Raw genomic sequence first — 72,089 nt, 5'->3', positions numbered from 1 at the left:
TCTCTCGGTGGCGCCAGAGTGACATTGGGAGGGGAATCATCACCATGGTGATCGTCTTCATCAACATCACCATCCTCATCTCTTTTACGCGGTCCACTCTCCCGCACCCCATTGTAATCCCTACTTGAACATGGTGCTTTATGCCACATATTATGATCCAATGATGTGTTGCCATCCTATGATGTTTTGAGTGGATATCCTTTGTCTTTGGGTTGATTGTTGATCTAGATTGGTATGAGTTGTATGTTTTTTTTGGTGCTGTCCTATTGCACCCTCCGTGTCGCGCAAGCATGAGGGATTCCCGCTGTAGGGTGTTGCAATACGTTAATGATTCACTTATAGTGGGCTGCTTGAGTGACAGAAACATAAACCCAAGTAAGGGGGTTGTTGCGTATGGGATAAAGGGGACTTGACGCTTTAATGCTATGGTTGGGTTTTACCTTAATGATCTTTAGTAGTTGCGGATTCTTGCTAGAGTTCCAATCATAAGTGCATATGATCCAAGAAGAGAAAGTATGTTAGCTTATGCCTCTCCCTCATATGAAATTGCAATGATGACCAGCGGTCTTTATCAATTGCCTAAGACAATTCCGCACACTGATCCATCATTATTTCACACCCGCTATTTATAATATATAGTAATATATTCTAACTTTATGATAACAGCACCTACTTTTATATTTTATCTCTCCGATACCATGCAAAGTTATCCTCTTCATACCCACAACGTAGTTTTATTTTTCGTTTCTAGTTGGAAGCAAACGTTCGGTGTACCTAGAGTCGCATCAGTGGCAGATAGGGCTTGAGAGAATATTGATCTTACCTTTAGCTCCTTGTGGGTTCGACACTCCATACTTATCACTTCCACCATTGGGAATTGCTATGATGTTTCTCTGCACTTGGGGATTATCATCCCCACTCACTCGCTGCGGACTCCTCCGCAACTCTGCACCCTAAGCTTGACGGCTGTTGGCGGCGGGCATAGGTCGCGCTACAAATGGCACGGGATTTCGCCCCTACCGCTTTCCTCCGCCTATCTGCACCGACATTATAGACTCTCGTCGACTAGGGTTTTCTGCGGATTGGGTCGGGGATATTTCTCATGGAGAAGGTAATCAACTTAGCAAAATATTCACTCATCTCTTAACGCAGTCCGTCCGTCGCTATTAATAAACCGGTGGAAATCATTGTGGAATCATTTTTGTTCTAGCTGATTCATGGGTGTTCATTCATGTGTCCACAATGCGAGCACAAATCGGGCAACCTGTGGTCGTGGCCAGTCAGAAAAGAAGTTCTATCTCACCATTCTGGATCACTTCAGAGAGCGCTCGGTATGTTCAATCTCAACCTACCACGGTCGGATGGCCTAAATTTGTGAACTTATACCGTCTGTTGCTACATTATCTATATATTTGCATCAAATCTTTGTTACATTATCTATTTTTAATTCTATATTTTTGTACTTTGCTTTCATCTATATATTGATCTGTTCTATTAGTTACTCCCATATTTGTATCTTGCTCTGTTATTTCAAAATATCTAATTTACGATCTTAATTTTCATTTCAAGCAGTACATCCCTTGCTTTGCAAGAACAAGAGTAGAAGGAAATCTTGGGCTTTACTTTGTTGATGACTCCCAGGATGTCATATTGACAACGCAGCATGGATTTACAATGACGGTTAGCGTGAAACTTGATAAAGATGGTCACTCCTATTTTAATGCGGACCTTTGGAGAAAAATGTCTAAGTGTTATGAACTGAAAGCTGGCAATAAAATTCTAGTGCTTGCACCACAACCTGGTCTAATTAATATGGATGTTTACTTCCCAACGTCATCAGTCGATCAAAGTCTGATCGAGGTTAGTATCCTTTCAACTTTCTCCATGCTGTCATATTACTTAGCAAAATCAGGGTATTTGTTCTGACTAATTGATCACTCTTTGAGAAACCAATTGTGATATAATATTCTGACTCCCTTCCTAGGCAATAACAAATTCTATTTACCAATTTATGCCCACTATATATTCTTCTGCCATGTTTTGAATAAATAATACATTTCCACCTTTTAAGCAGGATATGTTGGATGCATAGTCAATGATCCGTATGTTACTAAGCGTACCAAATTTCACTGGAAGGACTTGAAGCATGTCATAAACTTTGTTGATAATCTGACACAGATAGCATAGCGTATGAACACTGGATTTTGAATGTGATTAATTAGACCTATGGTGCACACACTAAACAAGAACAATTGAGTGCACAAAACGCTGGTAAAAGGTCTTACTTTAATGTTGATGCTCATAAACTATATATATCTTCAACATATGTTACAATTGGTTTTTATTCTACATGTCAACAGAAATTGCCCCCTGTAGCAGTTCATGGATCGATTTCCCGGCATGGTCGAATTACACTTGTGCCTGCTAATAACGCCAAAGTAATTGCAAGGTACTGCATTTCCTGCAGAAATGGAACCATTCAAATTAACAAGTTCTCGCTTCTCGTGGCAATGCATCCATATTGGAAAATTGGAGACACTGTTCTACTCATGCTCTACCAAGGCACAGGAGGGCTCTTCCTTTTCATTGACGAGATGTCGAGTTGCCGTGATCAAGATGCTTCTAGTGGATAGTTGTGGTTGTTGGCCCTCAGCCTCTTAAAATGTGCTAGCTATTACTATATATGTTAAGTATGTAGATATGGACCATATGGTTGTTGGCCCTTAGCCTCTTAAAATGTGATAGTTGTTACTATGTTAAGTATGTAGATATGGACCATATGGTTGTCAAAACTGTGTTATGAATATCCTCCTTTTGTCAAATAGTGTAACCACTATATATATGTTAATCAAATGTTGTTACCCAAGTTCACAAATTTTCATGGAAAGTATTAGTATCGTACACGGTTCATGGAGTTTAAGCGTGTGCTCGATGTCCAGAAGGCATTTGCATCTTAACTGTCCATATTGCAAATTCACACACATGTTAATATAAGGAAACGTATGTGTAACATACTAATCATCGCACACGAGTACTCGCAGACACATCGTGTGCGATACTCCTATCCACCGCAAGCAACTAGTTTGCATTTTTAATGTTTTTTGTACACACAGAATCGCACACAAACTAACTATATTGACCGTCTGTGTTGTAATTTCTCATCACAAACAGTTCATCCGAGTCGATAGTTTGCCATGTATCACACACATCTTGTTTACACGACTCGTTTGTGTTCTTTTGGCTTATCACAAACAGTTCATCCATGTGAACTGTATGCCGCATATCACACACATCTTGTGAAGTTGAACCGTTTCTGTTGTGTTCCCTAATTGAAAACAGTTCGTCCGAGTGAACCATATGCCGTATATCGCACACACATTGATATGGCTGCCTGTTTCTATTGTTCTACCTCATCGAACATCTCGAATGGATTAACCGTGTGTCCTGCATCGCAAACTGATACGTCCATTTTGCATCATGTTTTCTTACTGTTATTTATAATTTTTTTATCCATAATAATGCTTTTTGGAGTAATTCTAATGCCTTGTCTCCCATAATTTGCAAGGAACGCACCAAGAGGGAGAATTTCGGCAGCTGGAAATCTGGACCTGGAAAAGCTACGTCAGGCCACCTATTCTGCACAACTCCAAATGAGTTGAAACTTTACGGAGAATTTTTATGAATTATTTACAGAATATTGGAGTCAATAAACACCAGAGGGGGCCACCAGGTGGGCACAACCCACATGGGCGCGCCAGCCCCCCCCCCCCCCCCCCCCCCCCCCGGCGCGCCCTGGTGGGTCGTGGCCTCCTCGGCCAACCTCCAGTGCCCATCTTCAAGTATATAAGTGGTTTTGACCTAGAAAAAATAAGAGGACTTTCGGGACGAAGCGCCGCCGCCTTGAGGCGGAACTTGGGCAGGAGCACTTTTGCCCTCCGGCGGAGCGATTCTGCCAGGGGAACTTCCCTCCCGGAGGGGAAAATCATCATCATCACCAAGAACTCTCCCATCCCGGGGAGGACAATCTCCATTAACATCTTCACCAGCACCATCTCATCTCAAACCCTAGTTCATCTCTTGTATTCAATCTTGTTACCGGAACTATAGATTGTTGCTAGGGGGCGACTAGTAGTGTTGATTACATCTTGTAGTTGATTACTATATGGTTTATTTGGTGGAAGATTATATGTTCAGATCCATTATGCACATTAATACCCCTCTGATCATGAGCATGTTTGTTGTTTGTGACTAGTTACCTTCGTTCTTGAGGTCACGGAATAAATCATGTTGCAAGTAATCATGTGAATTTGATATGTGTTCGATATTTTGATAGTATGTATGTTGTGATACCCTTAGTGGTGTCATGTGAACGTCGACTACATGACACTTCACCATATTGGGGCCTAAGGGAATGCATGGTGGAGTAGTAAATAGATGGAGGGTTACGAGAGTGACAGAAACTTAAACCCCGGTTTATGCACTATTCCGTAAGGGACCGATTGGATCCTAGAGTTTAATGCTATGGTTAGAGTTTATTCTTAATACTTTTCTCATAGTTGTAGATGCTTGCGGGAGGGTTAATCATAAGTAGGAGGTTTGTTCAAGTAAGAACAACACCTAAGCACCGGTCCACCCACATATCAAATTATCAAAGTAGCGAACACAAATCAAACCAATATGATGAAAGTGACTAGATGAAATTCCCGTGTACCCCCAAGAACGCTTGCTTATTATAAGAGACCATTCTGGCCTGTCCTTTGCCTCAAAAGGATTGGGCTACCTTGCTGCATACTTGTTACTATTATCGTTACTTGCTCATTACAAACTATCTTACTATCAAACTACTCGCTACTTACAATTTCAGCACTTGCAGACATCACCTTACTGAAAACTACTTGTCATTTCCTTCTGCTCCTCGTTGGGTTCGACACTCTTACTTATCTAAAAGAGCTACAATTGATCCCCTATACCTGATGGGTCATCAAGGCTATTTTCTGGCGCCGTTGCCGAGGAGTGAAGCGCCTTTGGTCAATGGAATTCGGTAAGGAAACAATTATATAGTGTGCTGAAATTTATTGTCACTTGTTACTATGGAAAACAATCCTTTGAGGTGTATGCTCGGGGTATCTTCACCTGATCCGGAACCACAATTAATTGCCCCTCAACCTTCAACACCTACTGAAAATGTTGAATATGAAATTCCTTCGGGTATGATAGAACAACTGCTAGCTAATCCTTATGCAGGAGATGGAACTGAACATCCTGATATGCACTTGATATATGTGGAACAAAGTTGTGGATTGCTTAAGCTTGCTGGTTTACCTTGGGATGAGGTGATGAGAAAGGTTTTCCCTTTATCTTTGAAGGTAAAATCATTGGCATCGTATAGGCTATGCAATGATATTGGATCATGGAATTGGAATCGTCTGAAATTGGAGTTCCACCAAAAAAATTATCCTATGCATCTAGTTCATCGTGATCGGAATTATATATATAATTTTTGGCCTCGTGAAGGAGAAAGTATCGGTCTATCTTGGGGGAGGCTTAACTCAATGTTATATTCATGCCCCAATCATGAGCTCTCAAGAGAAATTATTATCCAGAATTTTTATGCTTGGCTTTCTCGTAATGATCAAACCATGCTTGATACTTGTTATGTTGGTTCATGAAGAAGACTATTGAATTCCAGTGGCATCTTTTGGAAAGAATTAAACGCAACTTTGAAGATTGGGAACTCGAGAAGGTACAGAGTCAGGTATTAAACTTAAGTATGACTGTGTTAAATATTTTATGGATACCGATGCTATTCAAAAGTTTAGCACTAAGTATGGACTTGACTCTGAGATAGTAGCCTCCTTTTGTGAACCATTTGCTACTCATGTTGAACTCCCTAAGGAGAAGTGGTTTAAATATTACCCACCTATTAAAGAAGAAATTAAAGAAGCGGTACCAGTAAAAGAAGATACTATACTTTATAATGTTGATCCAGTTGTTCCTACTACTTATTTTGAGAAACCTCCTTTTCCTGTTAGGATAAAGGAACATGTTAAAGTTTCAACTGTGGTTAACAAAAGCTCTGTTAGAACACCTAAACCATATGAACAAATTAGAGTTGAACCTAATATTGCTATGGTTAAAGATCTCTTGGAAGAATATGTGGATGGGCATGTCATCTACTTCTGTGCAAAAGCTGCTAGAATTGCCAAACCCGAAAAGGGATAAAAATAGACAATTTGTTGCCTACCTGTCATTTCAGTTAAAATAGGAGATCACTGTTATCATGGTTTATGTGACATGGGTGCTAGCGTGAGTGCTATTCCTTATAAGTTATATCAAGAAATTAGGGAAGACATAGCACCTACAGAGTTAGAAGACATAGATGTCACTATTAAACTTGCAAATAGAGACACCATGTCACCTTGTGGGATTATTAGAGATGTTGAAGTCTTGTGCGGGAAAATAAAGTACCCTACTGATTTTATTGTTCTTGGTTCCCCACAAGATGACTTCTATCCCATTATCTTTGGTAGACCTTTCTTGAACACCGTTAATGCTAGGATAGATTGTCAGAAACAATCTGTGGGAGTTAGCTTTGGAGATGAGTCTCATGAGTTTAATTTTTCCAAGTTTAGTAGGAACCATGATGAAAAGGAATTGCCTAGTAAGGATGAATAATTGGTCTTGCTTCTATTGCTATGCCACCTACTGATCCTTTAGAACAATATTTGCTAGACCATGAGAATGATTTACATATGCATGAAAGAAATGAAATAGATAATATTTTCTTTGAACAACGTCCTCTGCTTAAACACAATTTTCCTATTGAAACTCTTGGGGGTCCTCCTCCACCTAAGGGTGATCCTGTGTTCGAATTAAAACAATTGCTAGACACTTTGAAATATGCTTATCTTGATGAAAAGAAGATATATCATGTTATTATTAGTGCTAACCTTTCAGAACATGAAGAAGAAAGATTATGGAAAGTTCTAAGGAAGCATCGGGCTTCTATAGGATATACTCTTGATGATTTAAAGGGCATTAGTCCCACTCTATGTCAGCACAAAATTAATATGGAGCCTGATTAAACCCGTTGTTGATTACCAACGTCGGTTAAATCCGTAGGTGAAAGAGGTGGTAAGAACGGAAATATTAAAACTTCTGGAAGCAGGTATAATTTATCCAATAGCTGATAGTAGATGGGTAAGTCATGTTCATTGTGTCCCTAAGAAAGGAGGTATTACTATTGTTCCTAATGATAAAAATGAACTTATTCCACAAAGAATTGTTACAGGCTATAGAATGGTAATTGACTACAGAAAATTAAATAAAGCAACTAGAAAAGATCATTACACTTTTCCTTTTATCGATCAAATGCTTGAAAGATTATCTAAGCATACACACTTTTGCTTCCTTTATGGATATTCTGTCTTTTGACAAATACCTGTTTCTCAACCTGATCAAGAAAAGACCACTTTTACTTGTCCTTTCGAAACCTATGCTTATAGACGTATGCCTTTTGGTTTATGTAATGCACCTGCTACCTTGCAAAGATGTATGACTGCTATATTCTCTGACTTTTGTGAAAAGATTGTTGAGGTTTTCATGGATGACTTCTCTGTTTATGGAAAGTCTTTTGATGATTGTTTAAGCAATCTTGATCGAGTTTTGCAGAGATGTGAACAAACAAATCTTATCTTGAATTGGGAGAAATGCCACTTTATGGTTAATGAAGGCATTGTCTTGGGTCATAAATTTCTGAAAGAGGTATTGAATTGGACCAAGCTAAGGTTGATGCTATTGAGAAAATGTCATGTCCTAAAGACATCAAAGGTATTTATAGTTTCCTAGGTCATGCTGGTTTCTATAGGAGATTTATTAAAGACTTCTCTAAAATTTCGAGACCTCTTACTAGTCTCTTGCAAAAGGATATTCCTTTTGTTTTTGATGATGATTATCTTGAAGCCTTTGAAACTCTCAAGAAAGCCTTAATTTCTTCACATATTGTTCAACCACCTGATTAGAACTTGCCTTTTGAAATTATGTGTGATGCTATTGATTATGTTGTTGGTGTTGTCCTAGGACAAAGAGTTGATAAGAAATTGAATGTTATTCATTATGCTAGTAAAACTCTAGACAGTGCTCAAAGAAATTATGCTACTATTGAAAAATAATTCTTAGCAGTGGTGTTTTCTTGTGATAAGTTTACACCTTATATTGTTGATTCCAAAGTAACTGTTCACATAGACCATGCTGCTATTAAATATCTTATGGAAAAGAAAGATGCTAAACCTAGACTTATTTGTTGGGTTCTCTTGTTACAAGAATTTGATTTGCATATCATTGATAGAAAAGGAGCTGAGAACCCCATTGCTGATATTTTGTCTAGGCTTGAAAATGTGCTTGATGACCCACTTCCTATTGATAATAGTTTTCCTGATGAGCAGTTAGCTGCAATAAATGTTGCTAATGGTACTCCTTGGTATGCTGACTATGCTAATTACATTGTTGCTAAATATTTGCCACCTAGCTTCACATATCAACAAAAGAAAAAAGATCTTCTATGATTTAAGACATTACTTTTGGGATGACCCACATCTTTATAAATAAGGAGTAGATGGAATTATTAGATGTTGTGTACCTGAGCATGAATAGGGACAAATCCTACTGAAATGTCACTCCGAGGCTTATGGAGGGCATCATGCTGGAGATAGAACTGCTCACAAGGTATTGCAGTCTGGATTTTATTGGCCTACTCTCTTCAAGGATGCTCGTAAGTATGTCTCATCTTGTGATGAATGTCAAAGAATAGGTAATATCGGTAAGCGTCAAGAAATGTCTATGAATTACTCACTTGCTGTTGAACCATTTGATCTTTGGGGGTTTGATTACACGGGACCTTTTCCTTCCTCTAATGGGTATACACATATTTTGGTTGATGTTGATTATGTTACTAAATGGGTAGAAGCTATTCCAACCAGTAGTGTTGATCACAACACCTCTATTAAAATGCTTAAGGAAGTTATTTTTAAAAGGTTTGGAGTCCCTCGATATTTAATGACTGATGGTGGTTCACACTTTATTAATGGTGCTTTCCGTAAAATGCTTGCGAAGTATGATGTTAACCATAGAATTGCATCACCCTATCATCCTCAGTCTAGTGGTCAAGTTGAACTTAGCAATAGAGAAATAAAATTAATTTTGCAAAAGACTGTCAATAGGTCCAGGAAGAATTGGTCTAAGAAATTAGATGATGCACTTTGGGTTTATAGAACAGCTTATAAAAATCCTATTGGTACGTCTCCTTATAAAATGGTTGATGGAAAAGCTTGTCATTTGCCTCTTGAGTTAGAACATAAAGCATATTGGGCAATTAAAGAACTCAATTATGATTTCAAACTTGCTGGTGAAAAGAGGTTATTTGATATAAGCTCATTAGATGAATGGAGAACCCAAGCTTATGAAAATGCAAAGTTATTCAAAGAAAAAGTTAAAAGATGGCATGACAAAAGAATCCAAAAGCGTGAGTTTAAAGTTGGAGAATATGTTCTTTTGTACAACTGACGTTTTAGATTTTTTGCAGGAAAGCTCCTCTCAAAATGGGGAGGCCCCTATGTCATCAAGGAGGTTTACCGGTCTGGAGCCATCAAAATAAATAATTTTCAAGGCACTAACCCGAAGGTTGTCAATGGGCAACGAATAAGGCATTATATCTCAGGTACGCCTATTAATGTTCAAAGTAATATTATTCAAACCTTGACACCGGAAGAACACATAAAAGAGTCCTTCTAGAACACTCCAGAATCGTGAAAATAAGGAGGTATGTGATACGGTAAGTAAACGGACTCCGAAAAATCTGCAAAAAATATTTTTAATCAGTTTTGGAATATTTTAAAATTTTGGAAATAAAGGAACTTCCAGGAACCGTACCCTGGTGGGCACAAGACACCAGGGCGCGCCAGCCTGGTGCGCCCAGGTGGGTTGTGCCTACCAGGGACACCTCCCGTACTCCGTTTTTCTTCCATATACTTGCCCTGCAAGGTAAAAATATATATATATACTTACCGAACCTGTTAACCACCGTATCGCAGAGAAATCCTCTGTTCTCTTTTCTTGCTGATTTCTGTCAGATCTGTTGGGCCACTGCCATAGAAATCCGAGGACAAGATCTCTCCTTCACCACCAAAAGAGAATTGAGTATCGGGTATGGGCACTCCCCTTGGCTTCCGCCAAGCTTGGGGGAGGTGCCCCGGTATCATATCATCTCGCTATCTTTTTGCTTTTATTTATCTTAGTTCAATCTTTTGCTTTAGATGAAATAAAGTTTAGTTCGATCCCTTTTTCTTTGAGAGTTTGCTTAGTGATCTATCCTTGTAATTGTGTGCAAGTTATATAATAAAGTTAGTTTTAGTTTTTGCTTTCTTTACTTTCATGTTGCAAATGAAGAAAAGAATTAAGGAAGAAAGAAAAGGAGAAAGGAAATAAATAAAGAAAGGATAGAGATAATGAAAATATTATATACTAATCCTATGGTAAGTGATAGCACCACATAAGGAAAAGTATAAGTAAGAAAAATTTATTAGAGATTGACAAACATGGCATTAGTCAATGATGCAACTCATGAAAGAATTAATAAGGGAAGAGAAGATTCACATATACATATACTATCCTAGAAATCTTTTGTGATTGTGAGCCCTCATCAAAATATTATATGCTAAAATTATCGACATTGGAAAAGGAAGACAACTTAATGGTTTATGTTTGTTCATATTCACATAGAAGTCATATTGTCGTAGATCCTTCAACATGTGGTGTTTGCCCCCTATCTTTGCTAGCCAAAAATTCTGCGCTAAGTAGAGATACTACTTGTGCATCCAAAAACCCTTAAACCCAAATCTTTTTCAAGTGTCCACCATACCTACCTAGGGATTGAACAAGATCCCTCAAGTAAGTTGTCATCGGTGCAAAAAGGCAATAAAAATTGCTTCTAAATATGTGAGATCATTTAGAGTAAGAGAAAATTGAGCGTTGTACGAACTTGTATGACAAAGAATAAAAGCGATAGACTACATAATAAAGGTTGTCATCTTAAGGGGCAATACAACGTGACGTTCTCTTGCACTAAGGGATTGAGCATGCAAACAAATAAGCGCATGGCAACCTCTGCTTCCCTCTGCGAAGGGCATATCTTTTACTTTTATGCAAAGAGTCAAAGTTTTCCTTCTATTCCTTTTTATTTTCTCTTTTTGGCAAGCATCATGTGGTGAGGAAAGATCTAGGCACATATGTCCAGTTGAATATAGATAGCATGAGTTATTATTGTTGACATCACCCTTGAGGTGAGTATGTTGGGAGGCAAAACTATAAGCCCCTATCTTTCTATGTGTCCGGTTAAAATGTTTTGTTCATGGGTACAAGGAGAGTGTTAGCAATCATAGAAGACTATATGATGGTTGAGTATGTGGACTTGCCTAAAGGCTCTGACACGTGACTCTTCTTGAAAAGATGATGAATTGTAGTTGCAAAGTTGACTGAGAACATAGTTTGTTGGTTTCCAATAGATTTTTTGCTTTATACTTCAATTATGTGATGAACAATTACTTATTAATAGGAAGTATATGATGCAAGTTCTATGATAAAAGTCCTATGTTAAATTTTGTTGCTGTTATAATAATCAACATGATGCTTCTATGTCCATATTGTGTTTCTATCAACACCTCTCTCTCAAAGCATGTGGACATGTTTTTTGATTTCGGTTTTCGCTTGAGGACAAGCGAGGCCTAAGCTTGGGGGAGTTGATACGTCCATTTTGCATCATGTTTTCTTACTGTTATTTATAATGTTTTTATCCATAATAATGCTTTTTGGAGTAATTCTAATGCCTTTTCTCTCATAATTTGCAAAGAACACACCAAGAGGGAGAATTCTGGCAGCTGGAAATCTGGACCTGGAAAAGCTACGTCAGGCCACCTATTATGCACAACTCCAAATGAGCTGAAACTTTACGGAGAATTTTTATGAATTATTTGAGGAATATTGGAGTCAATAAATAGCAGAGGGGGGCCACCTGGTCGGCACAACCCACATGGGCGCGCTAGTCCCCCCAGGCGCGCCCTGGTGGGTTGTGGCCTCCTCGGCCGAACCCTGATGTCCATCTTCTGGTATATAAGTGGTTTTGACCTAGAAAAAATAAGAGGAGTACTTTCGGGATGAAGCGCCACCGCCTCGAGGCGGAACTTGGGAGGAGCACTTTTGCCCTCCGGCGGAGCGATTTTACCAAGGGAACTTCCCTCCCGGAGGGGGGGAAATCATCATCATCATCATCATCATCACCAACAACTCTCCCATCTTGGGGAGGACAATCTTCATCAACATCTTCAGCAGCACCATCTCATGTCAAACCTTAGTTCATCTCTTGTATTCAATCTTGTTACTGGAACTATAGATTGTTGCTAGGGGGTGACTAGTAGTGTTGATTACATCGTGTAGTTGATTACTATATGGTTTATTTGGTGGAATATTACATGTTCAGATCCATTGTGCATATTACTAACCCTCTGATCATGAGCATGTTTGTTGTTTTTGAGTAGTTACCTTCGTTCTTGAGGTCATGGGATAAATCATGTTGCAGGTAATCATGTGAATTTGATATGTGTTTGATATTTTGATACTTTGTATGTTGTGATTCCCTTAGTGGTGTCATGTGAACGTAGACTACATGACACTTCGCCATATTTGGGCCTAAGGGAATGCATTGTGGAGTAGTAAATAGATGGTGGGTTGCGAGAGTGACAGAAACTTAAGCCCAGTTTATGCACTATTCCATAACGGGCCGATTGGGTCCTAGAGTTTAATGCTATGGTTAGAATTTATTCTTAATACTTTTCTTTTAGTTGTGGATGCTTGCGGAAGGGTTAATCATAAGTAGGAGGTTTGTTCAAGTAAGAACAGCACCTAAGCACCGGTCCACATATCAAATTATCAAAGTAGCGAACACAAATCAAACCAATATGATGAAAGTGACTAGATGAAATTCTCGTGTACCCTCAAGAACGCTTGCTTATTATAAGAGACCGTTTTGGCCTGATCTTTGCCTCAAAAGGATTGGGCTACCTTGCTGCATACTTGTTACTATTATCATTACTTGCTCATTACAAACTATCTTTCTGTCAAACTACTCGCTACTTACAATTTCAGCACTTGCAAACATCACCTTACTGAAAACTACTTGTCATTTCCTTCTGCTCCTCGTTGGGTTCGACACTCTTACTTATCGAAAAGAGCTACAATTGGTCCCCTATACTTGTGGGTCATCACACACACATTGATATGGCTGCCCGTTTCTGTTGTTCTGCCTCATCGCAAACAGCTGGAATGGATTAACCGTGTGCCCTGCATCACAGACGCAACTAAAATCTGAACAGTGTTTGATGGCTCCCCAATCGCAAACGTTTTGCACCTTTTTTGACGGTTTTTTGTACCACCGTTTGCGATTATTGCAGCGCACAAAGTTTCGGCAAAGGGTGTCAATCGTAGTGTCACGTTAGCAGCATCCTGCAGTAGTGACATATTCCTTCGACTATGAGATTATGCAACTCCGGAATACCGAAGGAATGAATTGTGTGCTATCAAACGTCACAACATAACTGCATGATTCTAAAGATGCTCTACAGGTATATCCGAAGGTGTTTGTTGGGTTGGCATAGATCGTGATTAGGATTTGTCACTCCGAGTATCGGAGATGTATCTCTGGGCCCTCTCGGTAATACACATCATAAGAAGCCTTGCAAGCAATGTGACTAATGAGTTAGTTGCAGGATGATGTATTACGGAATGAGTAAAGAGACTTACCGGTAACGAGATTGAACTAGGTATGAAGATACCGACGATCGAATCTCGGGCAAGTAACATACCGATGACAAAGAAAATAACGTATGTTGTCATTACGGTACGACCGATAAAGATCTTCGTAGAATATGTGGGAACCAATATGAGCATCCAGGTTCCGATGTTGGTTATTGACCAGAGAGGTGTCTCGGTCATGTCTACATAGTTCTCAAACCCATAGGGTCCGCACGCTTAACATTAGATGATGACTTTGTATTATATGAGTTATGTGATTTGGTGACTGAATGTTGTTCTTAGTCCCGGATGAGATCACAGACATGACCAGGAGTCCTGAAATGGTCGAGAGGTAAATATTGATATATAGGACGATAGTATTCGGACACCGGAAGTGTTTTGAAGAGTATCGGACTACCGGAGGGGTTACCGGAACCCCGGGGGGGGTTAATGGGCCACATGAGCCAAAGGAGAAGGGGCACACCAGCCCACACGGGGCTGGCGCACCCCTCCTAGGCCACCGGCCAAGTGGGAGAAGGAAAGGGGGGAGTCGGCCTCCCCCTTCCTTTCCTCTCCCCCCTCTTCCTTTTCCCTCCCGGTAAATATGGTAGGGGGCCGAATTGGAATAGGGCCCCCAAGTAGGATTCCTCCTACTTGGGGCGCCCAAGGCAGCTCCCATCCCCCTCCCACCAATATATACATGGGGAGGGGTGCCTAGAAGACACACCAACAATTGTTAGCCGTGTGCGGCGCCCCCCTCCACAGTTTATGCCTCCGGTCATATTCATGTAGTGCTTAGGCGAAGCCCTGCGCGGATCACTTCACCATCACCGTCACCAGGACGTCGTGCTGATGGAACTCTCCCTCGACACTTTGCTGGATCAAGAGTTCGAGGGACGTCATCGAGCTAAACGTGTGCAGAACTCGGAGGTGTCATGCGTTCGTTGCTTGATTGGTCGGAACGAGAAGAAGTTCGACTACATCAACCGCGTTGTCAAACGCTTCCGCTTTCGGTCTACAAGGGTACGTGGACACACTCTCCCCCTCCCGTTGCTATGCATCTCCTAGATAGATCTTGCGTGAGCGTAGCAATTTTTTTGAAATTGCATGCTACGTTTCCCAACAACCCTCAGGTACAACAGACAATTCATATCTAGGGGGAGAATCATAATCTTCAGTTTCAGTAATTTCATTCTCTCTAACCCTAGCAAGTTGTTCATCAAGAAATTCACCTCATGGAACAGTATTATCAAGCAAAGTAGTTTCATCATAAGCATCATGCATAGCAGAAGTGGCATCATCAATAACATGTGACATATCAGAATCAATAGCAGGCGTAGGTGTCGCAAGTTTACTCAAAACAGAAGGAGAATCAAGTGCAGAGCTAGATGGCAGTTCCTTACCTCCCCTCTTAGTTGAGGGAAAAATCTTAGTTCTTTGATCTTTCAAATTCCTCATAGTGAACAACAAATATAAATCCCAAGTGACTCAAAGAATAGAGCTATGCTCCCCGGCAACGGCGCCAGAAAAAGGTCTTGATAACCCACAAATATAGGGGATCACAATAGTTTTTGAGGGTAGAGTATTCAACCCAAATTTATTGATTCGACACAAGGGGAGCCAAAGAATATTCTCAACTATTGGTAGCTGAGTTGTCAATTCAACCACACCTGATAAACTTAATATTTGCAGCAAAGTATTTAGTAGCAAAGTAGTATGGAAGTAACGGTAATAGTGGCAAAAGTAATAGTAGCAGTTTTGTAACAATCGTGGCAGTGGCAACGGAAAAGTAACTGAGAAAACATATGAAACGAGCTCGTAGGCAATGGATCAATGATGGATAATTATGTCGGATGGAATTCATCATGCAACAGCTATAGCATAGGGTGACATGGAACTAGCTCCAATTCATCAATATAATGTAGGCATGTATTCCGAATATAGTCATACGAGCTTATGCAAAAGAACTTGCATGACATCTTTTGTCCTACCCTCCCATGGAAGCGGGGTCCTATTGGAAACTAAGGGATATTAAGGCCTCCTTTTAATAGAGAACCAGACCAAAGCATTAGCACTTAGTGAATACATGAACTCCTCAAACTACGGTCATCACTGGGAAGTGTCCCGACTGTTGTCACTCCGGGGTTGTCGGATCATAACACGTAGTAGATGACTATAACTTGCAAGATAGGATCGAGAACACAAATATACTCATGAAAACATAATAGGTTCAGATCTGAAATCATGGCACTTGGGCCCTAGTGACAAGCATTAAGCATAGCAAAGTCATAGCAAAAACAATCTTAGAACATAGTGGATACTAGGGATCAAACCCTAACAAAACTAACCCGATTACATGGTAAATCTCATCCAACCCATCACCGTCTAGCAAGCCTATGATGGGATTACTCACGCGCGGCGGTGAGCATCATGAAATTGGTGATGGAGGATGGTTGATGATGACGATGCCGATGGATTCCCCTCTCCGTATCCCAGAACGGACTCCAAATCTACCATCCCGAGGAAGAACAGGACTTGGCGGCGACTCCATATCGTAAACGCGATGAATCCTTCTCCCTGATTTTTTTCTCCCCGAACATGAATATATGGGTTTGGAGTTGAGGTTGGTGGAGGTCCAAGGGGCCCACAAGGACGGAGGGCGCGCCCCCCACCCTTATGGCCAGGGTGTGAGCCCCCTTCGGTTGATTCTTTCGCCAATATTTTTTATTAATTACAAAAATCATCTCCATGAAGTTTCATGTCATTCCGAGAACTTTTATTTTTGCACAAAAATAACACCATGGCAATTCTGCTGAAAACGGCGTCAGTCCGGGTTAGTTCCATTCAAATCATGCAAGTTAGAGTCCAAAACAAGGGCAAAAGAGTTTGGAAAAGTAGATACGATGGAGACGTATCAGCCACTTCTAAATACTTCAAACAAACATATGTTTTTGTGTGCTTGGATTGTTCATAGAGAGACAGGGCCGGGGGTAGTAGATATCTTCCATGCTAAGCGGGTTATTCTCATGATGAGTGTTTATTCACTCGTCCTTGCACGAGAGGGGCGGTAATAGGGATTCCCAGTCCCAAAATCAAAAAATGCAAATAATTAAACAAAACTCCCCCAGGATTGATGTTGGTATGGACGGTACCCGTGGATTCGGCTAGCTGTGGAGTGTGTTTGTTGGTGGAGGGGGGTAAACCTTTACTTTTATCGCTTGGGAACCACCACTAATGTGTCTAGCATTGAAGGTATTAATAACTTTTGGTCGTGACGTAAACAGGAAGGGTGCATTTCCCAAAATTCATATATCTCTGTTTTAAAAACTTTGAGCTCTAGCACCGCTACAAATCCCTGCTTCCCTCTGCGAAGGGACTATCTATTTAATTTTATGTTGAGTCATCACCTTCTCAAATAAGTGCCATATGTGAGAGCACTATTGTCATCCTCGTGCATTGTCTATAGTTTATGTTGGATGCATCATGACACGATCTTTTCTACCATGAATTACAATGTTTAGCCGCTTCTTGAACTTTGGAGGTGCTCTGCATTTATGTTTTGCGGTCTCAGAAAGGGCTAGCGAGATACCACTATTGTCATATTATATCTAGGTTGTTTTGAAAAAATGTTGTCATGTGAGATATTTTATTATTGCTCACTAGTTGCTTATGCCATTCATATAAGTTAATATAATTTCTAAGAGTTATTGTTGACATGGTTAGTCATAATCTTTGCTGAAAACCTAAGTGCTACTTAAGCTTATTTATCTAAACAAGAACAAAATAGTTCGTAATTTTTTTCTTTTTCACTTTTAGTTTATCAACTGAATTGCTTGAGGACAAGCAAAGGTTTAAGCTTGGGGGAGTTGATACATCTCTGTCATACCTACTTTTCCTAATGCTTTTGCTCTTGTTTTGGACTCTAATTTGCATGATTTGAGTGAAACTAACCCGGACTAACGCCATTTTTAGCAGAATTGCCATGTTGTTGCTTTTATGCAGAAATAAAAGTTCTTGGAATGGAACGGAACTTTTTGGAGAATTATTTTACAATAATAGAAAAATACTAGAGCCAGGAACCACCAGAGGGGGTCCCCTGGTTGAGCACAACCCACCAGGGCACGCCACACCCTCCAAGCATGCCCAAGTGGGTTGTGCCCACCTGGTGGCCCCGCAGACCCTAATTCCAACTCCTTAAATACCTATTTTTGGAGAGAAAAATCTGGGAGGAAGTTTCATCGCGTTTCACGATACGGAGTCGCCGCCGCCTCCTGTTCTTCATCGGGAGGCCTGATCTGGAGTCCGTTGAGGGCTCCGGAGAGGGGGATCTTCGATCTTCGTCATCACCAACCCTCCTTCATCGACAATTCCATGATGCTCCCAACCGGGCGTGAGTAATTCCTTCATAGGCTCGCTGGTTGGTGAGGAGTTGGATGAGATTCATCATGTAATCGAGTTAGTTTTGTTAGGGCTTGATCCCTAGTATCCATAATGTTCCGAGATTGATGTTGCTATGACTTTGCCATGCTTAATGCTTGTCACCTTGGGCCCGAGTGCCGTGATTTTAGATCTGAACCGTTTATGTTTTCAGCATTATATCTATGTACTAGATCTGATCTTGCAAGTCATATTCACCAATTACGTGTTATGATCCGTAAACCCCGCGGTGACAGTAATCGGGATACTTGTCGGTGATGAACGTAGTTTGGGGAGTTCATGTATTCGCTATGTGTTAATGCTTTTTTCTGGTTCTCTATTAAAAGGAGACCTTAATATTCCTTCGTTTACTTATGGACCCCGCTGCCACGGGAGGGTAGGACAAAATATGCCATACATGTTCTTTCCATAAGCACGTATGACTATTTACAAAATACATGCCTACATTATATTTATGAACTAGAGCTAGTTTTGCAAAGCCCTAGGTTATGACTGTTATATGAATATCATCCACCAAATTCGCCCATCCAATGCCTACGAATTTTCCACATATTGCTCTTGCTAAGTTACTACTATTGTTGTTACTGTTACACTTGATACAAAATCATTGCTATCACTCTTGCCATTACTGCTATTATCATTAGTGCTATCAAAACTATCATATTACTGTGCTACTGATCATATTGCTGCGGATATTTAATCTCCTGGTGTGGTTGAATTGACAACTCAACTGCTAATACTTGCAAATATTCTTTGTCTCCCCTTGTGTCAAATATCTATAAATTTGGGTTGAATACTCTACCCTCGAAAATAGTTGCGATCCCCTATACTTGTGGGTTATTAGTTAACTACTCCCTCCGTCCCATAATGTAAGACATTTTTTGACACTACACTAGTGTCAAAAAAATGTCTTGCATTATGGGACGAAGGGAGTAATATTTAATGGATCCCAATCATTGTGGCCCACTGTAACAACGGCTCTTACCAGGCCGTTAACAGGCTGAAAGCTTGATAGAGCCGTATAAATGGAAATGGCCCACGGGCCTCTAGCAGGCCGAAATAAACTTCAATTTTGTCTAGGCCCTTTTGCTTGATGGGCCAGTAAGAGGCCGAAAGTGTTTTGGGCCAAAAGAGGCCCAATTTACAAACTAGGCTTTTAAAAGGCCGAAAGTCGCGTCGGGCTGAAATTGTGCCCTAGGGAACATGGGCCTTTAATGGACCCAAAATCAAGTGGCATCATCAAAGGCCCAACTGTTGTGCGGGCTGTTAACAGGTTGAAAGACAAAATAGGCTAGAAGTTGTCCCATGTACAGAATGGGCCGAGAAAAGGCCGAAAGTCACAATGGACTAGAAGTTGGCACAACTACAGAATGGGCCGAGGAAAGGCTGAAAGACGTACCAACAATTAATTGGTCCATATCTATAATGGGTTGCTATCAGACCGAAAGAAGGTGAGGCCGTAATTGAGCCCAAAGACGTAGCGAGTTGTTAACTAGCTGGAACTGACGATGGGCTAAAAATTGTCAAATCTAGAATGGGCCTTTGATGGGTCGATTCTGTGTAACTCATATTGTTCGTGGTTGTGTATGGGCCTAACGCAAGTAGGCCGCTAATGGGCCGGCCCGCTTATTATGACAGGCCCAGCCTTTTAACCTAAACAGGCCACTGTTGGGCCGTGCCATGACATATCACAGGGACCTGTTGTCCATTGGACGACTGACATCTGTCCCGAGATGGAGCTGACACGTGGTTCCGTTGGCCAATGTGAATTTTACACATGGAAAATCATCATTGGTCTGTGCTGTTAGCGGGTTATCGGATCCAAAACTGGACCAGATAGCTTAACAGCGACCCGTTTCATTGGAGGCCACGTGTCAGTTACCCTTGACGAAAGCACTTCCATGTGCGTCATTAATCGTCAGGGAAGTGGACACTTCCATGATGATAATTTTAGTATTGTCATGGAACACTTCTACGACAGCACAGGTATGACTCTTGTTTCTTTCATAAAATCTTCATGGATATACATGCATGACAACAAAAGTGACCTACTGTGACAAACACGTATCATCAGGGAAGTGATTTTTTTGTAGTGAATGCGAGCTTCTTTCTGAGTTGAAACACCCTCAATTATGTTTTCGAGAATATCCCTCAAATCCTTTGCAGTTTCACAATGACGATAGCAAAAAAATTGAGCCGAAGAGAGATGGCCACCAATTTCATCTTTAGCTTGAGCGTCCATCTGAATGAGCTTCTTCTCGTGGTCAGTGGGGGCTGGAGTATTTCAACCGTAAAACCAAACTACACCACGTTCCACATATCATCATCAATAGCTCGGAGACGGATCTTCATATTATCTTTCCAGAAGGGATAGTCCGTCCCATCAAAGATGAGAATCTTAAGATGCAACTTGTAGCTCACTGAATACATACTTAAACTCCAAGGTGGTTAGACCAAAATGAGCAGAGACAAGGAGTACCTTGCTCTCATACCAATTGTAGGAAGGAAGTATGTCTACCAGAGGGGGTGAATGGGAGTTTTAAAATTTCTTCGGCAATATGAAAACTCTCGTAACCCAACAGCGGAGCGAATGAAAAACAGTTTACAGTGAGCGAATACAAACTACCGAATGGAAATTAAAGGCATGCATCGAGACAAACCACATGATTGAAACCGTTTGAATGTAAAGAGGAGAGTAGAGGTAACAGGTGATGCTCGATGGCGACAAGGAATTTGGTAGACCAGTTTGTTCTTCTGTACAAGGACTACGTCTGGTTAGAGGGTGTCGGTGTCAAAACCGGCGGATCTCGGGTAGGGGGTCCCGAACTGTGCGTCTAAGGCGGATGGTAACAGGAGGCAGGGGACACGATGTTTTACCCAGGTTCGTGCCCTCTTAATGGAGGTAAAACCCTACGTCCTGCTTGATTTATTCTTGATGATATGAGTATTACAAGAGTTGATCTACCACGAGATCGGAGAGGCTAAACCCTAGAAGCTAGCCTATGGTATGATTGTATGTTGTCCTACGGACTAAAACCCTTCGGTTTATATAGACACCAGAGGGGGCTAGGGTTACACAAGATCGGTTACAAAGGAGGAGATATACATATCCGTATTGCCTAGCTTGCTTTCCACGCCAAGTAGAGTCCCATCCGGACACGGGACGAAGTCTTTGATCTTGTATCTTCATAGTCCAACAGTCCGGACGAAGGATATAATCCGGCTGTCCGGATACCCCCTAATCCAGGACTCCCTCAGTAGCCCCCGAACCAGGCTTCAATGACGATGAGTCCGGCGCGCAGTGCTGTCTTTGGCATTGCAAGGCGGGTTCTTCTCCAATTTTCGAATGTTCGTAAGAAGTGTCCGGCCTCATAAATGTTGAACCTCTTGGCTTCTGTGCCCAATAAGGGCTATCTCCCACGCGTCGAATGAATACGAGGCGCCAAGGCATTTTTACATTCGCCCCCTAGCCAGATAAATAAATTATCTATTAAAGGGATGGGGATTCTTAGATCCGATCCATACCATCCTCCCCCCAGCGAGAATCCATCAGAGTGCGTTTCGAAAAGATCCATTCCAGCATGGCCGACCTCCGCAGCTCCTCCTCCCGCCCCCGCAGCCCTAAGCCCGGTGATTGGGAGAGGTGTTCAGTCCCACACAGTCGATTAGTCGAGCTGCAGAAGGGATTTCTCCCTCCGGCATATATGGTGCCCGTTCGGGCCGGGCTTGCCACCTACAATGGCGGGGAGCAAGCGGAGAGCTTTCCCAGTCCCTCTACGGGGGAGCGGGTCTGCCTTGTTCCTTATTTATTAAGGGGACTCGGATTTCCAATTCATCCATTCCTCCGCGGGCTCCTGGAGTTCTACGGCCTCCAATTACTCAATTTCACCCCTGCCTCCATTCTACACATCACCGGCTATGTCGCTCTCTGCGAGTTGTTCCTGGGCTGCCAGGCTCATTTCGAGCTGTGGAAAAGGTTGTTTTGCCTCGTCCCTCGCACACAGATGGGGTCACTTTATCAAGTGGGCGGAGCCGAAATATGGCGCATCGCCGGAACCGGATACCTGTCTGGTACCCCGAAGAAGTCGTCCGAAGACTGGCCTTCAGAATGGTTTTATATGGAGGATGTTCCCCTTCCGGACCCTGTTCGGCGGGGTCTTCCTGAATTCAGCAATGCTCCTCTGAAGAAACACCAAAGTTGGCGCCCACGGAGCCCCCAGGAGGAAGACAACGGAGAAGTCCTTTACCTGATGAACCGGATTAAAGCACTGGCTCAATCATGATTTACAGTAGTCGAAGTTATGTCAATTTGCATAATGCGGGGAGTGCAACCACTACAATATCGTGGGCACCCCTTGTGGTGCTTTAACGGGGCGGACGATGCCACCCGCTGCGGGCGCAAGGGTCCGGACAATGCTGCCGCTTTAGCAAAAATTCTGTCCGAATTGTTCAAGGGAGAGGAAGAGGAGTTCATCCATATCAAGCCACTGGATGGATTCTCCAGGTACAATCCTCCAAGCTGGGTAAGTTATATCCCCTTACTCCCATTCTTCCCGCATTCTTTGTCATAAGTATTCATCTTGCCATTTTTATGGCAGGAACTGCGAAAAGCCATAAAGGAGGTCAGCAGTCCCTCTCCACAACCGAAGGACCCTGACCGGGCCCTCGACTCCGGACTCAAAGAAGATCCGGTCATATTCGTGGAGCTGATAGACCGGCAGTTCTACCAGCTAAGCTGCGATGACGCCATGGTGGCCATTACGGCCAACTATCCCGGACTGCTTCCTACATCGCACGTAAGAAAAACCAAAAATCCCAACTCCAAAAACTAGGATCCCCTTTTAGACACTTCACCTACCATATACACATGGCGTTTTTACAGGGAAGGCATTCGGGATGCCCTGCCGAACCCGCAGCAAATCGCTAACAAGAGGCACCGAGGCCGGGCAGGCCAAAAAGGAAGGCGGTTAGGACGGAGACGCCGGCGCAAAGGTATAACAGAAACCCCACTCCGTGTGTTGGAAATATTCCCTAGAGGCAATAATAAATTGGTTATTATCATATTTCCTTGTTCATGATAATCTTTTATTATCCATGCTAGAATTGTATTGATAGGAAACTCAGATACATATGTGGATACATAGACAACACCATGTCCCTAGTAATCCTCTAGTTGACTAGCTCGTTGATCAATAGATGGTTACAGTTTCCTGACCATGGACATTGGATGTCGTTGATAACGGGATCACATCATTAGGAGAATGATGTGATGGACAAGACCCAATCCTAAGCCTAGCACAAGATCGTGTAGTTCGTATGCTAAAGCTTTTCTAATGTAAAGTATCATTTCCTTAGACCATGAGATTGTGCAACTCCCGGATACCGTAGGAGTGCTTTGGGTGTGCCAAACGTCACAACGTAACTGGGTGGCTATAAAGGTGCACTACGGGTATCTCCAAAAGTGTATGTTGGGTTAGCACGGATCGAGACTGAGATTTGTCACTCTGTGTAACGGAGAGGTATCTCTGGGCCCACTCGGTAGGACATCATCATAATGTGCACAATGTGACCAACGAGTTGATCACGGGATGATGTGTTAAGGGACGAGTAAAGAGACTTGCCGGTAACGAGATTGAATAAGGTATCGGGATACCGACGATCGAATCTCGGGCAAGTATCGTACCGATAGACAAAGGGAATTCTATACGGGATTGATTGAATCCTTGACATCGTGGTTCATCCGATGAGATCATCGTGGAGCATGTGGGAACCAACATGGGTATCCAGATCCCGCTGTTGGTTATTGACCGGAGAGTTGTCTCGGCCATGTCTGCATGACTCCCAAGCCCGTAGGGTCTACACACTTAAGGTTCGATGACGCTAGGGTTATAGGGAAAATATGTACGCGGTTACCGAATGTTTCTCGGAGTCCCGGATGAGATCCCGGACATCACGAGGAGTTCCAGAATGGTCCGGAGGTAAAGATTTATATATGGGAAGTCCCGTTTTGGTCACCGGAAAAGTTTCGGGTGCTATCGGTAACGTATCGGGACCACCGGGAGGGTCCCGGGGGTCCACCAGGTGGGGCCACCAGCCCTAGAAGGCTGCGTGGGCCAAGTGTGGGAGGGGACCAGCCCCAGGTGGGATGGTGCGCCCCCCCCCACCAAGGCCCAAGGCGCAAGGGAGAGTGGGAGGGGGCAAACCCTAGGTCCAGATGGGCCTTAAGGCCCACCCTACGTGCGCCCCCCTCTCTCCCCCTTGGCCGCAACCCTAGATGGGTTTTGGGGGTGCCGCCACCCCTAGGGAGGGAACCCTAGATGGGGGCGCAGCCACTCCCCTCCCCTTCCCCTATATATACTTGAGGTATTGGGGGCTCCAAGACACACGAGATCATCTCCCTCTTGGCGCAGCCCTACCTCTCTCCCTCCTCGTCTCTCGTAGTGCTTGGCGAAGCCCTGCTGGAGTCCCGCGCTCCTCCACCACCACCACGCCATCGTGCTGCTGCTGTACGGAGTCTTCCCCAACCTCTCCTTCTCCCCTTGCTGGATCAAGGCGTAGGAGACGTCACCGGGCTGCACGTGTGTTGAACGCGGAGGCGCCGTTGTTCGGCGCTTAGATCGGAATCAACCGCAATATGAATCCCTACGAGTACGACTCCTTCATCCGCGTTCTTGCAACGCTTCCGATTAGCGATCTACAAGGGTATGTAGATGCACTCTCCTTCCCCTCGTTGCTAGATTACTCCATAGATTGATCTTGGTGATGCGTAGAAAATTTTAAATTTCTGCTACGATCCCCAATAGTGGCATCATGAGCTAGGTCTATGAGTAGTTTCTATGCACGAGTAGAACACAAGTTGTTGTGGGCGTCGATTTTGTCAATTTACTTGCCGTTACTAGTCTTATCTTGATTCGGCGGCATCGTGGGATGAAGCGGCCCGGACCGACCTTACACGTACTGTTACGTGAGACAGGTTCCACCGACTGATATGCACTAGTTGCATAAGGTGGCTAGCGGGTGTCTGTCTCTCCCACTTTAGTCGGATCAGATTCGATGAAAAGGGTCCGTATGAAGGGTAAATAGAAATTGGCATATCACGTTGTGGTTTTGGAGTAGGTAAGAAATGTTCTTGCTAGAAACCTATAGCAGCCATGTAAAAACTTGCAACAACAATTAGAGGACGTCTAACTTGTTTTTGCAGCATGTGTCGTGTGATGTGATGTGGCCAAAAGGATGTGATGAATGATATATGTGATGTATGAGATTGATCATGTTCTTGTAATCGGAATCATGACTTGCATGTCGATGAGTATGACAACCGGCAGGAGTCATAGGAGTTGTCTTAATTTATTTATGACCTGCGTGTCAACATAAACGTCATGTAATTACTTTAATTTATTGCTAAAGCGTTAGCCATAGTAGTAGAAGTAATAGATGACGAGAGAACTTCAAGAAGACACGATGATGGAGATCATGATGATGGAGATCATGGTGTCATGTCGGTGACAACGATGATCGTGGAGCCCCGAAGATGGAGATCAAAAGGAGCAAATGATATTGGCCATATCATGTCACTATTTGATTGCATGTGATGTTTATCATGTTTTACATCTTATTTGCTTAGAACGACAGTAGCTTAAATAAGATGATCCCTCGTAATAATTTCAAGAAAGTGTTCCCCCTCACTGTGCACCGTTGCGAAGGTTCGTTGTTTCAAAGCACCACGTGATGATCGGGTGTGATAGATTCTAACGTTCGAATACAACGGGTGTAAGCCAGATTTACACACGCAATACACTTAGGTTGACTTGACGAGCTTAGCATGTATAGACATGGCCTCGGAACACGGAAGACCGAAAGGTCGAGCATGAGTCGTATAGAAGATACGATCAACATGAAGATGTTCATCGATGTTGACTAGTCCGTCTCACGTGATGATCGGACACGGCCTAGTTGACTCGGATCATGTTTCACTTAGATGACTAGAGGGATGTCTATCTGAGTGGGAGTTCATTGAATAATTTGATTATATGAACTTAATTATCATGAACATAGTCTAAATTGTCTTTGCAAATATGTTGTAGATAAATAGCTCATGTTGTAGCTCCCTGTTTCAATACGTTCCTAGAGAAAGACTAAGTTGAAAGATATTGCAAGCAATGATGCGGACTGGGTCCGTAGTCCGAGGAGTGTCCTCACTGCAACACAGAAGGCTTACGTCTTTGATGCACCGCTTGATGTGCAAACCCCTACAACGTCGTCTGTGGATGTTGTGAACACCTGACAGACACATCCTGATGACTACTTGATAGTTTAGTGCACCATACTATACAGCTTAGAATCGGGATTCCAATGACGTTTTGAACGCCATAAGACATATGAGATGTTCCAAGAGCTGAAATTGGGATTTCAGGCTCATGCCCGTGTTGAGAGGTATGAGACCACTGACAAGTTCTTTTGCCAACAAGATGGAGGAGAATAGCTCAGCTAGTGAGCATGTGCTCAGAATGTCTGGGTGCTACAATCACTTAAATCAAGTGGGAGTTAAACTTCCAGATAAGATAGTGATTGATAGAGTTCTCTAGCCACTATCACTAAGCTACTAGATCTTCGTGATGAACTATGACATGCAAGGGATGGAGTTGATCTCGGAGCTGTTCGCGGTGCTTAAGATCGCAAAAGGTAGAAATCAAGAAGGAGCATCAAGTGTTGATGGTTTAACAAGACCACTGATTTCAAGAAGGGCAAGGGCTAGAAGGGAAACTTCATGGATGGCAAACCAGTTGCCGCTCCAGTGAAGGAACCCAAGGTTGAACCCAAACCCGAGACTAAGTGCTTCTATTGTAAGGGCAACGGTCACTGGTAGCGGAATTACCCCAAATGCATGGTAGATAAGAAGGTTGGCAACTTCAACAAAGTATATACGTGTTATTAATGTGTACCTCCGCTACTAGGGAAAACCCTAGCAGTAGCGCTGGTTTTGTGCTCACTAGTAGCCTGGGTAGGCACGCTACTAATAAATCTGGTCCAGTCTTGCACTATTAAGCATTCATCGCTGATCTTGAATGCACTAAAGTAACATGTAGGATATCTTGGCCGTAAGCTAATAATACTCATGGTACCTTTAGTCTCGATCCCAGAAGGCACAACATTCATCGGGAGTCCCTGTTGAAGAACATCGTATGGTCACATACTTAGCAATGAAGTTTAGCTTCACAAATAATGTATGGAAAAGATGCACCGAGGACAAATAATGTGACCGTAGCTCATGACGAACACTATTGGTCGCACGTTTTCAGTACTAAGATTTCTAAGTCCAGGAAGAAATTTGTCTTGACGGTATCAAGATCCTCAAGCCATGAAACATAATGACTTAGCTCCTCGCAGTTTAGTTCAGCCCCGGGACAGTAGTAGGTCCTGTCTACCAAGCGCTGGACATGTTTGCTTGCACCGAAATAAGCTGACAATACAAATTAGTTCTCAACTATTTTTGAATAAACAATATCAAAGACATAAATATGGTTGAGAAACTTACATTTTGGTGTAACTGGAGGCGTCTGCACATCGACCCAAATGTCGGTATTACCTTCAATATCATCTTCCGGACGAATATCAAAGGTGATAACCATATCAGGCTCAAATGCATAAGTCTTGCATAGTGCTCGCCATGTTTTGCATCCAAAATAGGTGTAGTCGTCTCAATTGTATAATTTTGCATGGAAAATATAACCATGTTCGGTCTTCAAATAAACTTTCTTTACCTCCATAGTATGACTGAAACCTATCTTATCCAATACAAAAACTCTTGCATGGCAGGGGATACGCTAGTAGAATAGTAAAAAAATATAAGTTGAAGCAAATCAAGCAGATGTCATGCTTAATTACGAAAAAAGACTTGTCGTTGTGACTCACTGTATCCACTTTGAAGTTCTCGTCCAGCTTGATGCTGAAGCGCCTATCATCATCTAGGAAGATTCCGTCGCACAGGCCGCGCTCGTCTTCGCAGTATTTGCAAATACCGAAATCCTTTTTGTCGCCAGACATTTCCTATGTTCATAGTTAAAACATTAATTGAAAATCGATAAAAGACAACTACCAGGATACTCAACACACAAATCCGGGGCACTCGATATTTCCTACATATTCTGGCAAAAGTCATGCCAAAATTCACGGAAAAATCCGGCATGACCTTTGCTAAAATAGGATATATCGAGCGCCTGAAATTTGCCGGAATGGAAATGAATCAACACTCCGGCAAAACATAGGCCACTCGGAGGTGTAACCTGCAAACATGACCGGCCACTTGGATATTGAGCAACACAAGATATACATTTCAAAATATCTTATAGGAATCAAATTAGCATGCATTCAGTAAGCAAAAGTAAATCATCTCATGCGTCCGTACATCATCGAATATTATCAATAATACATCCAGAATAGTGTCATACATATAACATCACTAGTACAACTAAAACCCTAGCACACGACGGGTATCGGCGCGGGCGGTGGACACCCACAGAGAAGGAACCATCACGGGATCATAGCTCCAGTGAGATCCCTGGAGAACCTGCCAGGTATTGGAGAACATGTGCTCCAACGCAAACAAGTAGCGACGGACGTGCGCGTCCTCCTCACTGACACGGTGACGCACCACCTCCGTGGAGTCCTCGAGCCTCTGGACCGTCACTGGCCCACGCGACCGCCACCAAAGAAGGTTCGGGTCAACGACAGGCTGGCTCCTCACCAACCTGCGCCCCCCGGTAGGTAGCGCCTCCCAGTACCACCCCGGCGGAGCCCAGTCCCGGACATGGCCCATCTGGTCAAGCAGGTGTCGTCCTCCGCCGACTCAACGATGAGGATGCGGGATAGGCATCGTCCACGTCGATGCGGGAAAATTGCTTTAACTAAAAAAATAGCAACAAGTTCTTACTAACTAGTTCTATTAATTCAACTAGTTCTTACTAAAAATAAACTTACTATAAATAAAAATATTCTAGTACCTAATTAGTACCTAGTTCTTACTAACTAATTAGTACCTAAGAACTACTGCCCTAATTAGCATCTAATTTGATGAACCTATAGGGGTGGAAAGTGGTAGAAACCCTAACTAATTTGATGGAGGTAGAAACCCTAGGCAGAGGTAGGGGAGAGGGAGGAGCAGGCGTGCTCACCTCGGGTGCCTGCGACGAGGGAGGGGCAGGCGGCGTCGAGGTCGTGGTCGGGGCTCTGGGGCGGCGTTGAGGTCGGGGGTGGGGGCGGCGTTGAGGTCGGGGTCGGGGGCGGCGTCCCGGGCGGCGTTGAGGTCGGGGGCGGGGCCGGCGTTGAATCTGGCGTCGGGGGCGGCGTGGGGAGAGCGCGCGGCGGCCGAGGGGAGACGGCGGCGGCGAGAGTGGAGTTGATTTGGGGGATGAAGTGGCTGTGGGGAAGGACGAACCGTGTGGTTAAGTCAGAAGTACCAGTAGCGCGTTCCAGAAAGGGCGCTACTGCTATGTTAGCTACAGCGCGTTCTGGAATACACGCTGCAGCTAAGGAGATTAGCAGTAGCGCTGGGCCATTATACACGCTACTACTAGGTTGGGCTAGCCATGTGCGCCCAGTTCAAACGTAGCAGCAACGCTTTTCGCTAGTACGCGCTACTGCTAAAGTCATAGCAGTAGCACGGTTTATTTATGCGCGCTACTACTAAGTAGCAGCAGCGCTTGATTTTGTACAGCGCTACTGGTAAAATTCTGTTTATAGGCTTTTCCCTAGTAGTGCTCACTAGTACTCCTGGTAGCACCTGGGTATTGGATACCGGTTCAGTTGCTATTATTGGTGACTTGAAGCAAAAGCTACGGACTAAACGGAGACTGGCTAAGGGCGAGGTGACGATGTGTGTTGGAAGTGTTTCCAAAGTTGATGAGATCACCATCGCACGCTCCATCTGCCTTCGGGATTAGTATTGAACCTAGATATATGTTATCAGGTGTCTACGTTGAGCATGAATATGATTAGATCATGCTCATTGCAATACGGTTATTCATTTAAGTTAGAGAATAATGGTTATTCTGTTTACATGAATAATACCTTTCATGGTCATGCACCCTATGTGAATGGTTCAGTGAATCTCGGTCGTGGTAATACACATGTTCACGCCAAAAGATGTAGATAGTACCACTTTCTTGTGGCACTGCTGCTTGGGTCATATTGGCGTAAGATGCATGAAGAAACTCTGTGTCGATGGATGTTTGGAGTCACTTGATTTTGAATCACTTGACACATGCGAGCATGCCTCATGGGCAGGATGACTAAGACCCCATTTTGAGGTACAATGAAACGGGCAAGTGACTTGTTGGAAATCATACATGCTGATGTGTGTGATCCAATGAGAATTGAAGCGTGCGGTGGATATCGCTATTTTCTCATCTTCACTGATGATTTGAGTAGATATAGGTATATTTACTTAATGAAGCACAAGTCTGAAACATTTGAAAAGTTCAAGCGGTTTCAGAGTGAAGTTAAGAACCATCATAACAAGAAGATCAAATTCCTACGATCTGATTGATGAGAATTTCTGAGTTATGAGTTTGGCAATCACTTAAGACATTGTAGAATTGTTTCACGGTTGAAGCCACCAGGAACACCACAGGGTAATGGTGTGTCCGGACGTCATAATCGAACCTTATGAGATATGGTGCGATCTATAATGTCTATTACCGATCTACAGTTTTCATTTTGAGGATATGCGTTAGAGACAGCTGCATTCACTTTAGATAGGACACCATCTAAGTCCGTTGAGATGATGTCGTATGAATATGGTTTGGCAAGAAACCAAAAATTGTTGTTTCTTAATGTTTGGGGCTGCGATGCTTAAGGCTTCAGCCGGAGAAGCTCGAACCCGAAAGCGGACAAACACATCTTCATAGGATACCCAAAGGTGACAGTTGGGTATACCTTCTATCTCAGATCCGAGGGCAAATTGTTTGTCGCTAAGAACGGGTCCTTTCTCGAGAAGGAGTTTCTCTCGAAAGAATTGAGTGGGAGGAGGATAGAACTTGATGAGGTTGTCGAACCTTTACTTCAACCAGAGAGTGATGCAACACAGAAAGATGTTTTCTGTGGTGCCTACATCTGTTGAATAGGAAGTTAATGATAGTGATCATGAAGCTTCAGATCAAGTTGCTATCGAACCTCGTAGGTCGACAAGGATATGTACTACTCCTGAGTGGTACGGTAATCCTGTCTTAGATATGTTGTTAGACAACAATGAACCTACGAGCTATGGAGAAGCGATGGTGGGCCCGTATTCCGACAAATGGTTAGAAGCCATGAAATCCGAGATAGGATCCATGTATCAGAATAAAGTATGGACTTTGGTGGACTTGCCCGATGATTGGCGAGCCATTGAGATAAATGGATCTTTAAGAAGAAGACAGACATGGGCGGCAATGTTACCGTCTATGAAGCTCGACTTGTGGGAAAGAGTCTTTTCACAAGTTCAAGGAGTTGACTACGATGAAAATTTCTCACCCGTAGCGATGCTTAAGTCCGTCGGAATCATGTTAGCATTAGCTGTATTTTTCGATTATGAAATTTGACAGATGGATGTCAAAACAAGTTTTCTTACCAGTTTTCGTAAGAAAAGTTGTATGTGATACAATAAAAGGTTTTGTCGATCCTAAGGATGCTAAAAGGTATGCTGGCTCTAGCAATCCTTCTATGGACTAGAGCAAGCATCTCGGAGTCGGAATATATGCTTTGATGGAGTGATCAAAGCTTTTAGGTTTATACAATGTTTGCTAGAAACTTGTATTTACAAGAAAGTGAGTGGGAGCACTACAACATTTCTGATAAGTATATGTGGATGAAATATTCTTGATTCGAAATAATGTAGAATTTCTGGAAAGCATAAACGGTTGTTTGAAGAGTGATTTTCAAAGGAAGACCTGGATAAAGTTTCTTACATATTGGGCATCAAGATCTATAGAAATAGATCAAGACGCCTGATGATACTTTCAAAGAACGCACACCTTGACATGTTTTTGAAGGAGTTCAAAATATATCAGTCAAAGAAGGGGTTCTTACCTGAGTTGTAAGGTGTGAAGTTGAGTAAAACTCAAAGCTTGACCACGGCAGAAGAAAGAGGAAGGACGAAGGTCGTCCCCTATGCTTTTGTCATAGGCTCTATACGGTATGCCATGCTGAGTACCGCACGTGATGTGTGCCTTGCCACATGCCTGGCAAGAGGGTACAAAGGTGATCTAGGAGTGGATCACCAGATAGCGTTCAAAATTATCCTTAGAGGAATAAGGAAATGTTTCTTGGTTATGGAGGTGATAAAGAGTTCGACGTAAAGAGTTACGACGATGCAAGCTTAACACCTATCCGGATAGCTCTGAGTAGAGATACCGGATACGTATAATGGAGCAACAATTTGGAATAGCTCCAAGTCGATCATGGTAGCAGCATCTACGATATGACATAAAGTTTTGCGAAATACATAGGGATCTGAATATTGCAGACCCGTTGACTACAACCTCTCTCACAAGCATAACATGATCAAACCCAGAACTCATTGAGTGTTAATCACATAGTGATGTGAACTAGATTGTTGAGTCTAGTAAACTCTTTGGATGTTGGTCACATGGCGATGTGACCTGTGAGTGTTAATCACATGGCGATGTGAACTAGATTATTGAATCTAGTGCAAGTGGGAGACTGTTGGAAATATGCCCTAGAGGCAATAATAAATTGGTTATTATCATATTTCCTTGTTCATGATACTCGTTTATTATCCATGCTAGAATTGTATTGATAGGAAACTCAAATACATGTGTGGATACATAGAGAACACCATGTCCCTAGTAAGCCTCTAGTTGACTAGCTCATCGATCAATAGATGGTTACGGTTTCCTCACCATGGACACTGGATGTCGTTGATAATGGGATCACATCATTAGGAGAATGATGTGATGGACAAGACCCAATCATAAGCCTAGCACAAGATCGTGTAGTTCGTATGCTAAAGCTTTTCTAATGTCAAGTATCATTTCCTTATACCATGAGATTGTGCAACTCCCGGATACCGTAGGAGTGCTTTGGGTGTGCCAAACGTCACAACATAACTGGGTGGCTATAAAGTTGCACTACGGGTATCTTCGAAAGTGTCTGTTGGGTTGGCACGAATCGAGACTGGGATTTGTCACTCTGTGTAACAGAGAGGTATCTCTGGGCCCACTCGGTAGGACATCATCATAATGTGCACAATGTGACCAAGGAGTTGATCACGGGATGATGTGTTACGGAACAAGTAAAGAGACTTGCCGGTAACAAGATTGAACAAGGTATCGGGATACCGACGATCGAATCTCGGGCAAGTATCGTACCGATAGACAAAGGGAATTGTATACCGGATTGATTGAATCATTGACATCGTGGTTCATCTGATGAGATCATCGTGGAGCATGTGGGAACCAACATGGGTATCCAGATCCCGCTGTTGGTTATTGACCGGAGAGTTGTCTCGGCCATGTCTACATGACTCCCGAGCCCGTAGGGTCTACACACTTAAGGTTCGATGACGCTAGGGTTATAGGGAAAGTATGTACGCGGTTACCGAATGTTTCTCGGAGTCCCGAATGAGACCCCGGACGTCACGAGGAGTTCCGGAATGGTCCGGAGGTAAAGATTTATATATGGGAAGTCCCGTTTTGGTCACCGGAAAAGTCCCGGGTGTTATCGTTAACGTACCGGGACCACCGGGAGGGTCCCGGGGGTCCACCAGGTGGGGCCACCAGCCCTAGAAGGCTGCATGGGCCAAGTGTGGGAGGGGACCAGCCCCAGGGGGGCTGGGGCGCCCCCCCCCCCCCCACCAAGGCCCAAGGCGCAAGGGAGAGTGGGAGGGGGCAAACCCTAGGTCCAGATGGGCCTTAAGGCCCACCCTAGGTGCGCCCCCCTCTCTCCCCCCTTGGCCGCAACCCTACATGGGTTTTGGGGCTTCTGCCACCCCTAGGGAGGGAACCGTAGATGGGGGCGCAGCCCCTCCCCTCCCCTTCCCCTATATATACTTGAGGTATTGGGGGCTGCAAGACACACGAGATCATCTCCCTCTTGGCGCAGCCCTACCTCTCTCCCTCCTCGTCTCTCGTAGTGCTTGGCGAAGCCCTGCTGGAGTCCCGCGCTCCTCCACCACCACCACGCCATCGTGCTGCTGCTGGACGGAGTCTTCCCCAACCTCTCCTTCTCCCCTTGCTGGATCAAGGCGTAGGAGACGTCACCGGGCTGCACGTGTGTTGAACGCGGAGGCGCCGTTGTTCGGCGCTTAGATCGGAATCAACCGCGATCTGAATCGCTACGAGTACGACTCCTTCATCCGCGTTCTTGCAACGCTTCCGCTTAGCGATCTACAAGGGTATGTAGATGCACTCTCCTTCCCCTCATTGCTAGATTACTCCATAGATTGATCTTGGTGATGCGTAGAAAATTTTAAATTTCTGCTACGATCCCCAACACCGTGGTTGTCGTCTTTCTCGAAATGTAATGACGCCCGTGTTTCTTTAACAGAAAAAACACTCGCCGGAATATGTCCGGCGATGTTACTAATCACGCTTCCACCAGTCGGGCGCCAGGACCGGACATAGAGGCGGAAGCCGATATGGGGCGGGCGCGGGATAATCCTCCTACAGAGGATGCGGATAGATTATCGGCCACAAATTCAGAAGTGGAAAGCGCCATGAATCATAGGCGCCGTCGGGCCGTACTCCGCGATGCTTGTTTCTCACCAGAGGCATTTGATGCCTTCAATTCTGAAGAGGCATACCTCCGTGCTGCTCAAGATGGTCTAGCCAGAGCCACGAATTAGTATGTAAAGGATGTACGGGTAAGTAAATCTGACGATTATATGTATCAGTAGCCCCTGAGACTTGAAACAGTTAGCAGAACTAATTTAAGGATCATCTTTATTGTGCAGGTTCTTATAGAGAAGAATACTCGGCTGCCACAGGAGCTGGAGGAATGCAAGACCCAACTGCGGGCCGCTGTTACCGCATTGAAGGAACCAAAAAAGTCCCCTGCCGGTAACATTTACTTTTAAATAATGATGGTTACCATATAGTGTGCGGCGTGGCTGCAGATCTAATAATAGATGTTGCAGATGAATCCGAAGAAATTCCGGAGTACCAGCATGTCGTGCGATAGCTACAGGCTGGCGAACGCGTGCTGACTAAGGTCAGGCGGGAGAAAAACAATCTCCAAGATGCCAATACCAAGCTGAGCGTGGAACTAAAAGACATTCGAGCCTAGCTTGCAGACTCCGAGAAGGAGAATAAGCGGCTTCGACGCGGCATTTTTGTTGGAAATATGCCCTAGAGGCAATAATAAAAGCATTATTATTATATTTCCTTGTTCATGATAATTGTCTTTATTCATGCTATAATTGTGTTATCCGGAAATCGTAATACATGTGTGAATAACAGACACCAACATGTCCCTAGTAAGCCTCTAGTTGACTAGCTCGTTGATCAACAGATAGTCATGGTTTCCTGACTATGGACATTGGATGTCATTGATAACGAGATCACATCATTAGGAGAATGATGTGATGGACAAGACCCAATCCTAAACATAGCACAAGATCGTATAGTTCGTTTGCTAGAGTTTTCCAATGTCAAAGTATCTTTTCCTTAGACCATGAGATCGTGTAACTCCCGGATACCGTAGGAGTGCTTTGGGTATACCAAACGTCACAACGTAACTGGGTGACTATAAAGGTAGACTACGGGTATCTCCGAAAGTGTCTGTTGGGTTGACATGAATCAAGACTGGGATTTGTCACTCCGTATGACGGAGAGGTATCGCTGGGCCCACTCGGTAATGCATCATCATATTGAGCTCAAAGTGACCAAGTGTCTGGTCACGGGATCATGCATTACGGTACGAGTAAAGTGACTTGCCGGTAACGAGATTGAACGAGGTATTGGGATACCGACGATCGAATCTCGGGCAAGTAACATATCGATTGACAAAGGGAATTGCGTACGGGGTTGATTGAATCCTCGACATCGTGGTTCATCCGATGAGATCATCGTGGAGCATGTGGGAGCCAACATGGGTATCCAGATCCCGCTGTTGGTTATTGACTGGAGAGTCGTCTCGGTCATGTCTGCTTGTCTCCCGAACCCGTAGGGTCTACACACTTAAGGTTCGGTGACGCTAGGGTTGTGAAGATATGTATATGCAGAAACCCAAATGTTGTTCGGAGTCCCGGATGAGATCCCGGACGTCACGAGGAGTTCCGGAATGGTCCGGAGGTAAAGAATTATATATAGGAAGTGCTGTTTCGGGCATCGGGACAAGTTTCGGGGTTATCGGTATTGTACCGGGACCACCGGAAGGGTCCCGGGGGTCCACCGGGTGGGGCCACCTATCCCGGAGGGCCCCATGGGCTGAAATAGGATGGAACCCAGCCCATAGTGGGCTGGGGCGCCAGCTCCTATAGGCCCATGCGCCTAGGGTTCCACCATGGAAGAGTCCATGTGGTGGAAGGCACCCCTAGGTGCCTTGGGGGGGAGGGAATCCTCCCCTTGGCCGCCGCCCCCCCTAGTAGATCTCATCTACTAGGGCCGGCGCCCCCCCCCATGGCACCCCTATATATAGTGGGGGGGAGAGGAGGGATTTCACACCAGCCCCTGGCGCCTCCATCCCTCCCCCCGTTACGTCTCTCCCTCGTAGTCTTGGCGAAGCCCTGCTTTCTGTGACGCCCTGCATCCACCACCACGCCGTCGTGCTGCTGGATCTTCATCAACCTCTCCTCCCCCCTTGCTGGATCAAGAAGGAGGAGACGTCTCCCATCCCGTACGTGTGTTGAACGCGGAGGTGCCGTCCGTTCGGCGCTTGGTCATCGGTGATTTGGATCACGTCGAGTATGACTACATCATCACCGTTCTTTTGAACGCTTCCGTGCGCCATCTACAAAGGTATGTAGATGCATCCGATGACTCGTTGCTAGATGAACTCCTAGATGATCTTGGTGAAACGAGTAGGAAAATTTTTGTTTTCTGCAACGTTCCCCATCAGTGGCATCATGAGCTAGGTCTATGCGTAGTTCTTCTTGCGCGAGTAGAACACAATTAGTTGTGGGCGTAGATTTGTCAAGTTTCTTGCCGTTACTAGTCTTTTCTTGCTTCAGCGGTATTGTGGGATGAAGCGGCCCGGACCAACCTTACACGTACGCTTACGTGAGACCGGTTCCACCGACTAACATGCACTAGTTGCATAAGGTGGCTGGCGGGTGTCTGTCTCTCCCACTTTAGTTGGAGCGGATTCGATGAACAGGGTCCTTATGAAGGGTAAATAGAAGTTGACAAATCACGTTGTGGCTTTAATGTAGGTAAGAAGACGTTCTTGCTAGAACCCTAAATCAGCCACGTAAAACTTGCAACAACAATTAGAGGACGTCTAACTTGTTTTTGCAGCAAGTGGTTTGTGATATGATATGGCCAAAGTTGTGATGAATGATGAATGATCTATATGTGATGTATGAGATGTTCATGCTATTGTAATAGGAATCACGACTTGCATGTCGATGAGTATGACAACCGGCAGGAGCCATAGGAGTTGTCTTTATTCTTTTATATGACCTGCGTGTCATCGAGAGACGCCATGTAAATTACTTTACTTTATTGCTAAACGCGTTAGCCATAGTAGTAGAAGTAATAGTTGGCGAGCAACTTCATGGAGACACGATGATGGAGATCATGATGATGGATATCATGGTGTCAAGCCGGTGACAAGATGATCATGGAGCCCCAAGATGGAGATCAAAGGAGCTATGTGATATTGGCCATATCATGTCACGTTTATTATTTGATTGCATATGATGTTTATCATTTTTTGCATCTTGTTTACTTAGAACGACGGTAGTAAATAAGATGATCCCTCATAACAATATCAAGAAGTGTTCTCCCCTAACTATGCACCGTTGCTAAAGTTCGTTGTTTCTAAGCACGTCGTGATGATCGGGTGTGATGGATCCTTACGTTCACATACAACGGGTGTAAGACAGTTTTACACATGCAAAACACTTAGGGTTAACTTGACGAGCCTAGCATGTGTATAGACATGGCCTCAGAACACAGTAGACCGAAAGGTCGAGCATGAGTCGTATAGAAGATACGATCAACATGAAGATGTTCACCGACGTTGGCTAGTCCGTCTCACGTGATGATCGGACACAGCCTAGTTGACTCGGATCATGCAATACTTAGATGACTAGAGGGATGCCTAATCTAAGTGGGAGTTCATTAATAATTTGATTAGATGAACTTAATTATCATGAACTTAGTCTAAAATCTTTGCAATATGTCTTGTAGATCAAATGGCCAACGTAGTCCTCAACTTCAACGCGTTCCTAGAGAAAACCAAGCTGAAAGACGATGGCAGCAACTATACGGACTGGGTCCGGAACCTGAGGATCATCGTCATAGCTGCCAAGAAAGATTATGTCCTACAAGCACCGCTAGGTGAAGCTCCCATCCCACAGAACCAAGACGTTATGAATGCTTGGCAGACACGTGCTGATGACTACTCCCTCGTTCAGTGCGGCATGCTTTACAGCTTAGAGCCGGGGCTCCAAAAATGTTTTAAGAGACATGGAGCATACGAGATGTTCGAAGAGCTGAAAATGGTTTTTCAAGCTCATGCCCGGATCGAGAGATATGAAGTCTCCGATAAGTTCTTCAGCTATAAGATGGAGGAAAATAGTTCTGTCAGTGAGCACATACTCACTATGTCTGGGTTACATAACCGCTTGTCTCAGCTGGGAGTTAATCTCCCGGATGATGCGGTCATTGACAGAATCCTCCAGTCGCTTCCACCAAGCTACAAGAGCTTTGTGATGAACTTCAACATGCAGGGGATGCAAAAGACCATTCCTGAGTTATTCTCAATGCTGAAATCAGCGGAGGTAGAAGTCAAGAAGGAACATCAAGTGTTGATGGTCAATAAAACCACTAAGTTCAAGAAAGGCAAGGGTAAAAAGAACTTCAAGAAGAACGGCAAGGAGGTTGCCGCGCCCGGCAAGCAAGCTGCCAGGAAGAAGCCAAAGAATGGACCCAAGCCCGAGACTGAGTGCTTTTATTGCAAAGGGAAGGGTCACTGGAAGCGGAACTACCCTAAATACTTAGCGGACAAGAAGGCCGGCAACACCAAAGGTATATTTGATATACATGTAATTGATGTGTACCTTACCAGTACTCGTAGTGACTCCTGGGTATTTGATACCGATGCCGTTGCTCATATTTGTAACTCACAGCAGGAGCTGCGGAATAAACGGAGACTGGCGAAGGACGAGGTGACGATGCGCGTCGGGAATGGTTCCAAGGTTGATGTGATCGCCGTCGGCACGCTGCCTCTACATTTACCTACGGGATTAGTTTTAAACCTCAATAACTGTTATTTAGTGCCAGCTTTGAGCATGAACATTGTATCGGGATCTCGTTTAATTCGAGATGGCTACTCATTTAAATCTGAGAATAATGGTTGTTCCATTTATATGAGAGATATGTTTTATGGTCATGCTCCTATGGTGAATGGTTTATTCTTAATGAATCTCGAGCGTATTGCTACACATATTCATAGTGTGAGTACCAAAAGGAGTAAAGTTGATAATGATAGTACCACATACTTGTGGCACTGCCGCCTTGGTCACATAGGTGTCAAACGCATGAAGAAGCTCCATGCAGATGGACTTTTAGAGTCTCTTGATTATGATTCATTTGACACATGCGAACCATGCCTCATGGGTAAGATGACCAAGACTCCGTTCTCAGGAACCATGGAGCGAGCAACCGACTTATTGGAAGTCATACATACTGATGTGTGCGGTCCAATGAGTGTTGAGGCTCGCGGTGGCTATTGTTATGTTCTCACGCTCACTGGTGATTTAAGTAGATATGGGTATATCTACTTAATGAAACACAAGTCTGAAACCTTTGAAAAGTTCAAGGAATTTCAGAGTGAGGTTGAAAATCAACGTGACAGGAAAATCAAGTTTCTACGATCAGATCGTGGAGGAGAATACTTGAGTCACGAGTTTGGCACACACTTAAGAAAATGTGGAATAGTTTCACAACTCACGCCGCCTGGAACACCTCAGCGTAACGGTGTGTCCGAACGTCGTAATCGCACTCTATTGGATATGGTGCGGTCTATGATGTCTCTTACTGATTTACCGCTATCTTTTTGGGGCTATGCTTTAGAGACTGCCGCATTCACTTTAAATAGGGCTCCGTCGAAATCCGTTGAGACGACACCGTTTGAATTATGGTTTGGTAAGAAACCTAAGTTGTCATTTCTGAAAGTTTGGGGATGCGATGCTTATGTCAAGAAACTTCAACCTGAAAAGCTCGAACCCAAATCGGAAAAATGCGTCTTCATAGGATACCCAAAAGAAACTGTTGGGTACACCTTCTACCTCAGATCCGAAGGCAAGATCTTTGTTGCCAAGAATGGGTCCTTTCTAGAGAAAGAGTTCTCTCGAAAGAAGTAAGTGGGAGGAAAGTAGAGCTTGATGAAGTATTACCTCTTGAACCGGTAAATGGCGCAACTCAAGAAAATGTTCCTGAGGTGCCTGCACCGACTAGAGAGGGAGTTAATGATAATGATCAAGATACTTCTGATCAAGCTCCTGCTGAAATTCGAAGGTCCAAAAGGACACATTCCGCACCAGAGTGGTATGGCAACCCTGTCTTGGAAATCATGTTGTTAGACAACGGTGAACCTTCGAACTATGAAGAAGCGATGGCGGGCCCGGATTCCGACAAATGGCTAGAAGCCATGAAATCCGAGATAGGATCCATGTATGAAAACGAAGTATGGACTTTGACTGACTTACCCGTTGAACGGCGAGCCATAGAAAATAAATGGATCTTTAAGAAGAAGAAAGACGCGGATGGTAATGTGACCATCTATAAAGCTCGGCTTGTCGCTAAGGGTTATCGACAAGTTCAAGGGGTTGACTACGATGAGACTTCCTCACCGGTAGCGAAGCTGAAGTCCGTCCGAATCATGTTAGCGATTGCCGCATTCTATGATTATGAGATATGGCAAATGGACGTCAAAACAGCATTCCTTAATGGTTTCCTTAAGGAAGAATTGTATATGATGCAGCCGGAAGGTTTTGTCGATCCTAAGAATGCTGACAAGGTATGCAAGCTCCAACGCTCGATTTATGGGCTGGTGCAAGCATCTCGGAGTTGGAACATTCGCTTTGATGAGATGATCAAAGCGTTTGGGTTTACGCAGACTTATGGAGAAGCATGTGTTTACAAGAAAGTGAGTGGGAGCTCTGTAGCATTTCTCATATTATATGTAGATGACATACTATTGATGGGAAATGATATAGAACTCTTGGACAGCATCAAGGCCTACTTGAATAAGAGTTTTTCAATGAAGGACCTTGGAGAAGCTGCTTATATATTAGGCATCAAGATCTATAGAGATAGATCAAGACGCCTCATAGGTCTTTCACAAAGCACATACCTTGATAAGATATTGAAGAAGTTCAATATGGATCATTCTAAGAAGGGGTTCTTACCTGTATTACAAGGTGTGAAATTGAGTTCAGCTCAATGTCCGACCACGGCAGAAGATATAGAAGAGATGAGTGTCATCCCCTATGCCTCGGCCATAGGGTCTATTATGTATGCCATGCTGTGTACCAGACCTGATGTAAACCTTGCCGTAAGTTTGGTAGGAAGGTACCAAAGTAATCCCGGCAAGGAACACTGGACGGCGGTCAAGAATATCCTGAAGTACCTGAAAAGGACTAAGGCAATGTTTCTCGTTTATGGAGGTGACGAAGAGCTCGTCGTAAAGGGTTACGTCGACGCTAGCTTCGACACAGATCTGGATGACTCTAAGTCACAAACCGGATACGTGTATATTTTGAATGGTGGGGCAGTAAGCTGGTGCAGTTGCAAGCAAAGCGTCGTGGCGGGATCTACATGTGAAGCGGAGTACATGGCAGCCTCGGAGGCAGCACATGAAGCAATATGGGTGAAGGAGTTCATCACCGACCTAGGAGTCATACCCAATGCGTCGGGGCCGATCAAGCTCTTCTGTGACAACACTGGAGCTATTGCTCTTGCCAAGGAGCCCGGGTTTCACAAGAAGACAAGGCACATCAAGCTTCGCTTCAACTCCATTCGTGAAAATGTTCAAGATGGAGACATAGAAATTTGTAAAGTACATACGGACCTGAATGTAGCGGATCCGTTGACTAAACCTCTCCCTAGAGCAAAACATGATCAACACCAGAATTCCATGGGTGTTCGATTCATCACAATGTAACTAGATTATTGACTCTAGTGCAAGTGGGAGACTGTTGGAAATATGCCCTAGAGGCAATAATAAAAGCATTATTATTATATTTCCTTGTTCATGATAATTGTCTTTATTCATGCTATAATTGTGTTATCCGGAAATCGTAATACATGTGTGAATAACAGACACCAACATGTCCCTAGTAAGCCTCTAGTTGACTAGCTCGTTGATCAACAGATAGTCATGGTTTCCTGACTATGGACATTGGATGTCATTGATAACGAGATCACATCATTAGGAGAATGATGTGATGGACAAGACCCAATCCTAAACATAGCACAAGATCGTATAGTTCGTTTGCTAGAGTTTTCCAATGTCAAAGTATCTTTTCCTTAGACCATGAGATCGTGTAACTCCCGGATACCGTAGGAGTGCTTTGGGTATACCAAACGTCACAACGTAACTGGGTGACTATAAAGGTAGACTACGGGTATCTCCGAAAGTGTCTGTTGGGTTGACATGAATCAAGACTGGGATTTGTCACTCCGTATGACGGAGAGGTATCGCTGGGCCCACTCGGTAATGCATCATCATATTGAGCTCAAAGTGACCAAGTGTCTGGTCACGGGATCATGCATTACGATACGAGTAAAGTGACTTGCCGGTAACGAGATTGAACGAGGTATTGGGATACCGACGATCGAATCTCGGGCAAGTAACATATCGATTGACAAAGGGAATTGCGTACGGGGTTGATTGAATCCTCGACATCGTGGTTCATCCGATGAGATCATCGTGGAGCATGTGGGAGCCAACATGGGTATCCAGATCCCGCTGTTGGTTATTGACTGGAGAGTCGTCTCGGTCATGTCTGCTTGTCTCCCAAACCCGTAGGGTCTACACACTTAAGGTTCGGTGACGCTAGGGTTGTGAAGATATGTATATGCAGAAACCCGAATGTTGTTCGGAGTCCCGGATGAGATCCCGGACGTCACGAGGAGTTCCGGAATGGTCCGGAGGTAAAGAATTATATATAGGAAGTGCTGTTTCGGGCATCGGGACAAGTTTCGGGGTTATCGGTATTGTACCGGGACCACCGGAAGGGTCCCGGGGGTCCACCGGGTGGGGCCACCTATCCCGGAGGGCCCCATGGGCTGAAATAGGATGGAACCCAGCCCATAGTGGGCTGGGGCGCCAGCTCCTATAGGCCCATGCGCCTAGGGTTCCACCATGGAAGAGTCCATGTGGTGGAAGGCACCCCTAGGTGCCTTGGGGGGGAGGGAATCCTCCCCTTGGCCGCCGCCCCCCCTAGTAGATCTCATCTACTAGGGCCGGCCCCCCCCCATGGCACCCCTATATATAGTGGGGGGAGAGGAGGGATTTCACACCAGCCCCTGGCGCCTCCATCCCCCCCCCCGTTACGTCTCTCCCTCGTAGTCTTGGCGAAGCCCTGCTTCTGTGACGCCCTGCATCCACCACCACGCCGTCGTGCTGCTGGATCTTCATCAACCTCTCCTCCCCCCTTGCTGGATCAAGAAGGAGGAGACGTCTCCCGTCCCGTACGTGTGTTGAACGCGGAGGTGCCGTCCGTTCGGCGCTTGGTCATCGGTGATTTGGATCACGTCGAGTACGACTACATCATCACCGTTCTTTTGAACGCTTCCGTGCGCCATCTACAAAGGTATGTAGATGCATCCAATGACTCGTTGCTAGATGAACTCCTAGATGATCTTGGTGAAACGAGTAGGAAAATTTTTGTTTTCTGCAACGTTCCCCATCAATTTTCAGTAAGTGCTTGAACGAATCCTTTTGAAGGAGTTCGGCGAAGCAGCCGGCTAACAGCATTATGTCTGTAGGTATGCTGACGGGTCGTCCCGCGGAGGAAATGCCCGGGTCTATGGGTGATCTTCTATCCGAGCTCTCACAATTGCACGAACAAGTTCGGCAGGTGATGCAAAGTGTTGCCCAGGCCTTGTGGCTATCCGACTCCTTGCCAGAAGGCATTGCACAGCTTACGGAGAAGCTCAAGGGAGCGCGGCGGCGCTTCCGATTATGGAAGATATCGGCCTGTCGTCAAGGTGCCAGGGAAGCCTGGGCCATGGTGAAGACGCGGTATACCAAGGCTGACCCAAATCACATGGCCGAGGTCAGACCTGTGGGGCCCGACGAAAAAGAGATTCCCGTTAGCTTAGTTTATGGCAAGTAGAATTAGCCGCAAAGTACTCCCAACAGGATTGTAAGCTAGACCTCCTGTTGGATGGTATAGAAGAGGAATTTAGTCAGTCTGCATGACTATGTAATTAAAGTGACATGTATAATGCCTTCTAGCCGGATTGTAGATCGTTTGTCATGGCGGACCTTTTTGCTTCAACCTCGGGACCCGATAGTCCGGAGTGTATCCGAATACCTGCTCAGTTATATAAGAACCGGGGTATGCGTGGAGACCAGGCGTAGGGGTCATTAGTGCTTGAACAGACAAGTGCCCAACTAGTTATGTTATATTACATGGGTAGTAAGAAACATCTTCCAGGGAGAATAGTTCCGTTAAGGATTCCTTTCCCTAGGTACGCATGCCCTAAAGTGCATGTCCGGACTGCGATGGGAAACGCAGGAAAAAACATCTGGGGGCACATATGGAAAATAAATAAAAATCATCTTTTATTCACTGACTGAATATTCCCTTAAGAACGCTAGCTTTCGGCTTCACCCAGTCTGAGGTACACATCCGGCTGACCCGGCAGTAACAATCGCATAGGTGCTCCCCTTATGCCCTAACCGAATTAACGGGAACGTAGGGCATAAATACAAGAGCCAGGCAACCCAGCTTGGCCAAAACTTAAGTCATATCGATGCATATAATGGCGAAAAAAGGTACATGCGGAAGTATAACACATGTGCGGGGCATAAGGCCCAGATAAATAATTAAGCTTCTGTGAAAGAAGCCCCCAGGTATGATGAGCGGGGCTAGCGCATCTTTAATGTGCAAGCGAGGCACAAGTTGGCCCTTGAAGGCCTGGATAAAGAATAAAGGAAAGAAAGAAAGAAAAACAAAACAGATAATGTATATGCAAAAAATGGACAGAGGAAGGGGACAAACATAGAGTCCGGCGCTAGGCGTAGAATCTTCGGAGCTTGGCCGCGTTCCATGGGTTCGGCTCGAGTCGATTAGTCGATGCATCCCGCAGTCGGTACGCTCCACCGGTCAGAACTTGGTCAATAATGAAGGGACCTTCCCATTTGGGCTCGAGCTTGTTCTTTTTCTTATCCGGCAGGCATAGAACTAGTTCGCCAACGTTATAAGTTTTGGCCCGTACTTCTCTGCTTTGGTATCTGCGAGCCTGTTGCTGATAAAATGCGGAACGGGCTTTTGCTACGTCACGCTCCTCCTCCAGGGTGTCCAGACTATCCTGCCGATCGAGCTCGGCTTCTCTTTCTTCGTACATGCGCACTCGAGGTGAGTCATGAATTATGTCACAGGGCAAGACTGCCTCTGCGCCGTACACCATAAAGAAGGGTGTATATCCGGTACTACGGTTCGGCGTGGTCCGCAGCCCCCAGAGTATGGAGTCGAGCTCCTCTACCCAGTGCGTGTTAGACTCCGTTAAGGACCACACTAATCTGGGTTTAATGCCGCTCATTATAAGACCGTTTGCTCGCTCAACTTGGCCGTTGGTCTGTGGGTGATAGACTGAAGCATAATCGAGCTTGATGCCCATCTTGCTGCACCAGAGTTTTACCTCATCGGCCGTAAAGTTCGTGCCGTTGTCAGTGATGATGCTGTGGGGGACGCCATAATGGTGTACGACCCCGGATATGAAGTCTATCACCGGTCCGGATTCGGCTGTTTTAACAAGTTTGGCTTCTATCCATTTGGTGAATTTATCCACCATGACCGGTAAGTATTTTTTTCTTGTGGTTTCCCCCTTCAAGGGGTCCAACCATGTCAAGCCCCCAGACCGCGAAGGGCCACATAATGGGGATTGTTTGGAGGGCGGTGGGTGGCATGTGGCTTTGATTTGCAAAAAGATGGCAACCAGCGCAGCGTTGGACCAAGTCATGTGCATCTGCCCGGGCCGTCGGCCAATAGAATCTTGTACGGAAGGCCTTGCTTACAAGAGCCCGAGCTGCGGCGTGGTGGTCGCCGAGTCCGGCGTGAATTTCTGCCAAAAGGTTCCGCCCTTCCTCCTCAGAGATGCACCTTTGAAGGACTCCGGTAGTGATTTTTTTATACAATTCTCCCTCATGGACCCTGTAGGCCTTGGATCGCCGCACTATGCAGCGTGCCTCATTTTGGTCCTCCGGAAGTTCCTGCCTAGTTAGGTAGGCCAGGAATGGTTCTGTCCACGGGGCTATGATGGCCATTATTACGTGAGCTGAAGGTGTTATTTCGGTGGCAGAGCCTCCGATTCTGTCAGAGTGTTCGGTATCGAGTGTTGTGGACGGGTCCGGACTAATATTGCTGGTGTCCCCCTCCCATACCATGGATGGCTTAAACAACCTCTCTAAAAAGATGTTGGGGGGACCGCATCGCGTTTTGCGCTGATGCGGGCGAGGATATCCGCTGCCTGATTGTTTTCTCGAGCCACATGGTGAAATTCGAGCCCATGAAACCGAGTTGACATCTTTAGGACGGCGTTCCGCTAGGCCACCAGCTTCGGGTCCTTGGCATCAAAGTCTCCATTTATTTGGGATATTGCAAGGTTCGAATCCCCATGCACCTCCAAGCACTGAATGCCCATGGAAACTGCCATCCGAAGACCATGTAACAAGGCTTTGTATTCGGCTACATTGTTGGAGTCTGTGTACAGTATCTGCAGTATGTATCGAACTATATCTCCGGTTGAGGACGTCAGGACGATGCCAGCCCCCAGTCCAGCCAGCATTTTGGAGCCGTCGAAGTGCATAATCCAATTGGAGTATGCGCCGTAATCTTTAGGGAGTTCGTCATCCGTCCATTCGGCGACAAAGTCGGCCAATACTTTCAATTTAATGGCTTGCCGGGGTTTGTATGTTATGTCGAACGGGAGGAGCTCAATGGCCCATTTGGCAATCCGGCCCGTGGCATCGCGGTTGTTTATAATGTCATTGAGTGGCACCTCCGAGGCTACTGTAATTGAACACTCTTGAAAGTAGTGTCGTAGTTTCCGGGATGCCATGAATACCGCATAGGCTATCTTTTGATAATGTAGGTACCGTGATTTGCATGGAGTGAGGACAGTGGATACATAATATACCGGTTTTTGAAGAGGGAATTTATGTCCGTTCGCTTCTCGTTCGACGACGAGCACTGCGCTTACAACTTGATGAGTTGCCGCGATGTATAATAGCATTGGTCCGTCGATGTTTGGCACGGCCAGGATTGGGTTGGTTGCCAGTATGGCTTTTATTTCTTCCAATCCGGCTGTGGCAGCGTCCATCCACTCGAAGTGTTCGGTGTGCCGAAGGAGGCGATAAAGGGGTAATGCCTTTTCTCCTAAGCGGGAGATAAAGCGGTCGAGAGCCGCCACACATCCAGTTAACTTCTGGATTTGTTTGAGGTCTGTTGGGGTAGCCAACTATGACAAAGCTCGGATTTTGGCCAGATTAGCTTCAATACCTCTACTGGAGACAATGAAACCCAGGAGCTTTCCAGCTGGTACGCCAAAAACGCATTTTTCTGGATTGAGCTTGATGTCGTATGTTCGGAGGTTGTTGAATGTGAGCCTCAAGTCATCTATCAGAGAGTCGACGTGTTTAGTTTTGATGACCACATCATCTACGTATGCTTCTGCTATTTTGCCAATTTGTTTCTCCAGACATGTCTGAATCATGTGCTGATATGTTGCGCCGGCGTTTTTGAGCCCGAAAGGCATTGTGTTGAAACAGAAGGGGTCGTATGGTGTGATGAATGCCGTTGCGGCTTGGTCGGACTCCGCCATCTTGATTTGGTGGTAACCGGAGTATGCGTCGAGGAAACACAATGACTCGTGTCCTGCGGTAGCATCAATAATTTGATCTATGCGGGGGAGGGGGAAGGGATCCTTTGGGCAAGCTTTATTGAGGTCCTTGAAATCGACACAAAGGCACCAAGATTTATCCTTCTTTATTACCATCACCAGGTTTGCTAGCCAGTCCGGGTGTTTTATTTCTCTGATGAATCTGGCCTCCAATAACTTGGCTAGTTCCTCTCCCATGGCCTGTCTCTTAGGTTCGGAGAAACGCCGAAGAGCCTGCTTGACCGGCTTGAATCCCTTTAGGATATTGAGGCTATGCTCAGCCAGCCTGCATGGGATTCCTGGCATGTCTGAGGGATGTCAGGCGAATATGTCCCAATTCTCGCGCAGGAACTCTCGTAGTGCGGCATCCACGGCGGGGTTTAACTATGCCCCGATGGAGGCTGTTTTTGTAGGGTCTGTTGGGTGGACTTGGAATTTGACTATTTCATCCGCTGGTTTAAAAGAGGTGGACTTGGATCTCTTCGAGTATCACGTCGTCCCTGTCCACCATGGAACGTAGCTTGGTTAATTCCTCTGCCGAGAGGGCTTCGGATAATGCCTCGAGGGCCAGTGCGGCTGTTTTGTTTTTGGCGCGGAGTTCTGTGTCTGGATCACTCGCGAGAGGGATGATTCCGTTGGGCCCGGGCATTTTGAGCTTCATGTACCCATAATGGGGTACAGCTTGGAAGATCGTGAATGCCTCACGTCCTAAAAGGGCGTGGTATCCACTGCTGAACGGGGCCACTTGAAATGTGATTTCTTCTGACATATAGTTCTCTGGCGTACCGAATACCACATCTAGTGTGATTTTCCAGCGCATCGTGCTTCCCGACTGGGTATGATTCCTCTGAAGGTTGTGCTACTTTGCTCAATGCAGTTCCAGTCTATTTCCATTTTCTGAAGAGTTTCCTCATAGATGAGGTTTAATCCGCCGCCGCCGTCCATGGGTACTTTGGTGAGTCGAAAGCCGTCCACGATTGGACTGAGGACCAGTGCGGCTGGTGCTCTGGCTGTTCGGAATTTAGGTTCGTCACTGGTATTGAAGGTAATAGCCGTGTCACTCCATGGATTTATTGCTGCTACATGGCAGATTTTGGCAATGTTGCGGAGTGTTCGCTTGCGCCTATTATTTGACGCGAAGGTCTCAAAGACTGTTAAAACCGTATTGTTATCCACGGGATGGTGCTCTGTGGTATTTGGGATAAGAAGATCCTCACCACTTTTGGCCACCTGCCGGAGTACCCAACATGCTCTAAGGTTGTGTGTTGGTATGGTATCCGCTGTACTATGAATTTTGCAGGGTCCGTTAAGCCATCCCTCCAGTACAGTTCCATGCCCTGTAGAGGGTTTTTGTTTCTTTGCAACTAGCTCGGGTGTCTTATGATAGTGCACCCTTTTACTTCGGATTGGGTGTATATTCGGAGCCCGATTATCCCAAAATTTCGTTTCTGTTTTCCAGGCGCTTTCCATCGCACAGTACTTTCGTACTATGGACGCCAAGTCAGCGAAGCGTGATATGTCACGGCGACTTAAGGCGTTAAGGATTCCCTTGTCCGTACAATTATTGCAGAAAAGTGAGACTGCATCTTCCTCGCGACAGTCCTTAACCTTGTTCATCACAAGGAGGAATCTAGCCCAATAATGATGTGCTGTTTCATGGGGCTCTTGCTTGATGTGGGAAAGATCGTTTATGTCTGGGTGGGTGGGTGGATTTGAGTCCGAACCCCTACCCGATCTGAGACCCAGGGGCCGAGGAGTTTACAATCCTGGAAGTTCGGGTTCCGGAGTGCTACCCGATAAGTCTGGCCCGCTGCCTGATTCTAGGTTCAGGGCTAGGGTGATGTCCTCCCGTACGCGGGTATCCGGCTCGGAGAGCTCAGGAATCCGGACATAGTTAGTCCTCAAAATAGAGGAAGAATTGCCGCGTTGTTCCTCCACCACCGCAATGTGATGGGTGACCGATGGAGAGTTAATCGCCCTTTGATCGGGTTTAAGCCCAATCCGATCATAGTCCATAGCGACTCCCAGGGCGGCGATGCGATCCAAGAGCTCGTTTAGGGAAGAGAGCTCCATTGGATCCATCTGCTCGGCGTATTCCGAGATGACGTGGAGGCTGTTTTCGATGACCCGAGGAGTCATCGTCGGTGCAGCAGCCGAACAGGCGGTCATGACGAAACTGCCTAGACGGAGAGTTTGGCCGACAGCCAGGGCTCCCCCGGCGATAATGTTGTTTTTAACAACGAGATGGGGCATCCTTCCTTACGGCGATGTCATAGAGGAACTCTCAATGAAAGCACCAATGTCGGTGTCAAAACTGGCAGATCTCGGGTAGGGGGTCCCAAACTGTGCGTCTAAGGCGGATGGTAACAGAAGGCAGGGGACACGATGTTTTACCCAGGTTCGGGCCCTCTTAATGGAGGTAAAACCCTATGTCCTGCTTGATTTATTCTTAATGATATGAGTATTACAAGAGTTGATCTACCATGAGATCGGAGAGGCTAAACTCTAGAAGCTAGCCTATGGTATGACTGTATGTTGTCCTACGGACTAAAACCCTCCGGTTTATATAGACACCGGAGAGGGCTGGGGTTACACAAGGTTGGTTACAAAGGAGGAGATATATATATCCGTATTGCCTAGCTTGCCTTCCACGCTAAGTAGAGTCCCATCCGGACACGGGACGAAGTCTTCAATCTTTTATCTTCATAGTCCAACAGTCCGGCCGAAGGATATAATCCGGCTGTCTGGATACCCCCTAATCCAGGACTCCCTCAAAGGGGTTGTGATTTAACACAGAAGATAAACTCTCTTCGCCCTATTCTCCTCGACAATTGGTTCGTCAACCAATGTCGATCACTCGTGGTAGATTCTTGAGGTGATCTCCAAACCTTTACAGACTTCTTCTTTGAGAACCACAATTACTCTTGTATCTAAAGAGATTGACAGCTAACCGTTTAGAGAGTTTGCAGCTCTCAAGAGTAATAGGCGGAGCGTATTGGACTTTGTTGGATTTCGGGTTCTGGCAGACCCTTGAGGTTCGAACACTTGGGTGCGCGCGGAGATTTCGCCTCCTACCTACCTGCACCCCTCCGCCTCGCTAAGATCTAGGCTATGGGAAGAACGACACAAGGGACACAGGGTTTATACTGGTTCGGGCCACCATTGTGGTGTAATACCCTACTCCAGTGTGTGGTGTGGTGGATTGCCTCTTGGGCTGATGATGATGAACAATACAAGGAAGAACAGCCTCGCGAGGGTCTGTTCTTGGATGGGGGGACGAACTGCTAGGAGGAGTTCAGTCACCCTTCTCTCTCTCTCTAATTTCGATCTTCTCTTCTTCGTCCTTAGCCTGTGCCTCCCGGATTCTGATCCCTTCCTCCTACTATGGTGGCTAGTCCTATTTATAGAGGCCCTGGTCCTCTTTCCAAATATCGAGCGGGAAGGGAGCCAGCAATGGCGGGCTAATTTGAAGGGGGGCAGCTAGTACCAGACCCTTGCTCCGTCTTGCTGCGATGGCTCCGATCCGCCGGTTCTCGACGGCAGAGAAGGAAAATGCTCCCCGAGAGGAACCAGACCCGCTCCCGCCGAAGAAACGGCCCGTCCTCCGCGGCCCAGACGAGGGGGCTCATCAGGTGGTGTCGAGGCCCTGGTGCGAGCTGGCACCGCCGGGGTTCCCGCTTCCCTTGTACGCCCACAACGAGGGCCCTGAAGGAGCTGATGCTGATCGCCACGGGCGGCGTCGCCGTCGGCGCCGACGGGTCACGAAGGTGTGGGTCGTCCCTCCTGGGGTCCACACCGAGGGCTCCTCCCGAGAGTTCGTGTTCCACGCTGCCATGCCTCCTCAGTCTTGGATCCGCCTTCCTTCCTTCTTCGCCTCCATCATCCCGCGGGGAGAGCCCCTGGAGCTTTGGCTGCAGCACGCCGGCTGCAGCACCCTCGCGACCAAGGCAGAGGTCGCGGTCGTTGCCCCGGGCGAGGTCTTCATGACTCAGGGCTGGAGTGAAATCGCCCGGGTTTGCAGGACAAGGGGCGCCTTCGCGATCCACTTGGATTACGACGGTGCTTCGGTGATGTTCTTCAAGGTCTTTGATGCGAACGGGCACCGGCTGGGGTGCTGCCCCGGGAGAGGTGGCCGGGACCCTGCTGCGGCGAGGACTGGGCCCGCCGACCGCTCCCTTGGCGGCTCCTCAGGCGGCAGAGGCGGCGGAGGTTCCAGCGACTCCGGCGAGCTCTTCGCGACTCCGGAGACGAGCGACGACAGCTACGAGCCCCCGAGCTGGCTCCGCTCCTGGAGCAGGGCGGGCTCGTCAGGCCGCCGCTGACTCTAATCTGGATGGGGTTGGCGCCGGTGCTTGACGGCCCACTGTTGATGATGGCGTCTTCTACAGGGGCGCGCGTAGTTAGTGTCCCTTTAGGATCTGTTCCCTGCGAGGAATCAAAGACGCGTCCCGTGGGGGCTTGTAAGGTGTCTGTGATCCTATTTTGTTAATATAACCCTTGTCGTAGAATTGTGCGAGTTGCTCATTCCGTCTTATCTCAGTCCTCCCTTTCGAACCTGACGAGGGCTTGGTGCTCTGCGCCGACAGGTCCCAGTCCCAAGGCGGCTTCAGCCGTCGCTGGTATGCCAGGTCGCGCTGCCGTGGTCAAGGCCAGGAGGTGAGCGACCCGGAGTCCGGTAAGAGGCCCTGAGTCGCGATGCTCAGGAGGTCCCCTTTGGCGCTCAAGCAGCCGTCGTTCGGTGAGAAAGGAGAGCGGCATCGCTAACACGGGATTGCATTAGGTGCGGGGATGGTGCCACGGTAGCTGGCGCTTCCGGGTGATGACTTATCTCGAGAATCAGGGGCCGCTCTCTGGTGTGTCGTCGGGTCCGTGCATCGGCAGGCGCGAGGTTGCTCGGCGAGGTCCTCGTGTGTCCCTCCCCTCCCGCCTTTGCTCCCCTTTCTGCTCTACGTCCTCGGGTCCCGGCCCTTGAGCGAGTCTTAGCCGTCGCTGATATGCCAGGTCGTGATGCTGTGGACAAGGCCAGAGGGTGAGGGCTGGAGAGCCAGTAGGAGCCCTGAGTCGCGATGCTCAGGTACCCCTCCCCCTTTAACGTGCAAGCGGTTCGCGCGGATGAGAGTGGAGGAGACACCGCAAGGGCCTCGCCTGACGCAGCTCCTTTAAGAGATCCTGTAGACCCATCAAAGAAAGAACGAGGGGTTGCCATGACAATTGACAGTCAGCCGTTGGTTGCTTCCGAGGGGTAACGAGGCACTGAAGGCTTGACGAGGTGGCGCCATGTGGGGCTGCCGCGGCCAGAGCTCAGCCATTCAGGTTTGTCGGCGTTGCAGGGACGGACCCATGCGCAAGCGTCGTGCCGTTTGGGAGCAGTTCCGTCAGTTGGCGTCAGTTGAGCGGGCAGCTAGGTCAAACACATTAGTTGCGAAGGAGTGGATTCATCCAAATAGATGCTGGGAAGGCGGACATCACTGGGTCAGGACCGAGCGACTTGGGGATGGTGCAGCCCAAGGGGCGCTCCCAACAAGGTAAGCTAACAACATGAAATAAAAGGGATACATGCCGCAGGGACGGACCCATGCGGCCTGGGAATAATGTAGCCCTGGGGGCGCTCCCAGCTGGAAGTGAAACTTGAAAAATGTCACCTGATGATGTTGAGGACAAAGGGGTGTTGGTGTAGCAGACTCGGTGGGCTGCGGAAGCCGATCCTCACGAGCCCCCAGGCCCAGGAGCCTCGGGAGGCTCCGGAGGCGCTAGTGGCTCCTCGCGGACCATCTCCATCTCCGCCAGGGCCGCGGAACGCCTGGCCTCTTGTGCCTCCATGATGCCCCTCATGAGGCGCTGGTACATGGCAGCCGCGTTCGGCAAGCCGTAAGGCATGCGAACGTAGCTGTGGGGTGGACCTCCGCAGCGCCCCACTCGCGAGGGCCAGAGGCACTCCAGAGAGGCGACTCGGTTGAGCCCTGGTATGTCAATGCACACGCGCAGCCCACCATCCTCGCCTGGGTGGGGAGCCACTGCTGGTAGGCAGCGGCCGCCTTTCATGACTCTTGACTCCTGTAGCTCCTGAATGGCCTTGCTGACGAACTCCTGAGGGTCTAGCTCTCCTTGCCTTACTCCTTCTTGAGGGAAACGTGCTTCGAAACACGCCTCCATGTGGTGCCCAAGCGCCTCCCTCGTGACCCTAGCCAGGTCGGTGGCCCTCCAAGGGAGAGCCCCCGAGCCCTGCCTCAGGAGGGCGCTGGGCGCGCTTCCCTATGCGATGGAAGGAGGTTCCCCCTGGGCAGGCACGGGCCCAGAGGGGCCTGCCTCCTGAGGGGTCGGGCCGGACGATGTCTTCTTCTTCTTGGGGGCGGCCTCGGGAAGCCTCCTGCTTCCGCGATCCGGGTCTTCCAGTGACGCGGCCTGAAAGGCTCGTTCCAGGGAACACACCGCGTCCTTTTCTTCACAGGGCACCGTGATGACTCCGCCACTTCCTGGCATCTTGAGGACGTTGTATCCATGGTGAGTTACGGCCATGAACTTGGCCAGCGTTGGGTAGCCAAGGATGGCGTTGTACGGTAGGCGAATGTGAGCGACGTCGAGTCGATGAGCTCGGTGTGGTAGTTGTCGCGTGCCCCGAAGGTGACAGGGAGGCGGACCTGCCCAATCGGGACCGTGGAGCCGTCGGTGATTCCGGAGAAAGGCTTGGTTGGCTGAAGCTGGCTGTAGGGCACTTGGAGATTTTTGAATGTTTCCACGGACAGGACGTTGAGCCCTGCCCCGCCATCGATGAGGGTCCTGGTGACCACCACGTTGCTGATGATTACGGCACAAAGCATCGGGAGGACTCCGGCTGTAGCCGCACACTTGAGCTGATTTGCTGAGCTGAACGTGATGGCGCACGCCGACCACCTGAGAGGGCGCGTGGCTTCGAGCCTGGGGAGGACTGCATTCACTTCGCGGGCGAACTGCTTGAAGATGCGTTGAGAGGCTGGGGCTTGAGCCCCGCCCAGGATGCAGGCGATCGCGCGCGGCTCCTGGAAGCCCCCAGCCCCCTTGTCCTGGTGGCGGTCCTCGTTTCTCCTTGGCTGCGGCGGCAGCGGAGGGAGGCCTGCGTTGCCTTGCGGGCGATCCTCGCGAGGCTGATCCCTCCAGTCTCCCTCGCGAGGCGGGTCTTGCCAGCGATCCTCGCGAGGTTGGTCGCACCACCCTTGGCGCGGGCCACGGTCTTCCCAGCGTCCTGCGTTCCTTCCTCCTCCTCGACCGTAGCCCCGGTCACTGCGGTCGGTGCGACGGCCGATCCTTCCTTCTCGCACGGCTCGGAGCTCTTGACATTCGTTGGTGTTGTGGGTGTGGAGGTCGTGGTACACACAGTACCGACTGCCCTTGGAAGGTTCGGGTTGATCTCTGCCCCGCTTGGTGTCTAGTTCTGCCACGAGCACGGCAGCCCCCTTGCGCTTCACATCCTTGGCCTTTGGCTTCTTCTCTTCTGGGTCTGCGGCAGGCAGCTCGAGGAGGGAGAGACGCCCCTCCTCAGCCCTGGCGCACTTGGTTGCCAAGTTGAACAGCTCCAAGGAAGTGCACAGGTCTTCATGCATCGCCAGCTCCTCCTTCATCTTGACATCGCGCACGCCGTCGGAGAAGGCTGAGATGATGGCCTCCTCAGTCACCCTAGGAATCTTGAGGCGTGCGTTGTTGAAGCGCTGGATGTACTTCTGCAGGGTCTCCCCGGGTTGTTGCTTGATGCGGCGCATGTCGCTCACGGCGGGTGGCCGGTCGCGAGTACCTTGGAAGTTGGCGATGAAGCGGGTGCGCATCTTGTCCTAGGAGGAGATCGTGCCTGGAGCCAGGTTCAGGAGCCAGGTGCGGGCCCCGTCCTTGAGCGCCATGGGAAACCAGTTCGCCATGACCTTCTCGTCTCCGTTGGCAGCTTCGATGCCCAGCTCGTAGAGCTGGAGGAACTCCGCAGGGTCAGCCGTGCCGTCGTAAGGAGGCAGGTCTGGCTTGAACTTGCCGGGCCACGCGATGCTGCGTAGCTCGGTGGTGAAGGCACGGCAGCCTGCTGTGGCCACGGGAGGCCTTGGGTGACGGAGAGCTTGGTCTTGCATGTCCCCATGCGCTGCAGCTGGGAGCAGCGCGGGGTCTTGACGTGTGGGAGCAGGAGCATGGTCGCGACGTGCTGGAGCAGGGAGCGCCCGGGAGCTTCTTGCGTGCGAGGGACTTCCTGGCGGCTCTGCTCTTGTCGCGCTGGCACCTGATGGAGCGGGTTCCGCCCAGGTGCCACGCGCCTTGGAGCCATGGCGCCTTCTTGAGGACGAGGCGGCCGGGGCGCCGCCGGAGCTTCGTCGCTCGTGCGGGGCGGGGTGTGGTGCAGCGGAACGGACGGCGCAGGAGAGCCCCCTGCGGCGCGGACGAGCTCGGCGACGCGGTCGAGCCATTCTTCGTAGATGTCATCGACGGGGCGGTAGCGCAGGAGCTCGTTTGCCGCGATGAGCGCAGCTCAAGCCTCCATGGGTGCGCGGAGAGCGCGGGACGAAGAACCAGCTGGGGTGAGCGAGGGAGTTGCGGTGCGGCCGTCTTGCCACACGGACGGATGCTGAGACGATGCTTGCTGCTCGTCCCCCGCCGGGCCGGTGGCGGCGTTGACGGCAGGTGACGGGGAACGGTGAGGACGCCCACCGACAGGAGCCGTCTGGGCGACGCGGGAAGCGAGAGCGGCCCGGCGCTCGGCGCGGGCCCGATGAGCGTCAGACATGGGCGCGATGGTCGGAGGAGAACGGGGTGCTGGAAGACGAATTCCGGCGCACCCCTACCTGGCGCGCCAAATGTCGGATTTTGGGTTCCGGCAGACCCTTGAGGTTCGAACACTGGGGTGCGCGCGGAGATTTCGCCTCCTACCTACCTGCACCCCTCCGCCTAGCTAAGATCTAGGCTATGGGAAGAACGACACAAGGGACACGGGGTCTATACTGGTTCGGGCCACCATTGTGGTGTAATACCCTACTCCAGTGTGTGGTGTGGTGGATTGAATTTGGGCTGATGATGATGAACAATACAAGGAAGAACAGCCTCGCGAGGGTCTGTTCTTGGCTGGGGGGACGAACTGCTAGGAGGAGTTCAGTCACCCTTCTCTCTCTCTCTCTCTAATTTCGATCTTCTCTTCTTCGTCCTTAGCCTCTGCCTCCCGGATTCTGATCCCTTCCTCCTACTATGGTGGCTAGTCCTATTTATAGAGGCCCTGGTCCTCTTTTCAAATATCGAGCGGGAAGGGAGCCAACAATGGCGGGATAATTTGAAGGGGGGCAGCTAGTACCAGCTATCCTGACAAAAGTAGTCTTCGCCTGCACAAAGCTCTGGTGGTGACGCCGTCTTGGGCTCCACAATGACCTCCGTCTTGCAGTCCTCCTGGTCTTGGTCTTGTTGCACCGAAATGGCAACCTTTGCCTGATGCCTCGGTACTCCGCGGCTGCGCTTGCTCCCTTTGCACCAAAGAGGAAAGGAGGACACTGCGCGGGCTGGCGCCCGCCTGGCGCCATTGGTCGTCATGGCTTGCGTCACGGGCACCTCGTGAGGTACCCCGCCTTGATCTCTCTGCATCCTCGCGAGCCAGCCTGATGAGGCCGTGCCTGAGGAAGCTCCGTGTCGTCCACCCCGCAAGGCTTGGCCCCTCGCGAGGGTCTTGGGTCTGTGTTGGTGAAGATGGGCCGTGCTGGGCCCCCCCCTTTAGCCACGCCGCAGGCAGGCAAGTCTGGGGACCCCCGTTCCCAGAACGCCGACAGACTTAGATTCGAGTGATGTTGAACCACTATCTAATTTTTCGGCTCTAGGGGTTTTCTCTCGGTGGATTTTAAACTCAAATCACTCTGGAGAGGGGGTTGCTCAACAATCTTCTCACGATCAAATGGAGCAACCACCGGAGAACGCCGGTGCGGGGTGGCTATTTATAGCCGCAACATTCCCTGGTGGGAAATGATCATTTTGGGCATGCGGTCCAGCCAATGGCCAACCGACATGTTTACAACGGTTGGATTTCAAGAGCAACGATAACATTACTTGAGGAACAAGTAATGCTAACTCCTCGGTCAGAGACAAATCTCTCGCGGCGAAGAAGATCATAGTCTCTTGCTGGCAAGTATTTGCTCGGAACACAAAGAGATTTCTCTCACAACTTTCATAGGATTTGGGTTTAGCATCAGAGAATCAAAGCTTCGAACGCTGCAGCCCTCTTAATAGTACGGTGGTCCTGTGACTCAATAAAGAGTAGAGAAACAATGAAATAAATGCTACTTCTTCACTTTGTCTTCAATCTTCTCAGTCGCTGTCACTTACTTCAGATGAGCACCAAACCAATTGCTTCTCGTCAGCAATTTTTGAGTGGTCACTCTTGTTATCATAATCTTCGGTGTTAACCTTCACTGCCACGCAGGGGATTAACTTCGGCATTTGAATCAAACTCCTCTTGATTCGGGACCTGTTACTCTGTGCGCACTAGCAAACACATAGCTCTCATACCATTCATGTCAACAAACTCCAGAACATAAGGAGGCAAATTATTGCACCAACACAATTAATACATGGTTAGTTGGTCAATATCCTTCCAGAGCATGAATTTGAATTGTGTGAATGCATATTATGACCTGCAAAGGAATGACAGAGGTCATCCACCATAGATATACATCCATTCGTCAGGATAAATTGTTTATTTTTTCTTTGAGGAGAAACATTAGCATATACATTCACATGGATCTATTTGTGAGTCAATACATGACAAGGAGTAGCACACAGAAACCTGGTCAGCGGAAATTCGTTTTGGCTCTCATGACGATGGCAGTTTGGTCTAGATGAATCACGCGTGTCCTCATCCACGAAGACCCATGAAGAGGCTCGGGTATTCAAAACTACATTGGGTAGCTACACAGATCAAACAAGATGTTGATAAGGTTACTTACCCATCAATCGGATAGACATGGAAATCCGTCCATGGTTCTTACGGTCGTGGAGGCGGCGGCACAGGGCGGCGCGGGAGGCAAAATCTCACCAATAGGCCGACATAACAGATCCCAAGGAATCCCTATCAATCACTGGTAATGTGCTCTATGTTCTTGCCGCAATCAACAAGCCCTCCCCGTGGTGGAGAGCAGGAGACGTTGCCGGAGCCGGGATGTGGGTGCGAACCTTTCGTACGAGGATGGCAGAGTTTCATCCATCTCCAAAAATTGCTTGAGGTACTTTTCACGAGGTTAGTTGTTATGTAGACGGTTAGATCTATATAAGTAGGCTGATCGTGACCCTTTAATTCATGTGTTTCTTTCCGTGTATGTTAGGCGGGGTGCGTTTAGGGTAATTAATGTTTTCTTGTTTAACAGTAGTAGAGATACACTGTGCTTCCTAATTTTTAAGTCCTCACAATTAATAAAAATATTCAATTTAGAATTGGGTCATCTGATTTTGACCAGGTCAACAACTTGTCAAGCTCTCCCATTCAATTCTTTTAATCCACTATGTTTCTAAATTTTGAAGCTCTTTCATTCAATTGAAATATTCAATTTTGATTTGGTTTATGATTTTGATTGGGCAAATGATTTTCCAAATCAATCCGCAGAAACCAACCTATAAAAACATATCAATCCCACGCACCCTTCCATCACCTAAAAAAATGAAGCGCCACCATGTGATATTGTAGCATAAATATAGTACATGCAACCACAGACACAACAATTTTCCCACATAAATATAGGTTGGTTCACAAATAACACGGAATGACACCACGAAAGGCCCACCAAATCACCGCCTTATAAATAAAAACAAAACACTATCTATGGTCTCCCCATCCGCCAAACTAAATATTCCATCAATTATAAAATATAAGGGGTATTAGTTTTTTAGAAAGTCAAATTCTTTAACTTTGATCAAGTTCAGAGCAAAAATATCGATATCCATAGTATTAAACAAAAAGCTATGAAAATTCATTTCGTGGTGAATCTAAGAATACCGATTTGATATTATGGATTTTGATATATTTCTTTGCAAATTTGATCAAACTTAAAAGGTTTGACTTTAAAAAAGTAATACACCTTATATTTTGAAATGGAGTGATTTTTTTGAGAAACCCAACAACACAAGCAACCCTTCTATATGTAACACTGGAGCAGGACACTAGCATCACCGCCAGATGTCCAGCAAAAAGCACATGGATATACATTGAATTGGAAGCCAATAGAGAAACTGACAGGACTTGTTACCTTCTTCTTTGGCCATTAGCATTTATATGACCAAATTCACCTCATTGGCAAGATATCTGCTAATTAATCCAGGGACTCCTGTATGTCAAAAGTAAAGAACAACGTTGATGAGCCTTGAGAAATTGAGAGCCTAAGAAATGGTCCCAAACATCAGTAGTTGAAGATCTAACTGACTCACTAGGAACACAAATACATAAGTTTTGAGTACAAACTAGATATCATTGTAAGCCGGAAGCAAATCGCCCATGCATGGAGTGCAGATGAATTTCCTTTGAGCCAAATAAACCCTAAATATCATTGTGAGCCGGAAGCAAATCATCCATACAAGGAGTGTAGATGAATGACTCGAACATGGGTGCATGGGGATGGATATCTAGACTAAATATTGGGAAAAGTGATCCCAAATACTCTAACTTTGAGTTGTCTAGGTAGTAGGCAAAACCTTTGAAACTGTTGCCTAAAAGTGCAATCTCCTTGTGAGGATGGTAACCTAACAGGTCTAGGCCGTAGTAGTGATAGTGCTTTTTGTAGGCCTCGAGGTTGTTGATCTCCTCTTCTTCCATATCAGCAACATTATCTTCACTATCATCACTAGAGTCCCATTCATGTTCTTCTCTGTCCTCTGATACTTTGTCACGAGGGTTCAAAACCCAAGTGGCACTATTTTCTCCTATCTTGTGTTTGTTGTAGTGCCGCACAAATGCAAGCTTGAGGTTAGCTTGATGCTTCACCTCCCACTCCGGTGCTTGATGTAGTCCTGATGCTTCACGCAATATCCATACCTGAAATTGGTACCCACGAATGGCGGTGTAGTATACCCCATTGTTGGATTTTCCGAGATATCCAAAGGTTTTAGCATCGTCGTCTTCTTCGTTGTACTCGGCTACATGTAGTCTTGGGGTTTTGATCACTCGATAAATCACCTCCACTAATGACAACCTAGTGTATGACATGAAAAAAAATGATTAAACATGTTGGTTAGATTGAACGCCGCACCAAGGTCGAGACAAAATAAAAATAGATCAGCATAGCATGAATTGTCCATGCCTCATAACAAAATCACCGCGACAGTGGACGTAGAGCGCTCCTCGCCAGTGCACGCCATGGCGTCGAATCGCGTCGAAACCGCGAGTTGGTGGCGTTGGATCTGACCAAACGTCCATCATGGTACCCGTCACATTGCCTTCTCGGACAAAAGTCCTGTCAGCCCACTGCCCGGTTCTTGACGAGTAGATTTGCACGGGGTACAAGTATGGTGGCCACTCCATCGAGCTGGTGGTGTTATACTCATGCTCGTAATGTGTTTCTGAAGACGACGACCCCGGCTGATCCTCGGGGAGAGTGGTACCAACGTAATTAGGTTTCTTTGGCGCATCGGGGAGGAACAAGACGTCATAGTGCAGCGTCCTAGTTGGATCGAACAAGAGGTACATACGACGGCGGTAGAGAGGCTGGCGGAGGCAGATGGGCGGCACACGCAGCGGGGGCAGCGCCGCCCAACGTCGTGTCGCGGGGTTGCACACATGCATCTCCAGCGCGTTCTCGTAGAGGAGGAGGTCGTTGCTGTGATCCAGGTGTTGGGTTTCGTAGAAATTTCAAAATTTTCCTACGCACACGCAAGATCATGGTGATGCATAGCAACGAAAGGGGAGAGTGTGATCTACGTACCCTTGTAGATCAACAGCGGAAGCGTTAACACAACGTAGAGGAAGTAGTCATACGTCTTCCCGATCCGACCGATCCAAGCACTGTTACTCCGGCACCTCCGAGTTCTTAGCACACCTAAAGCTCGATGACGCTCCCCGGGCTCCGATCCAACAAAGTTTCGGGGATGATTTCCGTCAGCACAACGGCGTGGTGACGATGATGATGTTCTACCGACGCAGGGCTTCGCCTAAGCACTACAACGGTATGACCGAGATGGAATATGGTGGCAGGGGGCACCGCACACGGCTAAGGAACGATCACGTGGATCAACTTGTGTGTTCTAGGGTGCCCCCTGCCTCCGTATATAAAGGAGCCAAGGAGGAGGCGGCCGGCCAAGGTGTGGCGCGCCAAGGGGGAGTCCTACTCCCACCGGGAGTTGGACTCCTAGTTGGACAAGGAGAGAGAGGGGGAAAGAGGAGGAAGAGAGGAAGGAAAGGGGGGGCGCCGCCCCCCTTCCCTTGTCCTATTCGGACTAGGAAGGGGAGGGGCGCGCGGCCACCTCCTGCCTCCTTCTCTCTTCTTCCTCAAGGCCCATGTAGGCCCAATAAACCCCCGGGGGGGTTCCGGTAACCCCCGGTACTCCGGTAAAATGCCGATTTCGCCCGGAACGATTCCGATGTCCAAATATAGGCTTCCAATATATCAATCTTTATGTCTCGACCATTTCGAGACTCCTCGTCATGTCCGTGATCACATCCGGGACTCCGAACTAACTTCGGTACATCAAAATGCATAAACTCATAATAACTGTCATCGTAACGTTAAGCATGCGGACCCTACGGTTCGAGAACAATGTAGACATGACTGAGACAAATCTCCGGCCAATAACCAATAGCGGGACCTGGATGCCCATATTGGCTCCTACATATTCTACGAAGATCTTTATTGGTCAGACCGCATAACAACATACGTTGTTCCCTTTGTCATCGGTATGTTACTTGCCCGAGATTCGATCGTCGGTATCCAATACCTAGTTCAATCTCGTTACCGGCAAGTCTCTTTACTCGTTCCGTAATATATCATCTCACAACTAACATATTAGTTGTAATGCTTGCAAGGCTTATGTGATGTGCATTATCGAGAGGGCCTAGAGATACCTCTCCGACAATCGAAGTGACAAATCCTAATCTCGAAATACGCCAACCCGACATGTACCTTTGGAGACACCTGTAGTGCTCCTTTATAATCACCCAGTTATGTTGTGACGTTTGGTAGCACCCAAAGTGTTCCTTCGGCAAACGGGAGTTGCATAATCTCATAGTCACAGGAACATGTATAAGTCATGAAGAAAGCAATAGCAACATACTAAACGATCGGGTGCTAAGCTAATGCAATGGTTCATGTCAATCAGATCATTCAACTAATGATGTGATCTCGTTAATCAAATAACAACTCTTTTGTCCATGGTTAGGAAACATAACCATCTTTGATTAACGAGCTAGTCAAGTAGAGGCATACTAGTGACACTCTGTTTGTCTATGTATTCACACATGTATTATGTTTCCGGTTAATACAATTCTAGCATGAATAATAAACATTTATCATGATATAAGGAAATAAATAATAACTTTATTATTGCCTCTAGGGCATATTTCCTTCAGTCTCCCACTTGCACTAGAGTCAATAATCTAGATCACATCACCATGTGATTAACATTGATAGTTCACATCATCATGTGATTAACACCCATAGTTCACATCGTCATGTGACCAACACCCAAAGGGTTTACTAGATTCGGTAATATAGTTCACATCGCTATGTGATTAACACCCAAAGAGTACTAAGGTGTGATCATGTTTTGCTTGTGAGAGAATCTTAGTCAACGGTCTTTCACATTCAGATCCGTTATGTATTTTGCAATTTTTTATGTCTACAATGCTCTGGCGGAGCTACTCTAGCTAATTGCTCCCACTTTCAATATGTATCTAGATCGAGACTTAGAGTCATCCAGATCCATGTCAAAACTTGCATCGACGTAACTTTTTACGACGAACCTTTTGTCACCTCCATAATCGAGAAATATTTCCTTATTCTACTAAGGATAATTTTGACCGCTGTCCAGTGATCTACTCCTAGATCACTATTGTACTCCCTTGCCAAATCAGTGCAGGGTATACAATAGATCTGGTACACAGTATGGCATATTTTATAGAACCTATGACTGAGGCATAGGGAATGACTTTCATTCTCTTTCTATCTTCTGCCGTGGTCAGGCTTTGAGTCTTACTCAACTTCACACCTTGTAATACAGGCAAGAACTCTTTCTTTGACTGCTCCCTTGTCAAGGTATGTACTCATTGAAAAAACTTATCAAGCGTCTTGATCTATCTCTATAGATCTTGAAGCTCAATATGTAAGCAGCTTCACCGAAGTCTTTCTTTGAAAAAACTCCTTTCAAACACTCCTTTATGCTTTACAGAATAATCCTACATTATTTCCGATCAACAATATGTCATTCATATATACTTATCAGAAATGTTGTAGTGCTCCCACTCACTTTCTCGTAAATACAGGCTTCACCGCAAGTCTGTATAAAACTATATGCTTTGATCAACTCATCAAAGCGTATATTCCAACTCCGAGATGCTTGCACCAGTCCACAGATGGATCGCTGGAGTTTGCACATTTTGTTAGCACCTTTCGGATTGACAAAACATTCTGGTTGCATCATATACAACTCTTCTTTAATAAATCCATTAAGGAATGCAGTTTTGTTTATCCATTTGCCAGATTTCATAAAATGCGGCAATTACTAACATGATTCGGACAGACTCAAGCATAGATACGAGTGAGAAACTCTCATCGTAGTCAACACCTTGAACTTTGTCGAAAACCTTTTACGACAATTCTAGCTTTGTAGATAGTAACACTACTATCAGCGTCCGTCTTCCTCTTGAAGATCCATTTATTTTCTATGGCTTGCCGATCATCGGGCAAATCCATCAAAGTCCATACTTTGTTCTCATACATGGATCATATCTCAGATTTTATGGTCTCAAACCATTTCGCGGAATCTGGGCTCATCATCGCTTCCTCATAGTTCGCAAGTTCGTCATGGTCTAGTAACATGACTTCCAGAACAGGATTACCGTACCACTCTGGTGCGGATCTCACTCTGGTTTACCTACGAGATTCAGTAGTAACTTGATCTGAAGTTACATGATCATCATCATTAGCTTCCTCACTAACTGGTGTAGGTGTCACTGAAACAGTTTTCTGTGATGCACTACTTTCCAATAAGGGAGCAGGTACAGTTACCTCGTCAAGTTCTACTTTCCTCCCACTCACTTCTTTCGAGAGAAACTCCTTCTCCAGAAAGTTTCCGAATTTAGCAACAAAAAGTCTTGCCTTCGGATCTATGATAGAAGGTGTATCCAATAGTTTCCTTTGGATATCCTATGAAGACACATTTCTCCGATTTGGGTTCGAGCTTATCAGGTTGAAGCTTTTTCACATAAGCATCGCAGCCCCAAACTTTCAGAAACGACATCTTTGGTTTCTTGCCAAACCACAGTTCATAAGGCGTCGTCTCAACGGATTTTGATGGTGCCCTTTTAACGTGAATGCAGCTGTCTTTAATGCATAACCCCAAAACGATAGTGGTAGATCGGTAAGAGACATCATAGATCGCACCAAATAAAGTACGGTTATGACGTTAGGACACACCATTACATTGTGGTGTTCCAGGTGGCATGAGTAGTGAAACTATTTCACATTGTTTTTAACTGAAGGCCAAACTCGTAACTCAAATACTCTTCTCTATGATCAGATCGTAGAAACTTTATTTTCTTGTTACGATGATTTTTCACTTCACTCTGAAATTTCTTTGAACTTTTCAAATGTTTCAGACTTATGTTTCATCAAATAGATATACTCATATCTGCTCAAATCATCTGTGAAGATCAGAAAATAATGATACCTGTCGTGAGCCTCAATATTCATCAGACCACATACATCAGTATGTATGATTTCCAACAAATCTGTTGCTCGCTCCATTGTTCCGAAGAACAGAGTCTTTAGTCATCTTGCCCATGAGGCATGGTTCGCAAGCATCAACTGATTCATAATCAAGTTATTCCAAAAGCCCATCAGCATGGAGTTTCTTCATGCGCTTTACACCAATATGACCTAAACGGTAGTGCTACAAATAAGTTGCACTATCATTATTAACTTTGCATCTTTTGGTTTCAATATTATGATTATGTGTATCACTACGATCGAGATCCAACGAACTATTTTCATTGGGTGTGTAACCATATAAGGTTTTATTCATGTAAACAGAACAATAATTTATTCTCTTACTTAAATGAATAACCGTATTACAATAAACATGATCAAATCATATTCATGCTCAACGCAAACACCAAATAGCACTTATTTAGGTTCAACACTAATCCCGAAATTATAGGGAGTGTGCGATGATGATCATATCAATCTTGGAACCACTTCCAACACACATCGTCACTTCACCCTTAACTAGTCTCTGTTTATTCTGCAACTCCCGTTTCGAGTTACTAATATTAGCAACTGAACTAGTATCAAATACTGAGGGTTTGCTATAAACACTAGTAAAGTACACATCAATAACATGTATATCAAATATACTTATGTTCACTTTGCCATCCTTCTTATCCGCCAATCACTTGGGGTAGTTCCGCTTCCAGTGACCAGTCCCTTTGCAGTAGAAGTACTTAGTCTCAGGCTTAGGACCAGACTTGGGCTTCTTCACTTGTGCAGCAACTTGCTTGCTGTTCTTCTTGAAGTTCCCCTTCTTCCCTCTGCCCTTTTCTTGAAACTAGTGATCTTGTCAACCATCAACACTTGATGTTTTTTCTTGATTTCTACCTTTGTTGATTTCAGCATCATGAAGAGCTTGGGAGTTATTTCCGCTATCCCTTGCATATTATAGTTCATCACGAAGTTCTACTAACTTGGTGATGGTGACTAGAGAATTCTGTCAATCACTATCTTATCTGGAAGATTAACTCCCACTTGATTTAAGCGATTGTAGTACCCAGACAATCTGAGCACATGCTCACTAGTTGAGCGATTCTCCTCCATCTTTTAGCTATAGAACTTGTTGGAGACTTCATATCTCTCAACTCGGGTATTTGCTTGAAATATTAACTTCAACTCCTGAAACATCTCATATGGTCCATGACGTTCAAAATGTCTTTGAAGTCCCGATTCTAAGCCGTTAAGCATGGTGCACTTAAACTATCAAGTAGTCATCATATTGAGCTAGCCAAACGTTCATAACGTCTGCATCTGCTCCTGCAATAGGTCTGTCACCTAGCGGTGCATCAAGAACATAATTCTTCTGTGCAGCAATGAGGATAAACCTCAGATCACGGATCCAATCCACATCATTGCTACTGACATCTTTCAACACAATTTTCTCTAGGAACATATCAAAATAAACATATGAAAGCAACAAGCGAGCTATTGATCTACAACATAGATATGCTAATACTACCAGTACTAAGTTCATGATAAATTAAAGTTCAATTAATCATATTACTTAAGAACTCCCACTTAGATAGACATCCCTCTAATCTTCTAAGTGATCATGTGATCCAAATCAACTAAACCATGTCCGATCATCACGTGAGATGGAGTAGTTTCATTGGTGAACATCAATATGTTGATCATATCTACTATATGATTCATGCTCGACCTTTCGGTCTCCGTGTTCCGAGGCCATATCTGCATATGCTAGGCTCGTCAAGTATAACCTGAGTATTCCGCGTGTGCAACTGTTTTGCACCCGTTGTATTTGAACGTAGAACCTATCACACCCGATCATCACGTGGTGTCTCAGCACGAAGAACTTTCGCAACGGTGCATACTCAGGGAGAACACTTCTTGATAATTTAGTGAGAGATCATCTTATAATGCTACCGTCAATCAAAGCAAGATAAGATGCATAAAAGATAAACATCACATGCAATCAACATAAGTGATATGATATGGCCATCATCATTTTGTGCTTGTGATCTCCATCTTCAAAGCACCGTCGTGATCACCATCGTCACTAGCGCGACACCTTGATCTCCATCGTAGCATCGTTGTCGTCTCCCAATCTTATGCTTCCACGACTATCGCTACTGCCTAGTGATAAAGTAAAGCATTACATCGCGATTGCATTGCATACAATAAAGCGACAACCATATGGCTCCTGCCAGTTGCCGATAACTCGGTTACAAAACATGATCATCTCATACAATAAAATTCAGCATCATGTCTTGACCATATCACATCACAACATGCTCTGCAAAAACAAGTTAGACGTCCTCTACTTTGTTGTTGCAAGTTTTACGTGGCTGCTACGGGCTTAAGCAAGAATCAATCTCACCTACGCATCAAAACCACAACGATAGTTTGTCAATTTGACTCCGTTTTAACCTTCGCAAGGACCGGGCGTAGCCACACTCGGTTCAACTAAAGTTGGAGAGACTGTCGCCCGCAAGCCACCTATGTGCAAAGCACGTCGGGAGAACCGGTCTCGCGTAAGCGTATGCGTAATGTCGGTCCGGGTCATCTCGTCCAACAATACCGCCGAACCAAAGTATGACATGCTGGTAGGCAGTATGACTTATATCGCCCACAACTCACTTGTGTTCTACTCGTGCATATAACATCAAACCATAAAACCTAGGCTCTGATACCACTGTTGGGGTTCGTAGTAATTTCAAAATTTTCCTACGCACACGCAAGATCATGGTGATGCATAGCAACGAGAGGGGAGAGTGTGATCTACGTACCCTTGTAGATCAACAGCGGAAGCGTTAACACAAGGTAGAGGAAGTAGTCATACGTCTTCCCGATCCGACCGATCCAAGCACCGTTACTCCGGCACCTCCGAGTTCTTAGCACACGTACAGCTCGATGACGCTCCCCGGGCTCCGATCCAGCAAAGCTTGGGGGATGATTTCCGTCAGCACAATGGCGTGGTGACGATGATGATGTTCTACTGACGCAGGGCTTCGCCTAAGCACTACAATGGTATGACCGAGGTGGAATATGGTGGCAGGGGGCACCGCACACGGCTAAGGAACGATCACGTGGATCAACTTGTGTGTTCTAGGGTGCCCCCCTGCCTCCGTATATAAAGGAGCCAAGGAGGAGGCGGCCGGCCAAGGTGCGGCGCGCCAAGGGGGAGTCCTACTCCCACCGGGAGTAGGACTCCTAGTTAGACAAGGAGAGAGAGGGGGAAAGAGGAGGAAGAGAGGAAGGAAAGGGGGGAGCCGCCCCCCTTCCCTTGTCCTATTCGGACTAGGAAGGTAAGGGGCGCGCGGCCACCTCCTGCCTCCTTCTCTCTTCTCCCTCAAGGCCCATGTAGGCCCAATAAACCCCCGGGGGGGGTTCCGGTAACCCCCCGGTACTCCGGTAAAATGCTGATTTCGCCCGGAACGATTCCGATGTCCAAATATAGGCTTCCAATATATCAATCTTTATGTCTCGACCATTTCGAGACTCCTCATCATGTCCGTGATCACATCCGGGACTCCGAACTAACTTCGGTACATCAAAATGCATAAACTCATAATAACTGTCATCGTAACGTTAAGCGTGCGGACCCTACGGTTCGAGAACAATGTAGACATGACTGAGACAAATCTCCGGCCAATAACCAATAGCGGGACCTGGATGCCCATATTGGCTCCTACATATTCTACGAAGATCTTTATTGGTCAGACCGCATAACAACATACGTTGTTCCCTTTGTCATCGGTATGTTACTTGCCCGAGATTCGATCGTCGGTATCCAATACCTAGTTCAATCTCGTTACCGGCAAGTCTCTTTACTCGTTCCGTAATATATCATCTCACAACTAACATATTAGTTGTAATGCTTGCAAGGCTTATGTGATGTGCATTATCGAGAGGGCCCAGAGATACCTCTCCGACAATCGGAGTGACAAATCCTAATCTCGAAATACGCCAACCCAACATGTACCTTTGGAGACACCTGTAGTGCTCCTTTATAATCACCCAGTTATGTTGTGACGTTTGGTAGCACCCAAAGTGTTCCTCCGGCAAACGGGAGTTGCATAATCTCATAGTCACAGGAACATGTATAAGTCATGAAGAAAGCAATAGCAACATACTAAACGATCGGGTGCTAAGCTAATGCAATGGTTCATGTCAATCAGATCATTCAACTAATGATGTGATCTCGTTAATCAAATAACAACTCTTTTGTCCATGGTTAGGAAACATAACCATCTTTGATTAACGAGCTAGTCAAGTAGAGGCATACTAGTGACACTCTGTTTGTCTATGTATTCACACATGTATTATGTTTCCGGTTAATACAATTCTAGCATGAATAATAAACATTTATCATGATATAAGGAAATAAATAATAACTTTATTATTGCCTCTAGGGCATATTTCCTTCACCAGGACACCCCGGTAATTTGTCGGCCGGCCAGGCAGGAAATGGAGCCCGCCGTCGATGGATGGGCTCCCCTGCGCCGGCGCAACTCGGGAGAAGAAGCCGTTCCTCCATTTATAAATGTAGTTGACGAAGAGACCGCGCACGGGACCCACTGGAAGAAGCAGTAACCCGTGTAAGTCGACCGTTGTGCGCCAGTCCTTGCGTACGCAACGGCACACGGCGACGTCCCTTGGCCGCAGGCGGCCGAGGATGTCCACCACCAACTCGTCGGGAAGATCCATCGGGTTAGGTTTTTTTTTCAGTGGATCTGTGGGTTTCTTTTCTTGAAGGCGGATCTGTGAGTTAGGTTTAGATTACCTGTTGGCGGCCTGGCACATATATAGTGTTTTATCTTCCGACTTCGAAGTTGAACCGGTAGAGACAACCCAACAGGTTTACGGCTTGTAGGAGGGCCCGTTTCACGAGTCCAAAAAAAGGGGGGAGGGGGGGGGACACCTCTTTGGGAAACGCTTTGTATATGTAGTCTGATAAAACTACCAGCGCCAGACCAGTCCTACATTGTCGATGTACATTTGAGATCCGACGATTGAGAGTTATCTTTGTTTTGTAATTAAGGAAATAGAAAAACAATGGGAAACACTTACATATACATACAGATGTCTGATGTGTAGCGGTCTTCAGCCCGATCCTCCGCCGTTGATTCATCTTCGATCTGACGGCCAAGGAAACCCATCAAAATCGTGCGCCAATGTTTTTCTAAACTTTCCAATCTTCACGCCTATGCTCCTGTGGTATCTGCTTATCCCGAATTAATTGCAACGAACCAAACCGACCCCATCTAGGCGTCGTGCTCGCCGCTCCAGCTCTCCCCAAGCCACGCCGTTCTACCGCCTTCGTCTCCGTGCCTATTTCATGTGGCCGTCACGTTTCTTTTTAAGAAAAAACTAAATCATGCTTCCCTGAATTTCACATGTACTACCATGGACAAGATGCGTGTTGCCCCTTTCATTGTCTTAACTTCAACGACTATGCATAAATCTTTTGTATCCCCATTAAAATAATTTGGTTCCACTATGTAGAAATTATGTTGAGATTGCATGAATATGATGCATCCAGTTTGTCATGAGTCATTTTGTATCATACATGTTCTTCTTCACGGTGCAAGGTTTGCTTCATACGCACTATGCATCTTCACTGTCTACGATT

The sequence above is a fragment of the Triticum urartu genome, chromosome 5, assembly GCF_003073215.2.
Source record: "Triticum urartu cultivar G1812 chromosome 5, Tu2.1, whole genome shotgun sequence".
Classification (NCBI taxonomy): Eukaryota; Viridiplantae; Streptophyta; class Magnoliopsida; order Poales; family Poaceae; genus Triticum; species Triticum urartu.
This window is presented reverse-complemented; position numbering follows the sequence as displayed.